General features: G+C 45.3%; 1 long non-coding RNA gene across 1 annotated transcript; it reads right to left on the bottom strand.

Moving 5' to 3' along the window:
* Positions 1-250: 250 nt before the first annotated feature.
* Positions 251-58446, bottom strand: LOC150044843 (uncharacterized). The gene is made up of 3 exons (XR_016533056.1): positions 58280-58446; positions 50446-50551; positions 251-5006 (listed from the first exon to the last, which is right to left on the bottom strand). It is a non-coding gene; the product is annotated as an uncharacterized LOC150044843 (long non-coding RNA).
* Between the last annotated feature and the right edge of the window lie 2502 nt (positions 58447-60948).

Raw genomic sequence — 60948 nt, 5'->3', positions numbered from 1 at the left:
CAATAAATACCTTGTCCTTAGCACCTGCTCTGACAAAGCCCATCTGGACGTTGAGGCTCGGAGAGCAGGATGAGAGGAAAGCCTTGGATAGAATGGTCTGTGGCCAGCCAGTACCCAAGGCCAAAGGCCCTGGATCAAGGGCTGCTGTGTCATCATGTCATGTGGCACAACCTGCTTGGGTTCCTCAACAGGGCTGGAGATGGAAGGCTGAGTCATTCATGACTTTTTTTTTATTAAAAACATACACAAGTTTTTAAAAAAAGTAATTTAATTGTGCAAAGAGGAAGATATACAGATGAGGAAATAAAAAACATTTATGAAAGTCACCAGCAATCCAGAGGCTCTGATGTAAACATTTTTGTCACTTTCCCAGCATATAGCTAGGAGCTCTATGCTGTTACAGACACAGGTCTTAGACTGGGAATGTGGCTTTGTGGTAGAGTGCTTGCTTAGCATGCATGAAGCCCTGGGTTCGATTCCTCAGTACCACATACACAGAAAGAGCTGAAAGTGGTGCTGTGGCTCAATCAAAAGAAGCTCAGGGACAGTGCCCAGGCCCTGAGCTCAAGCCCCATGACGGACAAAACATCAAATAAACAAACAAACACAAAACAATGAAAAGCAGGCACAGGTCTCATCTCCACAGCCCATGGATCAGCTGGGAAACCTCTTATACCCTTCAAACTTCCCCACTCCCTAGCATCCAGGGATCTAAAGGGCTGGTTTTGCCAGCTGCTGGGATAATCTAGAGCAGACTGGAGCAAGGCATACATAAACCTTTGGGGACTGAGTGTCCAACAGTCTGTTTTTTTCTTTTCTGGTGCTAGTCCTGGGGCTTGAACTCAAGACTAGATGCCTTAGCATTTTTGCTCAAGGCTAGTGCTCCATCACTTGAACCACAGCTCCATTTCCAACTTTTTGGTGATTAACTGGAGATAAGAGTCTCATGGACTTTCCTGCCTGCGCTGGCTCTGAACCATGATGCTCAGATCTCAGCGCCCCGTTATTTGTTGAGGAATGAAGTGTTTCCCAGGATTAGGGCTTTTCAGTAGGAGAAAAGGAAGTTCCAAGTAAACCAGGGCCATTTGGTTAAGTCTACTTGAAAGCCAAAGGCCATGTATAGCCCTTCTTGCTTTGCCAACAGGCTCATCCAGTGGGGTCCTGTATCTCTTAGGGTTCTCACCAAGAGCTCAGGGACAAAAGCCTCCTCTTTTGGCAGCCTCAGAGTCCCAGCCTGAGGTCTAATTCCTCACTAAGGGACCCAGTTTGGGTCAGGAAAAGCTAGATCTAAGGTGTGTGTGTGTGTGTGTGTGTGTGTGTGTGTGTGTGTGTGTGTGTCACATCAAGGAAAAGTCACAGAGTTAAATGTCAGTCAGATCTGCATGGCATGCTGGCTTTGCTATTTAAGTAGCTGTAAGACCTAATGAAGTCATTAGCTTGTTATCAGCCTCAGTGTCACCCTGTGTGAAGTGTCTTATCTGCCCAGAGGGCACGGGAGACCGAATCTGTAAACAGTAATGACTCCAAGCCTCCTGTGCTTTGTGATGGCAGGGGATGCTCATGGCATCCTATAGAGAAGGAAGGGTGAATGGGGATTCATGAAAACTGTCTCCTCTCTATAGGTCAAGAGGATGCAGCCTGACAGGGAGAGCAGAGGAGTCAGCCACAGCCACTGCCTCACAGCTCACACCGGAAGCGTGAGAGCCACCCCTCATCCCCACAGGATGTCCTCCCAACCACTGCTGACAGGCTTTACACTGTGTTTTGTTCAAGGAAAAGGTTTACTAGAGTTCCTTCTTCACTAAAAACAGTCCTTCCTCAGAAAACTTTCCTGATTTTACAGGGCAAAGGTAGAACTTGAAACTATACATGATCTAGATCATGTATAGATATTCTATTCTAGTGGATAGAAATATGTAACTTTAAATGGGTTATATATGGTAGAAATATATAACAATATTAGTAGAGATTGTCTCTGGATGGAGGATTATAGGTGATTATATTTTCTTCTTTATCCTAGCTACTCAGGAGGCTGACATCTAAGGATCAATGTTCAAAGCCAGCCCACGCACAAAAGAACCTGAGACTCTTATTTCCAATTAACCTCTACAAAACGGGAAGTGGGGCTTGGCTCAAGGGTGGGGAGGTAGCCTTAAGCTGAAGAGCTCAGGGACAACACTCAGGCCAAGTTCAAGCCCCATGGCCCACCAAAAAAAAAAAAAATCCCTTGCCAGGCTGCAGTTCCTCACACTTGCAATCCCAGATACTCTGGAGGCTAAGATCTAAAGATTGTGATTAAAAGCCAACCTGGGGGCTGGAAGTGTGGCCTAGTGGTAAGAGTGCCTGCCTGGCATACACAAAGCCCTGGGTTTGAGTCCTTGGTACCACATACACAGAAAAAGCTGGAAGTGGTGCGGTGGCTCAAGTGATAGAGTATTGGCCTTGAGAAAACTCAAAGACGACAATGCCCAGGCCCTGAGTTCAAGCCCCAGGACTGTACCCCCCCCCACACACCAAAAAAAAAAAGTCAGTCTGGACAAGAAAGTCTGCAAAATTCTTATTTCAATTAACAGCCAAAAAGCTGAAAGTGGTACTGTGGCTCAAGTGCTAGAGTACTAGCCTTGAGTAAAAAAAAAAAAAAGCTCAAATCAGTGCCCAGGCCTGAAGTAGCCTGGCAGGACTGGCTCACATACACACAAATCTTCTACAATGGCTAATAATTGCTTTTATAGTACAAGACAAATTTTATAAAGTATATAACATTTTTCACAGGTCCTCATACATATTTGAAAAGTGCCAGGGGTCACAAACAAGGCTTGATAAGTCATCTGCCAGTATCCTAAGAAGTCATTTGCCCTCTCTGTGTAACCATGGAGATACTTTTTTTTTTTAATCTTTGTTTGCCTGGGAAATAAAATGCTGCATGAATTAAACCATTTGCGATTGCCTCATGCATGTTGTTCCACAGCCAGCTTCCACTGGCTTGTCTGTGCCGAGAGAGAAAGTCAAGTTCCTCCCTGGTAACCACTGCCCTCACCAACCTGTTAGAATTCCTGCCTCCTGGGCCTTTGCCTGTATGGCAGGCTGCACTTCTCAGAGCCCTGCCCTTCCTCACAGAACAAAGCCTGGCCACACCATGTCCAATCTTCTAGCCTGCATAGACTTCTGCTTCCCCTAAATTTGCCTAAAACAATAGCAATCACTTACTGACTACAAGTCGTGTCACGAAAGTGCTCTCATTAACCCCAGGCCACCAGAGGCTGCACAGGCTAAAATGTGATAGCAATGCTCTCTGGACTTAGGTGGTAGAATGACCCTATTTTGCTCTCTGCTGCCTCTGAGAAATGTATTTTTCATCAACCCCATTTCACTGATGAAATAACTGAGCTCCTAGATCAGTCGAGGGTGTATGGGCAGAGCTAGACTGCCATCCCTAGTCAGAGCACAAGTCAGTGCTTTTACTTGACCGGTGGTGTCTGCACCACTTACATTCTAGCACCTGAGGGCAGGAAGGGTGTGTTCCACAAATGGAATCCAAGGATGTCTGGCTGTGCAAGTGTTAATCCCAGTGAATTTCATCAGGGTTTATCACACAGCCAACAAGTTTCCCCAGAGTGTCTGGAAACTCTGGCAGGTAGGGACAGGTTCATTTGTTCACAGTGGTGTTCTAGCACTTAGCAGTTTCTGGCACACAATACATGCTCATTAAATAACATAGGATTGATTGCCCATCCCAAATCAAAATAATGAAGTAAATGATACTATCTAACATTTATGGAGTACTTACCCCCAGCCAGCTACTAGGGGGTGGGGGTAGGGGTGGGAGTTTCCAGGATTGTTGAGAAGCAACAATACAGCTGACAAGGTGACATATAAAGGCCATGAAAATACCATAGAAAAAAAAAGATGAGCAGCAACCCTGCGGCTTCCTGAGGACTGGAAGCTATGCCAGCTTGAATACACTGACTGCCAATGCATACTGAAACTTCCCACCCTCATCCATGGTTCTGACTGTTTTGATTACATCTGGATATTTCTATCACCTCTTCAGACTGCACAGACAGTAGACTGAGGCCCCAGAAGGTAAAAAGCTGTTGGTCTTTAAAAAAGTAAAGATGCTGTTTGTGGATGTATGTATAAACAAAATGCAGTACCTACACTACAAGGATGAACTCTCCCCCCCCCCCCACTTTTTGATGATGTATGAAATGTTATTTATTCTCATTGCTTATTAACCTTAACTATAACATTTATCATATAATCAACCTATTAATAAAAGGAATAGCTTTTTTTTTTTGTCGGTTATAGGACTTGAACTCTGGGTCTGGGCGTTGTCCCTGAACTCTTCAGCTCAAGGCCTACCCCTTGAGCCACAGCTCCACCTCCAATTTTCTGGTGGTTAACTGAAGATAAGAGTCTCATGGACTTTAGTCCCCAGTCTGGTTTTGAAGTGTGATCCTCAGATCTCAGACTCCTGAGTAGCACACTACATGCTCACGTGACATTTAGTAGCATTTGCTCACTTAATAACATTCATTAACTCACTCCAGGCCTGTTGCAAGTTAAAGACTCTTCTCTGTATATTTCATAGGCTCCAGCATAAACTGCTGCTGAAGGTCATTCTTCCTTGTATTCTGCCAGGACAAGGCATCTTTGAAGCCAGAATCCTAAGGTAGGAACTAAGTACTCCGTGACAGGCAAGAGGGGCAACATCTCAGGTGGGTTCTTTTGCATAGGTCCTTCTGCCCTTTCAAAGGTTCTGGAGTTCAGATACGCCTTGGCCATGGTTTCTTCCAGCCCTTGTTCCTGCTCATCTTTCCTGGCTGCAGCATGGCGTTGAGGGCTGTCCTCCTTTCCTGCATTCCACCACGGTCTTTATCTTCCATCATCTGCAGAGACAGCTGTGGTGTACCAGGCAGCATGGCACTTTGCCATGCTGTTCCCAAAATGGTGTGGTGTGGGGAAGCCCAGTGGGCTGTCTTGTCCTTTCATTGCACTGTTTAGGGCTACGAGAGATTCACAGACATGAATCCTTTATTGATTAACATGTACACAAAAAATACATTTAGTTTGGACAAAAATAGACCTTTGGTTTAATAATCATAAAGGGAACTACCACCCAGGTCAAGAGATAATATAAGATCAGCACTCTCTGAATCCCACCATTCCCCCCTGTAGCCACGACTACAGTGAAGTTTGTGATAATTTTGTAATTTCTATAGTTTTACGATCTCTGCATGTATGCTTAACAACACAATCTAGAGATTGATGGAAGGGGTGACAGGTCAAGATGCAGTGTACTTACAAACTCACATGTTAATTGAAATCCCTTTGTACGAGTACCAGAAGCTAATAAAAAATATAATAGTTTTGCCAGTTGTTAAATTTGGTGTGAAAGGAACTATATTGGAGTTCTTTTGTGTGTGTATTTGTCCTGAATGTATTCTTTTGCTCACCATCATGTTGCTAAGAGTCATTTGTGATTACAGTATTATACCCAATAGTGTATTTACCATACGTCATGTGGCTCCTCTGTTTCTACTGTTCTTTGGTGTTGGTGCATAGTGACATGGTGTCAAGAGCAGATTTTGAGGAGACTTCTGAGTTAATGTGCCTTTACCAGATCACCTGTGTGTATATATATATATATATATATTTTTATGCGAGTCCTGGAGCTTGAACTCAGGCCCTAGGCACTATCCCTGGGCTTCTGTTCAAGACTAGCACTCTACCACTATGAACCACACTTCCATTTCCAGTTTTTGTGGGCTGGCTTTCTTTCTTTTCTTTTCCAGTAGTTTTTTTTTTGTGGGTTTTTTTTTTTTGAGATAAGAGTCTCACAGACTTTCCTACCTGGGTTGGCTCTGAACAAGGATCCTCAGATCTCAGCCTTCTGAGTGGCTAGGATTATAGGCTCATGCCACTGGTACCCAGTTACTTCTATACTTTTAATCCTGAAACTACTCATCAGGGCAAGAGTACTGTGGCTCCCTAGCAGTGTTCTGAGTGAAAGAGATGAACATGCCTGCTTTTGTGCTGGCATGTTTAGACCTAGAACCTTGACCTGACCCTTCTGACCTAGCCAGCCCTATCCCCTCTAGCACCGACAGGCTGGAGGCCTCCGTAGCTGCACTGAGGTTCCTCTCGACTTCTTCAGGTTGGTGATATACAGTTGTGTGAGGAGGGGGAAGAGGTCCAGAAAGAGGAAGTGGAAACCAAATACAAAGGCCACAGCCAAGCCTGGTCTGCAAACCTCAGTATTTCAGCTCTGTGGCAAGAGAACGTGCAAAGTGCTGTGAAACATGCCTGAGGCTGGGGGCTGTGCATAGCCATGGCTGTTGTTTCAATTCAACAGGTGTGCAGCTGCACTAGCTGTGCACTCACTCCTCAGGCATGCATGACTCCACTCCGTGCGATCCTCATCCCAACTGAGTCACAGCCCGTGTGTGGCATCAATGCTTACAGCACAGGGTCTGGACCCTTCCCCCTTCCCCCCTGCCATTTAAACTGGGTTTTAAGTGTGGTTTCACCATTTACTGGTGGTGCCACCTTGGGCTAGTCTTATTTCCTTTAGCCTCAGTTTCTTGAGACTTGAAATGGGGGTTCACTGGACTGTTGAGAGAACTTAAAGATGGACCATCTGGAAGGAACTTAGCAGTCTTCCTAGGGCAGAAGTAGAATGAGCGGAACTGAAATGAGCAGGGCTGTGAACTGGTAATTATTGCGAAGTCTAAGGCTGACAGCCGGGATATGGGGGTGAAGGGCTCATCCTGGCGAGCTGGTCCCAGGGTACTGGTCAGGTGGACTCTGACCCAGGCAGTCCTGCCCGAGTCCCGCCTCATCCACCTTTGTTCAGAATTGCTCTCTGTCTCTCTGTGGTCCTTCCAAGGGCAGTGATTTCTGACAGAGGAACTTGGCCTTTGCATATGTGGAAGCTGGGAGCGACTTCAGGGCTTTCTGGAGGCTACACTGGCAGGCGGTGGCAGTGGCCACCAGTGGGGCAGCCAGGCCTGTTGTTAAGGTCAGGGGGAGCCTTATTTGGCGACATGGGGCTGACCCTGCATTCACCTCTAAGAACCCTGGGAAACGCCAACCACAGATGTGAAATATGAACATCTCAAAACCACAAGTGCATTTCCTCTGAGAAAAGACAGCTCTCCTCCTTGCCAAGACCTCTCCCTGGACGCTGTCTGACAATAATGGATCACAATCTCAAGAGAGAAGGGCTGGGACAAGAGTCTGCTACAGATTAGACTTAGGCAAGCCTGGATGACAAGACAGCAGAGACTGTGGTCCAGGAACTAGCAAGGACCTCAAAGGAGTCTGTCTTTATCCTGGCCCAGGCCTCCCCCAACTCTCCCCCTTCCCTGGGGACTGTTTCTGGCCTCACTTCCTGCAGCCTTGGGAAGCTGGCTTGTGTGAGGAAGACGCAGGAAGGGAGGGAGGAAGTGAGCCTACACTGGGGTTCTCACCATCTGCGCCGGCCACGGCTTAGGTGCAGACGACAGCTTGAACGGTTGGTGGTTTCAGTTTGTCACCTCCCTCTGGTACATCACATTCAACAAGTAAAACTGTGGTCCCACCCCAGATAAATGTGCGAGGAAAGCTGCGTGCCCACAGCTCCAAAGTAACACGCAAGGGGTCTCCTGCATTTACATGTCTCTATTGGTCTGGGAGGCTACATTTCATCTCAAGGAGATTCTTACAGGTACCCCAGCTCAAGTAATAATACCTACTGATGACAGGTGCTCGCCTATGTCAGGAACATGAATTCCATCACAGAATTCACTGTCATGGTTTCCACTTTACAGATGAGGAAAAGAATGAGAAAGACTCAGTGACTGACTCAAGGTTACAAAATAGCGAATCAGAGCTGAGTGTTTTGTTTTGTTTTTGTTTTTTATCTCAGAAGACTCAATTCCAAAGTTGCCCTTCAAGGTGCAGACACAAGACCAAGCTCCTTTTCACAGGCAAGCAAGTAGGCCCAAACAGATGACTAGAGTGTGTGGTCTGAAGTCAGGGTAACTTCCTCAGCCAGTATCTCATTTGTTCCATCCTCTGCTCCCAACCCAAACTTGTCCTCTTCTAATCCATAGGCCGAAAGTGGCATTTCTTAGTGGCCCAGGGAGTCAAGTGGCCCTTAACTATTTGGAAAAGGTTACATGAAACTTTCCTGGAGGGAGTACCACTATCCACAGCATCCTCAAGGGAGAGGGCTTGGCAGGCCAGGGATAGATCCAGAAACTGGCACCCCTGATAAAGACCCCTTGCTGAGTGCTGGTCTTCACTTGGGTCCTCAAGTCTCCCCCCTCTCCCCCCCCAAATATATATATTGTATCTATAGCATGCCAAGAACTATCCTAGGTGCCAAAGAAGGATTTGGGGCCTCCTGAAAGTTTAGTTTGGAGAGGGTGTGGCTTGAGTTTTAATCCAAGGAACTGAGGAAGAAACAGGGCAGGTGAGGTGAAGGACAGAGTGGAGTTAACAGGTGAGGTGGTTTCTGGCTCTCTTCCACTGTGCTCCTCTTCACATTCCAGAGGCTCAGTCTCAGTTACCCCAAAGCAGTACCTAGGGCAGTGGTAGAACTGGAGAAGGGAGGCCAGGGTTTTTCATCTTTGATTCATACTTAAATTGAAACTACCTGAGGAAATAAAATCTCTTTCCTTCAATGTGAGGTGCAGGCAAGTGAAGGGGGGAGAAGGCAGTAGTTTAAAATGCATTAGCTAAACTACCTAAGAGTCTAGTCCTTTCCTAATGTACCAGTAGAAAAAATATGAAAGGAACATTTTCTAGAAACTCCCGCAGGGTGGACAGCAAACAGTCCTGCTTTGCAGTGCCACAGCCCTAGGGGATCTCCCAATCTCCCCCGCGGAAAAGAAACCCTGGCACTTAGGGCTGGGAGGCTGTGATTTCCAGTTTCAGTTTCCAGTGTCAATGTAGAAGTGACTGTGCCAGCTTTCCGCTTCCCGTGCACCTAGGCCCAGGAAGGGATGTGTTCTGCCAGCACCCCACTCCCAGCAGGAGGTGGGAGGGTGGAGGGAGCATTCCAAGAGGACAGGAGTGGGCAAAACCCACTGTGTTTGTATATTGGGGGAGGGTATCTCTGAGGTTATAGGTTAGCGTCCTTTTGAGATTCTCACATTGCCTGTGGACCTCAATGGGGTGCTGGCCCTTAGAGACAGTCAACACAACCAGAGCATACCAGAGGCAGGGTCTGACCCTGCATTCAGATGCTCTGCATGACAAGCGCTTACAGGCGAGCACTTCTTTGCTGTTTCCCCTGCAGTTCTTAGGAAGTGGAGAACCCTAGAAAACCTAGGTGGCCACATTCACACAGCTTCTTTCTTCCTCATGCCCCTAGTTTCCCTGTAACTAGCCTGAACAGAAACAGAGACATGAAAAGAAAAATTCTATTGAAGGGCCAGGAGTTTGGCCTAGTGGTAGAATGCCTGTCTAGCATGCACGAAGCCCTGAGTGTGCAATTTGTAGCCTAATTTTAAAAAGATCTGAGGGTACCCCTGCTGCCCACAGTGTGTGTGTGTGTGTGTGTGTGTGTGTGTGTGTGTGTGTGTGTGTGCATGTGGGAGAGCCCTGTGGGGGCTGGGTCTTGCCATGCACTCTTGCCCCGGTTTGATATTGCAGAGAGCAGGTGGACAGGTCCCCAGCTTGGCAGATGTAGATCTCACTTAATCTCAAGGGCAAATTTGTTTTTTAGGGTTTCTAGTATCAGTTTTTGATCAATCATTAATCAAAACTGCAATAAAAAGATAACCTTCTTGGGACTGGGCTGTAAAGCTCCTGGCTGCAACATTAAATAAACTCTTCTGTGGAGGCCTCACAACCAAGGGAGAAGGGTGTGTGTCTGGCTGGATTTGGAAGCAAATGAAGGACTATCTCTAATGTTTGGAGGCACAAACATAAACTTCAGCCATCTCAGTACCTGTAACCTCTTGCTTACCTCTCTGCCAATGTGCCTGGTGATGCCCTGGCTCCTACATCAGGTGGCAAAACCAGAGAAGGAGGGTCCAAGAGTGGGGTGCTGAGCGGAACCTCCAAAGGATGTGATAACTATGGTGACCCTGGGGTCAGGCCTATGAGCCAGTAGAAGAATAACAGCCTCCAGGATGCAAAAGGCTTCCACAATAGAGGTCCTGACTTCTGGCTGTTTAGCTCAATCCTGCTGACTTGTCACTGTGGTCTAGAGGAGGGCCTGGGGTGAGGAAGTAGCACACTTCTCAAAGGAGGAACAAAGAAGAAGGTGTTAAACTACCTAAGAGCGAGTGGGAATCAGAGGCTGTGGGACCCATATTTCTTTCTTAGCCAGAAGGAGACCTTCCCTCTGGGGCAAGAGGTCACAGGCTCATGCCGGGCTGGAGAAGCAGGATCTAAAGGCCCAACATGAGGCCCAAGAAGCTGAGTCTAGCCCAGACCAACACACTTGAGGCGAGTCCAGAGCGTGGGCATAGCCATGTGGCCATGGCCAAGAAGGGTTGCATCTGTGAAGGGGAGAGAGATCCTCACTTCAGCTCTTCTCTTATATTACTGGTCCATTTTGGGTAGCACGTTTTAGACACACAACAGAAATTGCCATATTTAGAGAAGCATAACCTGTGGTATGCAGCAGAGTGCAATCAGCCATTAGAAATCACTCAAAGGACTGATGCCCAGAGCAGAGGTGGCCTGGCTCTAGGAAGTTCCAAAGGAGGGGTCAGGAGCCAAAGGTGAGGAGACACAAACTCAAATGCACATACTTTCACACACACAAACAACACACACACACACACACACACACACACACACACACACACACACACACACAATGCCACACCAAGCCAAAGGTGAGGAGACTCAAACTCAAATGCACACACACACACACACACACACACACACACACACACACACACACACTATGTCATACCTAGAGTCCTGGAGAACTTTGCCCCAGACTACTGTCTACTCTCTGGGCTCATTTTGAGCCACAAAAATACTCTACCATCTTACTAAGTTGCCTCTTAACCTGTATTTTGGTCTCTTCCTATAGAGAAGACTAAGTTTCTAGAGCTGGGGTGCAGTTCAGTGGTAGGATGTGTGGTTAGCAGGTGTGAGCTAAATAAGTGAGGGGCTGATGAGGCGAGCCTTGGCTGTGAGCAGAAGATACCATAGCAGAACCTCAAGGGGAAGGCCAGGTCGAGAGGCATGACAGACAAAAGAGACAGGAGCATACAGGAGATTGCAAGGTGGGAGGAGAACTCACAGGCCCTGGGAGGAGAGAGTAGACGGTCATGATTTCTAAGTGGGATCCCTGAAGCTGGGTGTAGAGTTAGTGGAAGGAATCCTGCTCTTCATCATGGGCTCAGGTGTTCACCATGGAGAAGACAGAGCTACCAACAGGCAGGGATGCGATTTAACTTTAACTCTACATTGCTGTGGGGATTGGAGGAAGGTCCTGTTATTTCAGATACAAACAGCACCCTTGTCACTGACTGGGTCAGTAAGATCTCCCTTCCCCCAAATCTTCGCTTGGACTATTAGACACGAGTATTTTATACTTAAAGCAGTTGCCAAGCTAGATCTGCACCCGTGAGACATGTATGACACATCCTAGAGTAGCTTTGTACCCCAAAACTCCAAATGGTCAAGTGTGTGTGTGTGTGTGTGTATGTACCAATCCTGGCTGCTGTTTTTTTGTTCAGGGCTAATGCTCTTCCACTTGAGCCACAGTTCTATTTCTGGCTTTTTGGGTAATTAATTGGAGATAAGTCTCACTGACTTTCCTGTCCAGGCTGAGTTTGAACTGCTATCCTCAGACCTCAGCCTCTTGAGTAGCTAGGATTATAGGGTGTGAGCCACAGGTGCCTGGTTCCAAATGGTCAAATTGGAACTGCATGGAAGAGACACTGAGTACCATGGAAAACTTCATTTTGTTGCTCAGAGCCCTCTGCCTGAAGGGCACAACCAGTCCAGGTACCAGTGTCCCAGCCACAGGTGAGGGGTCCACTCCACACTCACCACACAGAGCTCTTCCTCGCCGACCCTGCATGGCCTGGGTGATACCCTGGGCCCATAGGAGGCAGCCTGCTATGGTCTTTACTTTTCTTCTTTCACTGGAAGACTGAGTTACCAGATGGCACTTTACTTTCTGAGGGGCCCTGCAGTTCCTACGATGAGGTAACAGTCTCCAGGATGGACAAGATGGGCATGGGTGACAAAAGGGACTCAGTCAAGGCAGCATATCATTGGAAGCTACACTGTTTGCTTTCCAAGTCTCACCAAGCTCAGATGATTGAGAGGGTCAAGAAGCATGGGGGGAGGGAAACCAGAGAAGGTCCTGGAGCTGGCTCCCTAGGGAAGTGCAGTCTAGAGTAGGGGACAGAGGCTGTAGCAGATGAGGAAAACAACTGGGAGAACTTGAGAGCTAGCCAGCAGCTGCTCTTTACTCTTTCATGCAGGAACAAAGGTTCCTCAGCCCTGCCCAGGGGTATGCTTGCCCACAACCCCAACATGAGCTGGGTCCCCTCCACACAGGCCTAGACACTGGGAAGGACCTGGCATGGAGCCCTCCACTTCTTCCATATGATGGCCTGGGGGTCCAGGGGGACCATTAGGGGACCATTTTTGTGGCCAGGAAATTTCTGTGGCAGTTGTGGGTACTACAGGATCTCTCTGGATCCTTCTGGGGCCGAAATTTCTCAAGAGTCCCAGCTCTCAACTATGATCTCTTGCTTTCTGAGAGGTACTTTTTGTTTTTTTGTTTTTTTTTTTTTTGCTAGTCCTAGGGCTTGAACTCAAGGCCTGAGCACTGCCCCTGAGCTGCTGCTGCTGCTCCTCCTCCTGCTCTTCCTCCTTCTTCTTTTGCTGAAGGCTGGCACTATTATCACTTGAGCCACAGCACCATTTCTGGCTTTTGCTGTTGATGTGGTACTGAGGAATTGAGCCCAGAGCTTCATGCATGCAAGGCAGGCACTCTACTTCTAAGCTACATTCCCAGCTGAGATGTGTCTTAATGTATATTAAAGTATGTGTGAAGATTATCTTTGCCCAAGTCTATGAGAGCCCCTATCTAAAATGTCTTAAGTTCAAGGACAGAAAACAAAGAAGAAGAAAAAATTTAATTTTTTAAAACTTTGGCTACAAATTAGAATTACCTAAGGAGCATTAAAGAAATGCTCACAACCAAGTATGTCAACAGATACTTATAAATGTATGGGGGGGGGGGAGAGCAGGGAAAATATAAATGGCTAACAAACACATGGAAAAGTGCTTGACTGTATTAGTCACCAGGGAAATACAAATGAAAGACACATGGTGATTATGACACCATGAACACACCCACTGGAAAGGCCGATTTTTTTTTTTTTTTTTTGGTCATGGGGCTTGGGTGCTGTCCCTGAGTTCTTTAGCTCAAGGATAGCGATGTACCACTCTGAGCCACAGTATCATTTCCCATTTTCTGGTGGTTCATTGAAGAGTCTCATGAGGGGCTGGGAGTTTGGCCCAGTGGTAAGATTGCTTGCCTAGCATGCACAAAGACCTGGGTTCGATTCCTTGGTGTATCACATACATAGAAAAAGCCAGAAGTAGTGCTGTGGCTCAAGTGATAGAGTGCCAGCCTTAAGAAAGCCCAAGGACAGTGCTCAGGCCCTGAATTCAAGCCCTGGGACTGGCAAAAAAAAAAGTCCCACGGACTTTCATGCCTGGGCTGGATTTGAATCGAGATCCTCAGATCCTCAGATCTCAGCCTCCTGAGTAGCTAGAATTACAGATGTGAACCACTGGTATCTTTTTTTTTTTTTTTTGCCAGTCCTGGGGCTCGAACCCAGAGCTTGGGCACTGTTCTTGGACCCTTTTTGCTCAAGACTAGAGCTCTACCACTGGAGCCACAGCACCACTTCTGACTTTTTCTATGTATGTGGTACCCAAGAATTGAATCTAGGTCTTCGTGCATGCTAGGCAAGCACTCTACCACTAGGCCACACTCCCAGCCCCCCCCTTTTTTTTTTAAGAAAAGAAAATACCAACTGTTTACAAAGATTTGAGGCAACCAGTACTCTCACACATCAGTGCAGAGACTATAAACTGGTGCAATATTTTGTAAAAATTTCTTGACCTAAAATACCAATGCTGAATTGCCTAGCAATTCCAATTCTAAGTATATATTCAACAGAATCACCTACATGTGCTCCGGAAGACACACACTAGAATCTTCACAGTAGTAGTGGCCAAAATAGCATCTGACTATAACCAACCATCATCAGTAGAATGGATAAACTAATAGACTACACAATGCCTGAAAGCATGAGAGTAAGCGGACCACAATAACTACAAGCAACAACTTGAATCTAGACTATTGAGTGGAAGAAGTCAAGACAAAAGAGTATGTTCTATGTGGCTCCACGTACATGCTGTAAAGTTTGAGGGCAGGCAAAAACTCATTTATACTTCAGGCAAATCTTTGGCACCCAGTAGTCATGGAAAGTAGATGCTGGTGATGTTCTGTTTTTTGATCTGGAGGCTGGCTGTTGGGTAAATTCACTTGGTGAAAATGTGATATTTGTGTTTAATTTTTTTTGCCTGTCTTGAGCTTGAGCTCAGGGCCTGAGCACTGTCCTTGGACTTTCTCTCTCAAGGCTAGAGCTCTACCATTTGGGACTCAGCACCACTTCCAGCTTTGTTCTATATAGGTGGTACCAAGGAATCGAACCTGGGTTTTCGTGCATGCTAGGCCAGCACTCTACCAGTAGCCAAACTCCGGGCCCCTACGTTTTTTTTTTTTTTACTAATTTTTATGAATTTTATAATTTTTTATTAACTCTTTTCTTTGAAACATACATCAATTTGGACAGCATCTTTGAGGTAGGGGTAAGGTCAGCCATCAGGGTTTGGGGTTTGGTGTTTTTTTGGTCATGGGGCTTGGCCTCAAGGCCTGGGTGCTATCTCTGAGCTTTTTTTTTTTGTTCAAGGCTAATGTTCTACCATTTTGAGCCACAGCATCACTTCTGGTTTTCTGGTGGTTCATTGGAAATAAGAGTCTCACGGACTTTCCTATTGGGCTGGCTTTGAACCACAATCCTCAGATTTCCGCCTCCTGAGTAGCTAGGATTACAGGAGTAAACCACTAATACCAGCTTCCACTAGAATTTTTTTTTTAACACCTGTGCTTTGGGGAAGGAAACGCATGGGAAAAGCAGGTCCACTCAAGGGCCTGAGAGAGCCCTAACAAAAGTCACATACAATGAAATGGATACTGGAGTGGAGGATGTGGTTTCTGCCCATGTGAGACAGGTTGCACAGGCAGAGAGGTGTTGTGCATGCTGTTGCAATGGGTTTCTTGCTCAGCACTTCTGTTGACAGAGGCTTGCCAGCAGTGTGTAATGGTGTATAATGGGAAGGAGGCCCCACCCACTCTGCCCCAGGGACATGGCTAGCTGAGCACAGCTGCAGAAGGCCGCTTATGCAGATGTGGCAACTATGCTTCCTGAGGGCTATCACCTAAGGCAGAGGTATTGCTGGGGAAGAAGGTTGGCTCAGGTGTCTGTGTTCATAGGTTAACACGAAGCTCTGGTATCCGGTCTATACCTAATATTCTTAGGAACTTGCAACATTTTGCTGAGGTCCATATTGGGCTTGGCTCTATTTGCATGGCTAAAAAAAAACAACTTCCCTGACTCTGTGAGGTTGGTGGCAGCCTTCCTAGCAATGGCTGACTTCCATTACATCCTGGTCAAACTTCAAGTCACTTAGATGGGGTAAGGCAGGACCCAGGTTCACACATAGGTGAGCCCCATCTGCTCTTCCAGGAACATGGACCCTGAACCTCTTGCTGTGGGAGGGGCTGTGCAGAGAGACCTGAGCCAAGCTTCCCAAGACCAGGGACCTCCACCACCCACAGTGAGTGGGCTGAGTTGCAGGATTTGGGCAGTGTCCCTGCAAACTTGCTTTGTAAGAATGAACAGGAAGGGGCTGGGCCCTCTTCACCTTGCTAGGTAAGGATGGGGGGGGGGGACTTGTCTTGGTTTACTTGGTTGAAGGACTCAAGCGTGGCTTGATAGAGCAAAACTGATAGAAACTACATCATTCAAAGGTGAGCTAGAATTTACACACTTCCCTAAAGGTAAAAGAAGCATGGGTAAGGAAGGAGGGTTGGTCAAGATGGCAAGCAGATTTCTGCTTCTCTGATTTTAGTACCCTCCCTGTGAGAGAGGATGATGCTTAGCACGGCTGAGGGGCTGTAGCTCTGCAGGGTGGGCCAGAGGAAGGTGAAGGCCCCGAGGGTCTGCCTGCCTTGCCCCCTCACTGGGACTCAGCCTCCCTGTACCTCCAGCCTCCTCTGGTCTGTGAATGCCAACAGCAATCCTTACCAGCCCTCCAGACATGACTTCTTCCCACTGCCTTCTTAAAAAGCATGTAGGAAAGATTTCATTTTCTTGCTTCAGGAAATGATTGGCCAGAGGAGTTCTTAGAAGTATGTGTGTTCAAATGCAAGAAAAATGAGATTGGATTAGGGCCAGGAGAGGGAGCAGATAAGGGAATCCAGAGAGTATCCTAGGAGATAGGGGCAGGCTGAGCTCAGACAGGGTGGAGTGAATTTTAAAAATATGGTTGTTGCCCATTCTCTGATATTTCTCCCATCTAGAGGGAAGGTCTGTGTCTTGTTTCCTGAATCCTGTAACTTGGAAGTGATATTATATGATTCCCAAGGTTAGGCCATAAGAAGTCATGCAGCTGGCCAGGCATGGTGGTACACACACACCTGGAATACCAAATGACAATCAAGAGGTAGAGGCAGAAGGATGATGAGTTTGAGGTCAGCCTGATCCTACGTCAAAAACCAAACCAGCAAAAAGGGCTTAAGGGCATGACTGAAGTAGAGAGACACTTGCTTAACAGATACAAAGCCCTAGATTCAATCCCCAGCATCCCCTCCATACAAAAGCAAATGCCACGTGGATTTCATCTTACTAGCCAGAAAACACAATGGAACCCACAGCTACCAGTTTAGAGGTCCAACTGGGACAGACCAGACTTAGATCATCAGACTTTTCACCAGATGCTCCCTGAAGAGGGACCATTGGTGGTGCTGAAGAAGGATTTGCATGCTTGCTGGAGATTCAACAATTCAACATCATCTCCGAGGTGCACTTGTTTGGGCCAGCTTGATCTTTTATTTATTTATTTAGTAGGTTATAGTACTTAAACTCTGGGCTTGGGTGCTGTCTCTGAGCTCTTCAGCTCATGGCTAGTGCTCTACCACTTTTTTGGGGGTAGGTCATGGGGCTTGAACTCAGCCTGGGCACTGTCCCTGAGCTCTTCAGCTCAAGGCTACCACCCTACCCCTGGGCCTAGGCATTGTCCCCTAGCTCTTCAACTCAAGGCTATTGTCTCACCCTTGAGACAAGGCCCACTTCTCATTTTCTAAAGGTTAACTGGAAATAAGAGTCCCAGGTCTTTTTGTGCCCAGGTTGGCTTTGAACCTTGATCCTCAGATCTCAGCCTCCTGAGTAGCTAGGATTACAGGTGTGAGCCACCAAGCCTGGCACTCTACCCTTTTGAGTCACAGTATCCCCTCCGGTTTTCTGATGGTTAATTGGAGATAAGAGTCCCACAGATTGTCCTGCCTAGGCTGAATTTAAATCGTGATCCTCCTGAGTAGCCAGGATTACAGGCATGAGCCACTGGTACTTGGCTTTGAACTTTCTTTCTTCCTTCCTTCCTTCCTTTCTTTCTTTCTTTCTTTCTTTCTTTCTTTCTTTCTTTCTTTCTTTCTTTCTCTCACCTTCTGTTCCCTCTGTTTCCTTAGTCCAACAGTGCTCTATCCAGGGGTTATACAGTTGGTTTTCTGGCCCAAGGCAAATGTACAGTAGCTACTTAAAAAGCAAACAAACATGGGCTTGGTGTTTGGCCTAGTGGTAGAGTGCTTGCTTAGCATGCATGAAGACCTGGGTTCAATTCCTCGGTACCACATATATAGAAAATCCGGCACTGGTGCCGTGGCTCAAGTGGTAGAGCACTAAGCTTGAGGAAAGCCTAAGAACAGTGCTCAGGCTGAGTTCAGTCCCCAGGACTGGCATAAACAAACAAATAATTTTAATAGCTATTTACTAAAAGAAAGAAGACTATCATGATAGAATATGAGTTCCTTGTGGAAAATAAGAAAATATTGTAAACCTCTCATGATTCTACCAAATCAAACCAAACATTGTTTCTAAGCTTTTCCATAGATCCAAATCTTCCAGGTCCTTAGTCCATCCAGGCCGCAGCCTGGATGCATGCCACATGCTACACAGGGAACTTCAGCTTTTAGATATTTCAATCTCACTGAACCCTCTTGATTTATCACAGGTCAGAGCCTGTCCTGTAGGCAGGAAACAGGCTTCAGATCACCAGTTCCCAAGCTGGTTAAGAGATTGGCTGTTTTCAATAACCCAGGCTGAGTCCAAAGAGGCTTCCCTTACACGTTTTACAAGATTTTTCTTTTTTTTTTTTCACTCAAAAACCACTCATCCAATTCCCTTTCTCAGAAGGCAGAACCGGAAGGGCATCCTGTGGGCCCCAGGCCAGCTGTTTTCCCAAAGGAACGACTGTTTTTCTGGGTGTTGTGGCTTGAATGTGTTTTATCCTTCTGAAACTCTGCTGGAATTAGATTGGCACTGTGGGGACTTTAAGAGGTGATGGGGTCTCTGAGGAGGAGGGTTCAGTTCTGACTGAGCCAATCCAGCCTCTCCTTGTTTTCTCTCCCTTCCTCATTCTCTTCATATTATGCTGTGGCGCAAGAAACCATGGAAGACACGGCCATCTCATTTCCCAGCCTCTGAAAGCACAATCCTAAAAAAAGTCTTTCCTTTATCAACCACCCAGTCTCAATTGTTCTATTGTGGCAACAATGTAAACTCAGGCACTGGGGCTAAAGGTGATACTACCATGTGTGACATAGCCGATCTGTCCCTCATCCCTGGGGATGGACTCTGCCCAGGAAGTCAGCACAATTTCCCTGTGCTTTCACTCTGTCTAGTAGCCAACATTTTGGCACCCTAAACTTCTTTGAGTACATTCCAAAGACTTTATGTTGGGAATTCCCAATCTAGACAGGCTTTTACTGCTCTCTTACCTATGCCTTGTCTTCCTCCATGAGTCTGCAAACTTTGGCACCTGGAGGGGGCGGGGGGAAGAGGAAATGTTGGAGACAATACCTTTAGGACGGGCCTTAAAACAAAGTGAGCCTGGGACCCAAGGTAAATGATGTTGGCCAATCAAGAAAATTCTTCTAAAGCCTCTGAAGTATGAGTGCACACTGGCCTTTCACCCCAGGGCATTCTGCATTCAGATTGTTTCCGGTTCACTCACTTGGAGCATGTAACTGTTCCAAGCTGGCAGAAACTCTGGAGCGCTTTCTAGCCCCATACAAATATAACCGCTCACCAGATATTTACTGAGTACTTACTACATGACAAAGGCTAGTCTAAGCCTCTCGAGTTGTAGTAGTAGACAAAAGTACTTGGTGCTTATGAAGCCTACAGTCTTCTTGAGGTTAACAACAACAAAAATAATATCAACAATTTAAATACTAATAGTCAGAGGTAGAGGTAAGACCTGGGGCTGGGAGTGTGGCCTAGTGGTAGAGTGTACAAAAACTAGGGTTTGATTCCTCAGTACCACATATATGGAAAAAGCCAGAAGTGGTACTGTGGCTCAAGCAGCAGAACGCTAGCCTTAAGAAAGCTCAAGAAAGATGCCCAGGCCCTGAGTTCAAGCCCCAAGACTGACAAGAAGAAGAAGAAGAAGAAGAGGAGGAGGAGGAGGAGGAGGAGGAGGAGGAAGGAGGAGGAGGAGGAGGAGGAGGGGAAGAAGAGGAAGGGGAGGAGGAAGGGGAGGAGGAAGGGGAGGACGAAGAAGGGGAGGAGGAAGAAAAAAGAGTAGTGGAGCTGCAGGGAAATGGATGGACGTAAAACAGATCATGGTGAGGTAAACCAAGTTCAGAGAGATAGACAGCATGATTTCTCTCATATGTAGAAACTGGATCTAAAATACACCGGGGCATGATAAGTTATTCGGGACTATGCAGTCACACACAGTGAGACCAAACCAAAGGAGGATACTCTTAGGGGAGGAACACAAAGGCCCAATGCCCCTTATCACATAAAATATCTATGAAATGGACTCCAGGAAATGGAAATAAGAGGTGCTTATTTTTGTTACTGTTTTTGTTTTCTGTCTTATCTGTCTTTGGGAGGGAAAGGGGAGCAAAGAAATGGAGGGACAAAGGGTAAACAAATGCAGCAGTGGTACTCAGTAGACACTATGTGGAAAGTGAACTATACAACTTGTGGGTGGAGATGAAAGGGAAAAAACTGGGAGAGAGAGAAGGAAGGGGGACATTGTCCAAAAAGAAATGTATTTATTACCTGAATTATATTACTGTAGCCCCTCTCTACATCACATAATAATAGCAGTAGTAATAGTAGTAAAGTAGAGGACTAGAGATTTGGGTCTGAGCAGCTGAGAGAGTGGAATTGTCATTTTCTGAGTTGAAAAGCCTGAAGGCGGAGGGCATTTCAAGTTTTGGTTATACCAACCATCTTGGAACATGATTGTCCTTGTTACATTTCCTGCTGGGATGACTGGCGTGCATACGACGCCTCGCTTTTTCTGTTGAGATAGGATCTTAGGAACAATTGTGCCTGAGATGGCTTCAAACTAGAATCCTTCTTTTTTTTTTTTTTTTGCCAGTCCTGGTCTTGAGCTCAGGATCGGAGCAATGTTCTTGGACTTTCTCAAGGCTCTAGCTCTACCACTTGAGCCTGAGCACCACTTCCGGCTTTTTTCTATGTATGCAGTACCAAGGAATTGAACCCAGGTCTTTGTGCAAGCTAGGCAAGCACTCTACCACTAGGCCAAACTCCTGGCCCAATCCTTCCCTTTTTTGAGAGAGGCTCTACCTATGTAGTCCACGATGGCTGGGAACTAGATTGCTCTCCAAGGTAATTCCACACCCAGGATTACAGGTGTGCATCATGATGGGCAGCAGCATGTAACAGCTGAATGTCATGGCATCAGATGAGATCCTCAAGAGGGTGGTTGTGAGTAGGGAAGCTCTCCAAGGACAGAACCACATTTAGTAGCTCAGGGAAGGCAAGGAGGGACTCACATGAAAGGACACCAGGATAGGGAGCTAACAATTGGACTGAACTGAGCCCTAATCATGGCAGGTGAAGCAGAATGGCTTCTGGCAGAACACTTGCACATAAGAAAGAAAAAATGGGGCTGGAGGTGTGTCTAGGATGAGGCCCTTGGTTCATCGAGAAAAGATGAGACAGAAAGAGAAGCTGAAGCCTTGGACTAGGAGACAGAAGTGGCTAGCAGCAGCAGGAGGGCTGGAAACCAAGAGGCCAGAGGTCAGGGATCACAAGAACAACTGCTTCTCCCTTCATTTTCCTCAGATATAAAATGCAGTGCACAAAGCAGACTTGTCTATGACACCTGTAAACAGTAACTAACTGGCTGATGCTGGCCGAGCCTGGTTGCCAAGCTTCATTTCTGACCTTATCAGCTAGTTATCTACCTGTTTCTACAATCACATCCATGATTCCCACTTGTTCTCGGTTGTGCTTGTACATAGTAGCCTTAGGACAAAAAGTCTTGGGCTGCTGAGCAGGTCCCAGTTTCAACCGAGAATTGCTCTGAGCAAGTCAGGGGTGCTGTCCTTATGGACAGGTAACCATCAAATACATAAGCAAGCAGGTAGATCTTTTCAGATGCAAACCATCTCTATAAAGACAAAATGAGCAAAGACACTGGATAAACATGCTGAAGCCTCCTTCCCCAGGCTGTGTGAGACCAGGTGGACTCTCCTGGTAATAGTGCCTCCCACGGGACCTGGATAAGGATGCTCCGCTACTTTTCTAAAAGGTTTCCACTCCATTGCTCTCAGATTTCCCTTGTGGCTCCTGCAGTATCTGTACTTTTTTTTTTTTTTTTTTTGCCAGTCCTGGGCCTTCACCTCAGGGCCTGGGCTCTGTTCCTGAGCCTCTTGTGCTCAAGGCTCTACCACTTGAGCCACAGTGCCACTTTTGGCTTTTTCTGTTGATGTGGTACTGAGGAATCCAATCCAGGGCTTTGTGCATGCTAGGCAAGTGCTCTACTGCTAGGCCAGACTCCCAACCCTGCTATTTGTGTGAGTATGAGTGTGTGTGTGTGTGTGTGTGTGTGTGTGTGTGTGTGTGTGCGCACGTGCACACCTGCGTGCCAGTCCTGGAGCTTGAACTTAGGACCTGGGCACTGTCCTTGAGCTACTTTTTGCTTAAGGCTAGTGCTCTACCATGTGAGCCATAGTGCCACTGTTTATGTGGCACTAAGGAATCAAAGCCAGGGCTTCATGCATGCTAGGCAAGCTTTCTACCACTAAGCCACATTCCCAGCCCCTATGATTGCTATTCTGACTAATGTTCTAGTGAAAAATCTTGTAGCATTGTTTTTCCTTTGTGGGGTCAAGGTTGCAAATCTCTATTTCCTGGAATTAAAAGAAAAGTGTCACTGCTCAGCGGCAGTGTCACAGGTCTTACAGCAGCCACCGGCAGCCTGAGGCCGAGGGTAAGGGAGGGCAGGAACTGAACCCTGAACACATCAGCCTTAGATAGGAGGCTAATTTAATCCCAGGATTGTCCTAAAGCAATACTGCCCTTTCCTAAAACACTTGGAGGCCTCAGCAACAGGAAAATCATAGGTCACTCCCCAAACTCTGGAGAAATCCAAGGGGATTCCCCACTTGCACCAGGAAGTGTCCCTTTCTCACCCCAGAGACCACCTCCATCTCCTTGGGGAAATGCCCTTGGAAAAGCTCCTCCCACCCAGGGGAAAGTAGCTGAAGGGCCAGACATTCAACCAACCTGGCTTAGGGTCAAGGCTCCTGGGGAATTCTCTAGAAACAGGATTCTACTGAAGTACCAGTCCACGATTGCTCACAAATCTTCAATTTCCCCCAAGGCGCTGCCAGGGACAGTCAGGACATGAGTGGAGTATCCTGAGGTTAAGAGTGAACTCTGGAGGCCCTGGAGGCCACCAGATCTGGGTTCAAGTCTTGGCATGGACACCACCTTCCATCTTATTTGGCGAAAGTGATCATCTGTGGAATACATGCAAGAGCCACAGGGGAGAGACCTGGCGTGTTTTCTTTATAGCTAGATCTGTAACAGCCCACAGTAGTAGGCGCTCAGTCAGTAATACTGTTCCAGGTCAGTGCAGGGTGTGTTCTGAGCCTCAGGAATGCTAGCACCCACCTCACAGGCTGGTGACTGCATAAAACATGACTAAAATACGTGGGAGTCTAATATACAAACAACACTAGAGTCAGAAGCTCTGGAGGTTGGCTTCCACTAAGCCCACGCTGCCGCACAGCCCAGTCAGGAAGTTTACTTTCACTCAAGTTTGTACCCACTCCATCCACAACCACACCCAAACACACCCAGTACGGAAGGCACGGTGTGTGTGTGTGTGTGTGTGTGCGCGCGCGCGTGCACGCGCGCATGTGCAAGAGCATATGCACACACAAAAACATGCACGTGTGTTCTAGTCCAAATCCCGCCTCCTCACCAGGCTTCAGGACAGTTTAAGGACAAAAAGTGTGCCTCTGAACATCGCTATGAAGTAAGAAACAAGGTCATTATGTTCACTGTGCAAATGGGGAAACTGAGGCTTAGAAAGGTTAGGTGACTTGACTAAGTGACATAGCCGATGGAACACAGATCTGCGTCTGGTTCTGATTCCTGGGTGTGTGCAATTTTCTATCCGAGAGGAATGGGGGAGAAAAAAATAGCAGGCCAACTCCGGGTGGAAGATAGCCTTGGGGAGTCAGCAAGGCATCTCCTCACCTGAGCCACACCCCATTTCCCGTGAATCTTCATATATGTATGTATGCAGCAGCTGAGACTTTCAGAGGCTTTGAGTTCCTGACCAGGCTGGCACAGGCTCATGCCAGTGGGAGGAGGCTGCGTCTACCATGCACTAGCCCTACCAGCAAGAGGACTGCAATCCTCAGTCTGGGGTGAAATGTCATGGCTCCAGCGCTGGGCATGGAGGCTACAGGGCACCTGCTCAGGAGCTGGCCTATCTTCCCACCAGACCACAGTGCCATGTGATTCTAGGACCCCAGTATACCTGGGGTAGAGATGGCTGGATGAGAGAGAAACTCCAGCATCAAGAAGTAAAGGCAAAGGAGAAGTTAGTCCTGAACCAGAAATGTGGAGAGAGGGAACAAGGAACCAAGAATGGCTTGTCTCCCTTCTCTTATTAAAGTAGAATTGCTTCTGTGGCTGGTTCATCTTCATGTCTCTACCACACCCAATAGATTATTTTGCAGAGAACTGAACTATACCGTAAGTGTGGTTTACAGGCGATCAGTATGCAGGATGGCAGATGGCATCTACTTTGCATGCCTGTGCCACCGGGGCATAGGTCAGCCCCACTGGTTTAGTGTATCCTGACCAGTAGCTCTGGTGAGAATCAAAGACTTTTCTGCAAAGCATCCACAGAATGAGCCTCTCTTCCCTAGCCCTTTCTTAAAGAGGGGCCTGCTGGTTTCAGGTGCTTCTCTAGCAACAGCAATGAACTGGATGTGTGTGGTATCACATCCTTGCTGTCTATGGAAATCTAGGAGCTCACTAGCCCAAGCAAAAGAACAATGCAGACCAATTGTTTCCTCCCCTGCCCCCCCCCTGCAACTCCCAACTCCCATATCTGAGACTGGGGCTCAATCATTTCCTTTCCCCCCCCTCCACCCTCCAACCCCAGGATCTTAGACCATGGCACCTGATGTTTTCATTCATTGGTGGTCATCTACCAACTAAGCCATGCCTCCAACCCCAATTATCTTCTCATTGAAATTAAGACTGCTATGTTTTTTGTTTTCTTTTTCTATTGTTTTCTTGAATGCTTACATTAGCTGATTAGCTGATTCCTTTCCAACTGCCGTCCCCATGCATAAATACTTTGCATGGCTACACATAATCCTGAAGCTGCATATGAAAAGAAATGCCTTCCTTCAACGTGTGTGTGTGTGTGTGTGTGTGTGTGTGTGTGTGTGTGTGTGTGTGATATCTTGCTATGTATCCCAGCCTGACTCTAAAGTTACTTTGCATCCTGGAACCTCTAGGATACTGCAAAAGCAGTGTTGAAAGTTCATAGTGCGTACATTTAAAAACAAAACACAGAAACAGTGCAAGTAAATAACCTCATGATGCATCTAAAGCTGCTAGAAAAACAGGAACAAACCAGCTCCCCCCCCAAAACCTCTAAAATTAGTCTGTGAGAAAGACTAATAAATAGTCTGTAACCAGTCCATAAGGAACATGCTAATTACTAAAACAACAACAACAACAACAAATTTACTATACAGTCCATCCTGGCCTCTACCTCCCAATCTTTCTGTTTTAGTGTTCGAAGTGCTGGGATCACAGGTATGTACCACCATGGCTGATTCAATCCTTGTTTGTCTATGTTATAAACCTTATCTCACTGGGCAAGAATACTATGTGGGATCAATAGGACTTGATAAAGCCAAACTATGAATTTACCACCTGCTCCTGTATATAGTTTTAAGCTTCAGGCTGATGGTATCATAGACCAAGGACTGAAAAGTATCCCTGGAATGTAAGTTAATAAATCATGTCCATCCATCATGGCCCTAAATTAAGTCTACAAAATCAATCTTGAACTCTTCAATCAACAGCCTAAAGCCTATAGGCTGTGAACTACCCCTTCTGTTCATCCTCTGACCCTTTCATCTCACACGTACGTCACTCACCAGGACTGAAGTTATAGTTGCTGAGAACAGATGATTTTGGCTTAAGCTAAAGCATAGTGCCCAGATAACTTCATGAATGAATGAATAAATGAATGAATGAATGAATGATTGCCTGGTAGTACTAGGGCTTAACGCCAAGGCCTCCTGCTCTTACCTGGCTTTTTCCACTCAAGGCTAGTGCACTACCACTTGAGCTACATCCCTACTTTCAGCTTTTTGTTGGTCAATTGGAGATAAAAGTCTCACAAGACCTTCCTCCCTGGCCTGGCCTCAAACTGTGCTCCCCAGATGTCAGCCCCTACTGAGTAGCTAGGTGATAAACATGAGTCACTGGTACTGGCAAACGTTCCATTTGTAAGTCATACGTCTTTTCATCTGTGGCTATATGGTGCTTAAATAATCTTAACATCAAGAAGTCTGGTGAACAAAAACAAATACAAACAAAATGAGGAGGTGCAGGTGTGATTATGAGTGTGAACCAGTGCAAAGCCTGATGATGAGAGGGAGCTTAGTAAGTAGGTTTCCATAGCTCATATGCAGTGTCTGGTTTAGATCAGAGGCTATGCCAGCTGGTGGCAGTGGCTCTAGCACGTATGGAGAAAATCTTTTCATGCTTTTGGCCAAGGTTCATTTGGGTAGTTATAACCTCATTTGTGGGCCATACAAAAATCATTAATATGGGTAGCTGGGCTGTGGACATGTAAAACATGTTTGTTGGTCCTACCACGAACCAAATGATTATGAGGGCGTGGGCTTGATATGCCTCACCCCTACTGGGGCAGGGGAGCTTGTGGCTGATCAGCTTAAGCAAGGGATCACCCTTCCCCAAAGTGTTAAACTAAGTCCATCTCCACCCCCAGCCTCAAGCTGTGCAAACGCTCCTCAGCAGGCTCAGCTCCTCCCTGTCAGGGCCTGCAAAGAAACAGTGCTGACATTTGTCCAGCTGGCTCTCAGAGGGGAAATTCTCCCTTTCTCCAGTAACCACACAGACAGCAGGAGCGTCACCTAACAAGCGCTGGCCTACAAGTGACCGCTACGCTCCTTTTGCTGCCTCACTTCCAAAATCCCCCGTGATGCTGGTGCATGAACTCTACATCCAAAAATTTCCCCCGTATGTTCCCCAGTTTGAAAAAAAAATAATTTCCTGGGAATCACATGTTATGATGTAAAACTGACTTCCCCAAAGAAAATAATAGAAACCTTGTACTCAGAGTTATGGAAGGTGGCCAGCTGCCTCTGTCACCTTGATGAGAGAGAGGACTTCAATCCACCAGATGATACAAGCTGCCACCTGACCCCTCCAGCAGAAAGCCAGCCACTATGTCCCCGAGTGGTTTTCTTCTCACCCAGCCTCATGCTATGCATGCAAGGTGCAGCACACATGTTCTAAGACATGTCACTGCTGGGTGTCACTGTTGAAGAAAGGCCATCTTTCCTCTAGGACAACAACCACAGTTGGTGACAAACATTCACTAAAGATGTTTTCATCTTGGTTAAAAGCACTAAGTGATCTCTCATGGCACCTTCTTGTATCCACCCTTTCTCGTAACAGCTCAGGGCCCCGGGATGAGCCAAAGGAGTCTTTGAAAATGGTACACAAAAATCCTGATGTTTGGACTCTATTGGATCTTGGAAGGGATGTGTGACCTCAAGTATGCTAAGAAGGCTGGACCCATACTCTTTAAATAGAAGTGCATCAGTCCTATAAAGTTAATTTACTAGTGACTTATATATTTTTAGCTATCTGTATTCAAACAACAACAACAAAAAAAAACATCTGGGGAAAGAGAAAGTTTGTGTGTACTAGAACGTGGCTTGAAATCAGGGCCTCATGCTTACTCAAGGCTAGCCCTCTCACACTGGAGCCACACCTCCACTACCCTTTTTTTTTTTGATAGGTCATGGGGCTTGAGCTCTGGGCTTGGGCACTGTTGCTCAGCTCTTCAGCTCAAGGCTATTCCCCTACCCCTAGAGCCACAGCCCCACTTCCCATTTTCTAGTGGTTAACTGGAGATAAGTCTCACGTGCTTTATTTTCTGAGCTGGCGCTAAACTTTGATCCTCAGATCTCAGCCTTCTCAGTAGCTAGGATTACAGGCATGAGACACTTCTACCTTTCTGTTGGTTAATTGAAGATACGAATCTTTTAGATTTGTCTGCCAGGCTGACTTTGAATGATCCATCTCAGCCTCCTGAGTAGCCAGGATTATAAGTATGAGCCATCAGTACCCAACTAAAAATAAATTTCTAATTATAAAATTGAGGTACAGTTCAGTACAGAAGGGTGACATTAAACCACTCTCCCCCTTATATAAGACCAAGGCCACTGGAATGGTGACAGCAGTTGGTGACTAGAATGTGTCCAAAGAGACAGGAATTGTACAGATGGAACCTCAACTCCACAGGTTTGAGAAACCCTCAAGCCCACCAAAGTTGCCCAAACCATAGGAGAGAACAGAAAGTTCCAGCTGTGACTTGCTGCTGGCCTGGAATCCAGCTTCTATCATGTCAGATTGCCAGATGGGAACAGTGTGCTCAGAGCACACGGTCCCTCCCCCAGAGGGCCAGGTCCCCAGAAGAGCTAGGCTCCTTTCTTGGCTCCAGATCTGCCCTGGTGACAAAACACAGCTGCCTGGAGGAATGGCGATCTAGGGCCTCCTCCTCCCTCTCACTGCATTTCCTTCTTCCCCAGCTGGGCCCTCCCTTCCTCCCAATCACTCCCTAGAAGCCAGGGCCGCCTCAGCTGAGTCAGGAGGAAGTGATTCTGTAAGGCCTCCCAGAGACTCACAGGGTTGGCTCGGGGCGTCAGACTGTTAAATAATTGGGATTTTTTTTCCCAATGTTTTCAGAGACTGTTTAAAAAGATACAACCATCTAAATTGTTTATGTAATGCTTGGGAAGTCTCAACCGATATGTTTCCCTATTTATAATTGTGGCTAGGACTCTTTTAAGTAGAAGGCTTGATCGTCAAAATCGGAAACTGTCACGTTATAGTTGCATGCCTGCATCAAGGAGTTCAGTCATTTGTGCTAATTGACAAAGTTTCCTTTTATTCTATTTCCATCTTTTCTGGACTTCTTTTTCCTTGGTGTTTCATTCTGTACATCATATACTCTCAGGTTCTGGGAACCTGAGAACTGGTTCCTTGCCCTGCAAACCAGAATCTGCTCAGAGCTCAGGCCTGAAGTAGAGATATTTAGAATGGCTAGCTAATAGTAAATGATGAGACTCACTTAGCAATTCTTACTCATACTCCATTTTCACATCTGTAGGGTCTTCTCTGTCTCTAAGTAGCCCTTCCTGGAGGTAAACAGACCTTCGGGTCTAGTTCTTAGTATTACATTTCTAGATCTATGACAACAGAATCCACTTTCCTGTTGCCCCAAACCCCAATTATGGGGAGAATACAATGTTCTTGGGGAAGGAGGATGGGGGGCCAGCGGCTCAGTTTTCATGTGATGGTAAGATCTATCTAGACTTCTTTCTAGAAACATCTGGAGGTCTCCATTACTCAGTACTGGGAATTCAACTAAACCCCAGCTCTTATAGGAAAACAGTCTTCTACACTAGAAAGATTGTTGTTTGGGTTAACATAGTGGTTTGGCCCCAGACCTTTCTAGAGAAAAAGAATCTGATGAAAGACAGGCCTCTACCATATGCATAATTTGATATCAACTGAGACATAGTTCCCAAAGATGAGTCTGTAGCCCTGAAGATAAGAACCCCTAGCCACAGGCTCCTTCATATTATAAAGCCTCTAAGAATTCCTAACTGTCCTTAAGGCAGCTCCAATAGTCAAGTTCTTAGCCCCTGAGCTTCCATATCTCTATCTGAAGGATAGAAGCATACAACCTTCATACCTGGCGGAAGCCTTGGGTTCCCTCTGAGGGCCTGACAGCATAGAGGAGTGGAGAAGGAGGGGCAATGAGGCCATATTAGGTCTAGACTCTATTAAGGGATGGAGTCCAAGAAATATCGTAGTACATGGAAAGTAAAGAGTGGTAGCATCTCTGAGTCTCTGTTGAGATACCCTCCTTATCTCTACCAAGCCTTGATGTCTCTCCCTACTATATCTAGAGCATAAATCAGTGGGTATACCCCCACAGGTCTCCTCCAAAGGAGTTCCTTTAACAGGCAGCTGTGACAAAAATGAAGAAGAAAAAATACCATTTCCATCCACCTGATGAACCTCTCATCAGAACATGATTACTCATCTACCCTGGAGATCTTTTTTTTTTTTGCCAGTCCTGGGCTTGAGCTCAGGGCCTCAGCCCTGTCCTTGGACTTTCTCATGGCTAGAGCTCTACCACTTGAGCCTCAGCATCACTTCCGGCTTTTTTCTATGTATGTGGTACTGAGGAATTGAACCCGGGTCTTCGTGTGTGCTAGGCAAGCACTACACCACTAGGCCAAACTCCCAACCCCTGTCCTGGAGATCTTGTCCTAGCCATTTCCTAACATCATAAGGAATGATGGAGATATGAAAAATCACAACTCACTAAAATGGGGTTTAAAAAAAAGGGAAAGAGGGGTGGGAGTTTGGCCTAGTGGTAGAGTGCTTGCCCAGCATGCACAAAGACCCGGGTTCAATTCCTCGGTACCACATACATAGAAAAAAGCCAGAAGTGGTGCTGAGACTCAAATGGTAGAGCTCTAGCCCTGAGAAAGTCCAAGGACAGTGCTCAGGCCCTGAGCTCAAGCCTGGGACAGGCAAAAAAAAAAACAACAACAAAACAAAACAACAAAGGAAAGAGTCCTAAAAGTACCCATCTGTTGATCAGAGGCAATATAAAGATTACTGAAAAAAACAAAACAAAACCTTTGAAGTCTTTCCCACTCATAGGAAAACAGAAACAGAGGAAGACATTTTGTAGTCTTAAAATTCCAGTACAGCACAGACCTGGGTGATCCCCAGCCAGGCTTCACCCCACCTAGCTTGTCCATATGAGGCACTGCCTACACAAGCTCCACCCACAGGAGGGCCGGCCCTGAAGAGGCCCCTCCCACACAAAGGTCCTGGGCAATAGAACCCACTTTTATTGGCCAGACTGAATAGTTCCAATCCATTCCAGTAGCTGGGGTCCTGCAACCTCAAGGCTTTTGAGGAGGGCAGGGACACAGCCAGGCAGCATTGACTAGGTGCATATTACTGTGCCAGGTTGCCCTCTTGGAAGGGACAAGCTGAGATACTCTAACGTGGGTGACTATTTCTACAAATGGTACCACAGGACCAAGGACTAAATAATTCTGCAGAGAAAAGGCTACACTTAAGAGTGGTCTTGAATGGGCTGACAAGGTCCAAAGAGAAATGTACTCATTCTTTGACTTATAAGACTGTAACCCCTCTGAACATTACCTTTATATTAACAATTTTAAAATTAAGAATTAAAAAAAAAAAGAGTGGACTTGAAAAACATTCGGTATTTGTTGATCTAGTTAGAAAGGAGTATCACTCCAGGCACAAAGGACTGAGTGAGCAAAGGCTGGGTTTGGATTGTTGGTCATTATTATAGGCATGAGGCAGCCCAGGGGTGCTAGAGAATGGGAAGATATGATGCGAAGGCAGGCAGGCTGGGGTTCATGGCACAGCCATGTGTATTGTCATTCAGAGAATCCGTTGTATGTAGCTAAAGGATCTACTACTGTACCACTTTATTCAAGGCCATGTGACCTACAGGGCAGCTCCCAGTCAACAGTAAAAGTTGGCAAGAAGGTAGGGAGGGCCTGCCCATTTTCTGCCCAAAGGACAACTCTATGGAGAAATCTTTGGCATGGTGGAGACATTCTGGGAGCTGCAGACATTCGTGAGCACCCATCTGACTTTCCTTTTCCTTCCCCTCAAACTGTTTCCCAGAGGACCCAGCCAGGATGAATGTTCAGGACTTGTTAGAAGACAACACTAACTTACTCTAAACAGAGAATGCCACCATCAGATCTGTTTTATACAAGTAATTACAGAGGGGCTGAGGAATGAACCGGGAGGACAGAATGTACAACAAAAGAACCATTTTAAAGAATACTGTTGCTGGGAGCTAGTGGCTCACACCTGTAATCTTAGCTACTCAGGAAGCTGAAAATCTGAGGATCATAGTTCAAAACCAGCCCTGGGAAGGAAAGTTCAAGAGATTTTTTTTTTTTTTTGCCAGTCCTGGGGCTTGAACTCAGGGCCTGAACCCTGTCCTTGGGGCTTTTCAAGGCTAAAGCTCTGCCACTTGAGCCACAACAACACTTCCAGCTTTTTCTATGCATTTGGTACTGAGGAATCAAACCCTGGTCTTCATGCATGCTACAAAAGCACTCCACCACTAGGCCAAACTCCCAATCCAAGTTTATGAGATTCTGATCTCCAATAAACTACTCAGAAAAAGCCAGAAGTGGCACTGTGGCAGACGTGGCACTGTGTCTCACGTGGTAAAGCACTATCTTTAATCACAAAGAAGCTCAGAGATAGCACTAAGGCCCTGAGTTCAACTCCTGGGACTGCCAAAACAAAAACAAAAAACTATTCTTTTTTTTTTTAAAGCTGTATTTACTGGTACAAAGTTTTGACAAGGGGCCACCAGAAGGATATACAAGTTACTATGTGTATATAACAATCCCAGTTTTAGAAATCTACTTTCCAGGAATTTTTTTTTTTTTTTTTTTTTTTTTGCCAGTCCTGGGCTTGAGCTCAGGGCCTGAGCACTGTCCTTGGACTTTTTCAAGGCTAGCACTCTACCACTTGAGCCTCAGCACCACTTCTGGCTTTTTTCTATGTATGTGGTACCGAGGAATCGAACCCGGGTAATCGAACCCGGGTCTTCATGCATGCTAGGCAAGCACTTTAACCACTAGGCCAAACTCCCAGCCTTTCCAGGAATTTTAACACAAATGCATAAGAGTACAAGGATGAGGAGGCTTAAAGTAGCTTATACATTTATTAGTGGGACATTGTAAAACTCCAGAGTCATTTATAAAGGAGAAAATGAAATAATACAACAGTCACAAAGCAGAATATATACCAAGCTGCACTTAAAAAGTACATATATGGAGGTGCTAGTGGCTCACCTCTGTAATCCTATCTATTCAAGAGACTGAGATCTAAGGATTGTGGTTCAAAGCTAGCCCAGACAGGAAAGTTCATGAGACTCTTACCTCCAATTAACTACCAAAAAAAACCAGAAATGGAGCTGTGGCTCAAGTGGTAGAACACTAGGGAGCTAGCTTTGAGGAGGAAAAAAAAAGCTCAGAGACAATACCTAGGCCCTGAGTTCAAGTCCCAAACTAGCACACACACACACACACACACACACACACACACAGGTGCATATGGTAAGCCTGCTTTATTTAGATACTTACTATATACAGTTTTAACCAAGCATCATCAACAATAAATTAATTTTAGAAGTTGAAAGAACTTGTTGAGTTGAAACCCTTTTGCATAACTACTTAAAAAGAAAATATGAAATATATATATATATATATATATGAAAATGTGAAAGCCCACTCCCCCATCTCTCAGGTACCTGAGACAGGTCAGGGTCCTAAACAATAAGTTCCTAGAGCCAGACTTGCACAAAAACTCATAAAAAGTTTTGAACTTGCAACTCTGCCCCCTACCCTTTGAAAACTCCAGCTACCTGGGACCCTGCCCTCCAATTACCCTATTTAAGCCACATGTCTCTTGACTCTCAAGTCATAATGTTGATCTAGTTTGTTGAGGTTGTTTTCTGCTCTTTCTTTATTCTAATATCCTCATGACTCAGTTTCCTAACAACTGTCCCTGAACAAAAAAAATATTTTTTTGTCTTTTCTTTTTTGGTACTGGGGATTGAATCCAGGACATTGCAGTTTCTAGGCAAGTGCTTTGCCACTGAGTTACATCCGAGCCCCCCAATTTTTTGATCAAGTTCTAGTGCTCTACCTTTTTTTTTTTTTTTAAACAAAAAAGATAGAGCTCCAATACTGATTGGCTTTGAAGTGAGAGGAAACTGAGTCTAAGTAATGTCACCTTGTTCTCACAGACATTCTGGTGACTTGCTGGGTGGAGGGAGCTTTCCTTCCAGTGCTGAAAAGCCTAAAAGTGAAAGAGGACATTTTAAGAGTCTGATTTTGAGGGTACAGAACTTGAGGGAAAAAGTGCAGCAGTGAAGTACATTGAGCATTGATGAAAGAGAACCACACAACCTGTGGATGGAGATAGGAGGGAGGAAATGGGCGAGAATGAGGGAACAGATGGCACTATATGAAAGGAAATGTACTCATTACCTCACTCATGTAAATGCAACCCCTCTGGTCACCTCTATAATAACAATAAAGTAAATTTTTTTTAAAAAAAGAATGATTTTTTTGGTGACCTGAAAATCCACAATTATATATTTTTCTCACATCTTATTGGCAATAATTAGTTGTACAAGGGAGTTTCATTTTGACACATCTATGTATACATACAATGTATCTTGATCATTCTCACTCCTCTGTCACTCTCCCCCAACCCCCAAAATCCTGAAAATTTTTATCTACACTAAAAATAAATACAAAATGTCCTAAAAACAAAAAAGGGAAGACATCGTGCACCTAAAACTCAAGGTACTCAGGAAGGAGAGATCAGGAGAATCATGGTTCAAAGCCAGTCCAGGCAAAAAGTTAGTGAGACCCCCCATCTCAGTTAATGAAGATGGACATGGTAGGATGCATCTGTTGTGCCCCTCTGAAGGAAGCAGAAACAGAACTATAGTGCAATCAACCTGGGCAAAAACTTGAGAATCTATCTTCAAAATGACAAATATACAAAGAGTTAGAAAGATGATGCAAGTGGTAGAGTTGCCCAGTACAAGGCTGATTCAAGCCTGAGTAACACACACACACACACACACAATTTAAAAAAATCGTAAGTAAAACAAGGGCTGGGTGCTGATGGCTCATACCTGAAATCCTAGCTACTCAGGAGGCTGAGATCTGAAAATTGCAGATTGCAGTTCAAAGCCAGCCTGGGCACAAAAGTCCATGAGACTTTTTCTTTTCTTTTTTTCTTTTTTCTTTTCTTTTCTTTTTTTTTTTTTGCCAGTCCTGGGCTTGGGCTCAGGGTGTGAGCACTGTCCCTGGGTTTCAAGGCTAGTACTCTAACACTCTACCACTTGAGCCACAGCAACACTTCTGGCTTTTTTTCTGTATATGTGGTAGTGAGGAACCAAACCCAGGTCTTTGTGAATGCTAGACAAGCACTCTATCACTAGGCCAAACTCCTGGCCCTAGGCCAGTTTACTAATAGTCAAATGCATGTAGGTAGGCCTAGTAGTCTCCTTTCCTGGCCTCTTTTAGTTGTGATCTTAAAGGGTTGATAAATACAAGCCACAATGACAGTCAGAGGTGCCAGCCTTTGATGGTAACCTTGAGAGAGGAATTCTTGAACTGGGTCCCAGGGCATAAAAAGTCCTTTGACCGACTGGCCAGCTTATGAGGGAATCCAATGGTGACTTCCTAGCTATTGTCCCCATTATCTCTCTCCCTCAAGTGATGTCAGATTCTGAAAATGCTGGGAAAGAGAGAAAATTCTGCACCCAGGGATTCTTTACACTATGGCTAGAATTAAATTTTAGGTGTTTTTGAAAGTTCCTTAAAAGTAAGCAATATCCTCATGCAAACTGAATCAGCAGTTTCAGAATTAAAAAAAAATAAAAAAGTACCTCTGCCCAACATTTGGGGCACCATGCGTAGGCATGAAGGCTGGCAATTAAAACAAGGGGCCAGTGTCTGGGGGGTGGCAACACACTTTGGGTAAATTCAGGATTTCATTTCAGCTCCCACGTCGTCTGATGTGCCAACTCTGTGCCTTTCAGAACAGAGGCTACAAAGGAGGGCCCAGGCCAGGTGGGGACCAAAGGCTTCTCAAATTACAGGCCTAAGTTAACAGGCCCTTTTTCCATCTCAGATGGCCACCAGTCACTTTCGAAGGTTTGCCTTTAGCACTCACTTCTAAAACTTCACATTAAAAAAAAAATGACCATGGAGGGTGGGGGGGGAGAGAAATGGGGACCAAGACATGTGAAAGGGTATCAATGTATGTGAATTAATGCACCTTCTATCTGGCAAATATCATGTAACCCTTCTATTAATTGCAATAAAAACAATCTAAAAAAATGACCATGGATTGGGAAGGAAAATTCTGGGGTCAAGAGATAAGTTTATGGGTGGGGGGGGGAAGTGTTTGGTGTGTGGGCAGCAGTGTGATTTCATGATAATACAACAAACATACTTTGGAATCAGGGAAATGGATTTGAGACCAAGCTGTACAATTTGCCAGCTGTGTACCCTTATAACTTACTGAACCTTCTCCAAGCCTCAGGTTTCTGCTCTTACGATGGGGATGATATGGGCTGTTACCTCATGAAATATTGTTCAGTCAGGCTTAGTAGGAACCAGATGGCATACCCATGTTGGAGCTGTTCATTACAAAAGCATGGGAGGGGCTAGAGAGAGCCAACAAGGAACAGTAAAGCACTTGCAGGGTAGCAACCATGATGAAGAAAGAAGGGAGGAGGCAGAGGACCCAGGACAGCTACTGGAACAAACATCTGGGAGGACCTGTGGGCTCCAGTGGGGGAGGATGCACTTGGCTTACAGTGCCTAGATGGGGAACCAGAGAGCAGTTCTTTACGTCTTCTGGTGCCCTTTGATCTCATTAGTGCTCCCTTTTAGCTAAACTTGAGCCAAAACCAGAAGCAAGCAAGAAGGGTGATGCAGCCTACAGGTGGGTTCTTCAGGGGCAAATGGAAGCTCAAGGGAAGGAAAGAATGTGATGAACTCAGCAGAGTGCCTTAAATGTAGTAAGTCTACTTGTCCTCAATACACATTCATTTACTTTTGGACTTTGGCCTCTCTCATTATTATTATTATTATTATTATTATTATTTCTTCTCCTTCCTTCCTTCCTTCCTTCCTTCCTTCCTTCCTTCCTTCCTTCCTCCTCCTCCTCTTCCTCCTGCTCCTCCTCCTGCTCCTCCTCCTCCTGCTCCTCCTCCTTCTTTTTTCTTTTTTTGCCTGCTGTTTATTTCCTGGTTTTCAACAGATCACGAATGGTCAAGAAAACTCAATCAGGTGGTGTTATCTATACTGACACTGGGGTGTTTTTAAGAAGTAATGCATATGCAATAACAACAACAACAACAAAACAACCAGGACTTTGGGGAGTGGGGATGAGAAGGTAACAAAAGGATGGGAGAAAGCCGTATGTTCTCTAGCAGGCTAGAATGCACACAAGATTATTTTAAAGTCAAATTATATGTTTCTACGGATTATGATAACAGCTCCTTTTATAAATTTACAGCTCACTGAGATTAGCTTGAAAAGAATTTTGCAGATACTCTTTGGCCCTGAGTGCAAAACTTCATGCTTGCTTCTAGATTATCTCAGCAACTGTGTCTCCAAAGAACCAGGTAGCCAAATATACATATCTGAATGTTGAAACATCTGAGCAGCCTTCACCTGCTGCTGACATGGCCTCTTAGAAAGCTGTCTTTACATTACCAGCTATGTTTGAGTATATTTGTTCAGGCTCCAGAGCATCCAAAGCCCCCTGATTGGCCCCAGCACTTATCCATCTCTGGGACCTAGCATGCTTTCCCCACCTTCCGGGCCTCTGTACCTTCCCTCCTTTTCTCCTGGCTAACTTTATTCCTTCCTGCAAGACTGTGCAGGTGTCCCCCATCTCTGGTAAGTCTTGCTGGATGATATCTCACAGACATCTAGAAATCTTTCTGCATGCTTCTACCTGCTCTGTGATTCCTTCCCTCACAGCATTTTACCACACAGCCTCCTTGGGGTTTTTTTTTGGCTATTTCTCCACCACATTGAATGTTCCTGGAGAAGGGACCTTGCCATATTCACCTTGGTTTACATCATTGTCCACAGTAGAATGCCTGACACACCAAAGGCAACCAGTAAAGGCTGACATTATAACCCACTGAATGTTTAGGACATAATGCAGGAAGTGTGGGCAGGTGGTGGTAGTGGTAAGCTGTAAACGGTGTTGTATACTGAGTGATCCAGTACTTGGAAGACTCAGGTTGGAGGATCTCAAGTTCAAGGCCAGGCTGAACTTACATAGTGATATTCATTCTGTTTCATAGAACTAAAAGAAAGAAGTGGCACATATGTGAGAGCACCAAGTTTAACTGAGTCCTATGTTCTAGAACATTGTTTCTCTTCTCATCCTGGCTTTCCTGCCCCACATGGCAGACAGGACAGGTAACTGTTCACCTGAGCTTTCCTTGTCCTCTTTTCTTTTAGGTATTCTCTCCAATGTCATTTTCTTGGAGCCTTTTCTTGTCCCTCAGCTACTTCCTTTCACATAAGTGTGTGTGTTTGTGTGTGTGTGTGGGGGGGTTGTCAGTTGTGGGGCTTGAACTCTGGGCCTGGGGGTTGTCCCTGAGCTCTTCAGCTCAAGGCTACTGCTCTACCCCTTGATCTTCAGATTTCAGTCTCTTGAGTAGCTAGGATTACAGGTGTGAGCCACTGTGCCCGGCTTCTGTAGTTGATTTCTATTTCTCCCACTTAGGTTGGAGCACTATCTCAGCCTATGTGCCACTGCATGCCCAGCTGGAGGTATGGAGTGAAAGCTTGTGAAGTATTTGTTAAATGGACATGTGCTGCTGTTATTATAGGCTAATATATATATATATATATGATCTCTGTTATTAAAGTAGATGTTCTAGAGAAATGCAGAGGGGCCTGGAAGAGAGCCACTTCCCTCCTAGCCCAGGACGAATATGTATGCTGCCTCTTGCAGCTTGCTGGAAATTGTCCTCTAGCTTTCTGTGAAGGCAGCTCAAGCTGCCATTGTCTCTAGTGGCAAAAGAGGTTGTTCAGAGCTCTTGGCTGGCTTGGCAGCCATCAGGAGACAAGCCTGATGGCCCAAACTCAAGAGAACCAACCTCTTCCTTTTCCTGATTCCCCACCCTGAGAGTATGTGTAGCTGTAGCTGCAGGAACTGGCCCCACCTCCTGCCCTTGGCTAGAAAAGGTGGTGGCCTTAGAGCAGAGGCTAATCGTTAGAAGCTACAGCCTTGCTCCCTGCTCTCCTGCCCTTACAGAAATTGCTGTGCCAGCTCAGCCGAGGGCCTGGTCCAGACTCTCTCACCCCTTCCTTGAAGTACTGTGGCTTACTGGAAATCATAAACCGTGAGAGATAGCCTTTTATCACACCCTGAACCGTGTACTCTGAAAGAGCTAACACTGGAGGCTGAAGGAACCAGACAATGACCTCCTGGTGCCTCCCAGTGTCTGATGTTTGCACCTGGTAATTGAGGTCAGGTTTGCTTCTTAAAAGTCACATGATTTGCTTCAAGGCAGGAAGGTGTTGGCCACTTGTTGCAAAGAGACCTGGGGAGCAGACACACTGCAAACCAGCTCTGGCAGCAAAGGTGGTGCTTTTGTGGGGAACTGAGCTTGGTATAGCTGGGAAATGACCCTCCAAGCCCTCCATTACTCCCTGCCCTCCCCCCAAACATTATTTTACTCAGTGAAAACTCAGGAGACTTTCTTGGCTCTAAGACACCTACTGAATGCAATCATTTTGAGTAGGGTAGGGCTAACAAATTAAGCCTGCCATCCAGAAAACACAGGTCAGTTGAGGGTTTTTGAATCACAGTACAAGCCCCACCCTTACTCAGACACCTAATCTTGTTCCAGGCTTTGCTTGACCTCAGGTACTTTATCTCCAGTTGTCACGGAATCAACTCAGATAAACAGCAGCACAGCCAGGTTGGCCCCTGGGCAGGTCTCCCCTCCTTCTGAGCACTGGAGCTCTCTGGTGGCCACTGGCTGGTGGGCTCCAGGTTGCTCAATACCAAGCCTCAGGATGGGATCTCTGATGAGGCCTTTGTGGGCATAAAGGAGGCATTCAATTAAAAAAAAAAAATGTTTTGCTGTGTAAAGGACCTCCAGTGTGTGGGGGGGGAGGGAAATGGGTACCAAGACATGTGAAAAGGGTATCAATGTATGTGAATTAATGCACCTTCTATCTGGCAAATATCATGTAACCCTTTTACTAATTACAATAAAAAAAAGGACCTCCAGTGTTATGCTAGTTCTCAGGTTTCAAGGCCCCCTAAAAATGAAGATCCATCTCTCCTGTCACCCCGAGCACCCTGAAGACTGCAGACCAGGCCAAATATAGCTAGGCACTTAGCATGTCAAGTGACCCGCTAGCCCACAGACCACTTACTTGCTCTGCTCACCAGAGGCAGATTTGTGAAAAAGGAATGAGCTGCAGTCAGGCAACTCAGCTGGGAAGTGAGAGAGGGGAAGGTGGAAAGATCCGTGGCTACTGCTTGCACTGGACACAACAGACCACACCCACAGAAGTGGCTGCCCCACCACCCACATGCTTGTGAAATACCACCTCACTGATGGAGACCTGGCCTCAAGGGCATACTGAAATAAGACTCAAGGAAGAAGAGATTAAACTGGTCACTAAAGGTGTTCATTGGAACACTTCCAGGGCAGGATTGATTATTTATTTATTTATTGTTCTTAATGATGCACAGCTCAGTCTAGGAAGGGGGGGGATTAGACCAGTCTACCTGGTCTCTCAAGGTCATGTCTTTGGGCACAGTAAGGAGCACAATGTGGATCCTGGAATGGGACACAGGAACTCAGGTCTGTGGCATGCATAGCAGAATGGCCTTGGGTGTCACTGAGCCTTTCTGTTTCTTCAGCAGAGATCCTTCATGTAAAACTTTCAGTACAGGGGCTAGGAATGTGGCTTAGTGATAGAATGCTTGCTTAGCATGCATGAAGCCCTGGGTTTGATTCTTCAATACCACATATACAGAAAAAGCCAGAAGTGGCACCGTGGCTCAAGTAGAGTGCTAGCCTTGAGCAAAAGAAGCTCAGGGACAATGACCAGGCCCTGAGTTCAAGCCCCAGGACTAGGAAAAAGAAATTCAGTACATAGCTAGGGTACTGGTTACTTATAGGCTCATGCCTGTAATCCTTGCTACTCAGGAAGGTGAGATCTGAGGATTGAGATTCAAAAAGCCAGCTCTGGTAGGAAAGTTCATGAGACTTTTATCTCTAATGAGCCACCAGAAGCAAAAGTGGAGATGTGGCTCAAAGGGTTAGAGCACTATCCTTGAGCAAAAGAGCTCAAGGACAGCACCCAGGCTGTGAGTTCAAGACCCACAAGTAACCAAAAGAAACAAATAAAAGACACCTCTTTCAGTACTCTAGACCCTTGGTATCCCTGGGTACTTAGTTCTAAGAAGACTGCCACTGAGGAAAAGCTGGATGCTGAGGCTATATGGAGTTCAGTGCACTCCTGTGGTTGCTTAGTTAATTATTCCCATGACACTGTCCAGCCTCCACTGAACTTATGCCATGGGCAGTAAGTCTCAATTTTCATTCTGTGAATTAAATTTAGCATGCCATGTGCCCTTTCATGGATTGGTTACTATGGCATCATCATTATCATCATTATTGTAAGTCGTTGTACAATAAGGTTTCAATTTTTTTTTGCCAGCCCTGGAGCTTGAATTCAGGGCCTGGGCACTGTCCTTGAGCTTTCTCAAGGCTCTACCCTTGAGCCAAAGCACCACTCCCAGCCTTTTCTGTATAGGTGGTACCAAGGAATCAAACCCAGGGCTTCGTGCAAGCTAGGCAAGCAGTCTACCATTAGGTCACACTTTAACACTGTAACTTTTATTTTGCTGTTTGGGAGGCATATTTTCAACAAAATTCAGGACAAGAAAACACCACGCAGATCACACAACAATTTAAACACTATGGATGATAACTCCACACTGAAAGTTTCTCTCCATCAACTGAGTTATATAATTCGTGCACAAGAATTTAAAGCTCTTGGTTTTGAAATTTCTTTTCATTCCTTTTACCACCATCATCATTATTTTATTAGCACTAATTAGTTGTATAAGAGGTGGAGAGTTCATCTTGACAAGCTTGTAAATGCATACAAGCGTACCTTGACCTGCACACACATGGTCAAAATCATGTGTAATAAATCTGAAAATACTGAGGGCTGATAGCTCAAGCCTGTAATTCTAGCTACTCAGGAAGCTGAGATCTAATAATCATGGACTGAAGCTAGCTTTCACAAGGAAAGTCTGTGAGGCTCTATCTCTAATGAACCATCAAAAAGCCAGAAGTTGAGCTATGGCTCAAGGAGTAGACACTGGCCTCTAGCTAAAAAAAAGCTCAGGGACAGCACCCAGGTCCTATGTTCAAGCTCTAGGACCAGCATACACCCAAATCTGTGAATAAGGATGGCTTACTATAGAGTAGACCTTGAGTACATTTTAATTACAGAACTGTTTTTCCCAACAGAGACATTGAAGTAAAGCAAAGAGAAGCCAAGACAGGATCAATATGGTGCCAGACTTCAACAGATTTATGCACCCATTGCAATGGAGTACCACTGCAAATAACAATATGACCAAGAGAAGTTTGAGATCTTTGGTTCCATCGTTCTACAATCCTGAATTAGGGCAACTGCACTTCCTGAATGAGGCTGGGCCACCCACCCAAGCTGTTTCCACTCACAGACTGCTTGGGTCCACTGACATGTCTAATAACAATTATGGTAAAAAAAAAATAGTCACTACATGCATGCATGTATTGTGCAGGCTGCAAAAGTTATTCAGTTCCTTTAGTTGCTTTCATGAAACTGCATGGGGCAGCTGAGTGCTTCCCACCAACAAACACAGTAGGGCAGAGCTGGATTTCAAACCCAGGCTTTAATATGTATGTTTTTCTTCCCTATGCTACAATGCCCTGGTACAAAAATGCAAACCACGGCTGATTTCTGGGAAACCCACACCTGGGTAATCCTGAGAACCAACTCTGTCAGGAACAAGGGCCACCACTGTGGATCTAAAACCATTGTGAACTACCTTCAGGCAACACAGGGCAGCCAAGGAAGCTAAAGAGGGTATCTGATGCCCTAGCCCCATGGAGGCAAAAAATAAGTTTCTTTTTCTAAAGCATGGTGCACACTCACAAACTCGAAAGATAGAGGTAGAGGCAAACCCAGTTCTCTTCTCCCACAGATGCCTCATCCAGCGGGGCTCTGAATACCTAGAATGATGGCCCCATATGCTGAAGATGCTGTCTTATTTGATTCCCCACAAAAGCCACAGAACAGCTACTAAAGGGTTAGGTAGAAACAGGTCTGTGTAAGTTAACATTATAATTATTATTATGCTCTTCTCTCTGGAAACCAATGTGAATGCTGGATTTCAGGGAGAGAGCACTAGCCTGGACTCCACAAACCCTGGCACCTATATCTGGCTCTGCCTCCGATTCTCTACATGAGCCTGTCAGAGTTCCTTAACCTCTGTGCCTAAGTTTTTGTCGATATCAAGTGGGAATCATTCCACGCGCTCAGTGTCCTGGCTGACTTACCAGAGAACTTTACTCTGGACCATGCACTGTCCTTTTAGCCTTCCAGGACCCATTTTCAGATGAGGGAACCTTGGACCAGGTGGGTTGGGGGACATGCTTAAGGTCAGCTCAGCACAGACGGGGCTGGCAGCACCATATCAGCTTTTCCATGTTCTTGACCACAGACATGTGGATCAAGGACAGGCATAAAAGTGTCTTGAAAGCAAAAAACAAAAACAAGGGAGTGGTAATCTGTTGGAGGTATGGCTCTAGTAAAGAAGGAAGGAAAGAAGGAAGGAAGGCAGGCAGGCAGGCAGGCAAGAGGAAGTTAGCATTAAAAAAAAAAAATCACAAATTCCTGGTCACAATTCCAGGAATGTTCTTAAGAACCCTGTGGAAGCTGGGTGCTGGTGGTTCATACCTGCAATCCTAGCTACTCTGGAGACTGAGATCTGAGGATCACAGTTCAAACCCAGCCAGAGCAAGAAAATGTAAGACTTACCTGCAATAAACTACAAAAAAGCTGGAAGTGGTACTGTGACTCAAGTTAAAGTGCTAGCCTTGAGCACAAAATAGATCCTTGAACTCATATTTCCTCTGCCCACTAACCAGGGGCACTGAGATCCCTGGCTCCTGACTTCCAGATTCTCCCTGCTTTCCAAACTGAACACTCTGAACATGAACGGATGGAAATCTTAGGGCAAATCAAATCCTTGCACTTTCCTGCCTGCGCTGGAAGAGCAGGTCTGTGACAGGAGTCAACTTGTACATCAGCTGCAGCTAGGCTGTTACTTTGCCCGGATCCCCACCAGTCAGCCATGTAGCTCTCCCCTCACTTTGGAGAAAGTCCTTGCCTGGGACCTGCAGTTCCAAACTTCCCCCCGGCAGTCTTTGTAGCACTCAGAACTTGTCTGGACTGTTGCTACTCAGACCATAGAGACCTGCCCCCTGTCACTTTCCCAGAACCTCTGGCCAGGACAGGAAGTGATGTAGGCTAAGTCCCCTTTCATTCCATTACAGTTGAGGGCTTGATCATATGCAATCTCTGTCTGCAGATACTACCAGCCAGCTCAAGGAGTACCTGACCCAAGGCCCACCAGCTGTGTGACCTTGGAGAATTATTGGAGGAGAAAGTATTACTTCCCTGTAAAAATAGATGGGAAATTTCCTATTTTAAACAGTATGCTGTCCTCCCTTTAAAAAGTCTATCACTGGGGCCGGGAGTTTGGCCTAGGGGTTAAAATGCTTGCCTAGCATGCATGAAGACCCGGGTTCGATTCCTCGGTACCACATACATAGAAAAAAGCCAGAAGTGGTGCTGAGGCTCAAGTGGTAGAGCTCTAGCCTTGAGAAAGTCCAAGGACAGTGCTCAGGCCCTGAGCTCAAGCCCAGGACTGGCAAAAAAAAAAAAAAAAAAAAAAAAAAAAGTCTATCACTGTGGGTTAGTAGTCAAACTTGCACCACCAACTTATCCAAGGTGATTTCTCTAGTTTCTTCCCCCGACCCACCCTGTCTCTTCCCACACCTGTGCATCTAGGATATCCAGCCAGTTATCTTTTCTTTTTGGTTTGCCAGTACCACAGCTTGAACTCAGGGCCTGAGCACTGTACTGGGCTTTTTTTTTTTTTCCTTCTCAAGGCTAGTGCTCTACCATTTGAGCCATAGCTCCACTTCTTCTTTTGGTGATTAAGTAGAGATAAGAGTCTCACTGACTTATCTGTCCAGGCTGTATTCAAACTGTGATCCTCAGATCTCGTCTTCCTAAGTAGCTAGGATTACAGGCGTGAGCCACCAGTGTCTTGGCTTTCTTTCTACATCTGAATTTGTCTTCCTTTCTACATCTGAATTTATTAAAGCCCCCGGGACAGGTCTCACAAAGTGTTCTCTCTCTGTGTCTCTCTCTCCCTTCCTCCCCCCCTCTTTTTTTGTCTCTCCCCCTCCCTCCCTCTTCCTCTCAAGCGGTCATGGGGCTTGAACTCAGGGCCTGGCCCACTGTGCCTGAGCCCTACCACTGTGAGCCACAGAGTCACTTCCAGTTTTCTGGTGGTTCATTGGTGATAAGAGTGTGCCCTGGCTGGGAATTTGGCTTAGGGGTAGAATGCTTGCCTAACATGCATGAAGACCTGGTTTGATTCCTCGATGCCATATACATAGAAAAAGCCAGAAGTGGTGTTGTGGGTCAAGTGGTAGAGCTCTGGCCTTGAGAAAGCCCAAGGACAGTGTTCAGGCCCTGCGTTCAAGCCCCAGGACTGGCCAAAAAAAAACCCCCCAAAACAAAAGGAGTGTGAATGGGCTGGCTTTGAACCTTAATCCTCAGATCTCAGCCTCCTGAATAGCTAGGGTTACAGGTGTGAGCCACTGGTGCCCGGCTCACAAAGTGTTCTTAGACTTGGGTTTTACTGGGATCTCAAGTGGTATATTCCCAAGTGGAATATAGAAAGAGTAACTGTTCTCTGTCAGTACTAGGATTTGAACTTAGGCCTCAAACTTTTCAAGCAGATGTTTTGCCACTTGAATTATGCTTCCATCCTTTGTTCTTTCTCTTCTAAAGTGTTCAGCCCACCAACCATCTAGAAATTTATCCTGGCAAAGTATCTGTCTGGCATGTGCCAAGGTCCTGAGTTCTATTATCAATACCACAAAAAGTGAAAATGTATATAAATTCCTACTGATGCACCTGAAGTGACAAGGTAGAATTTGGTTGAAATATGTCTGTCCCTATTTCCAAAGGAAAGAAAAAGAAAGGCATGGAAATCATATTGGAAACAAGCCACTCCTATTTCTAATGCTTAGTCTACATGGGAGGAAAAAAAATAGTAATTTCCAACCCAGACTTTTCCAGTAGTAGAACTCTTTAAAAACACACATTAAAAAAAAAAAAAGATCACACAAATTAGTTGTACCTAAAGATTTCAGGAAGGAAAGCACAGTTAAACTGAAAACTGTTAACTGGTACTTAAAAAAAAAAAAAGGCCCGGAAATGTTTTTAGGACTGTAAGTCTCTTGGGAGGCTCTGACTTGCCCTTTAACACATTTCTAAGACCACCTGCTTTTGCTGAAAAGCAACAACGCAACCCTAGAGCTTTGTAGTCAGAAGCAGAGTGAATCTGGACCTGGTGGTAACAGGAATCATACCACCCAGACAGCAAGCAAGTCACTGGATGGTCAGTGTCCAGTGTTCCTATGCCATGTGGATGGGGACTGAGGGAGAGGGGAAGGGGTGAACCAGCAAGCAACAGACAGCATCCTGCAATCCTCTCTACCCCCTGCTTCCTGGCCTCACTTATCTCATCTACCCGCCATATATACCTGGAATGTACAGTCACCCATCCAAACCAATTCTACATTGCTTTCAAGAGACACCTTGAGTCCAATATATATATACATATATTTTGAAGGGGTGGGGGGATTTATTTTTTTATGCCTATATTGGTCCTTAAACTTGATCAAGGCCTGTGTGCTAGCTCTTTTTTTCTTTTTTGCCAGTCCTGGAGCTTGAACTTAGGACCTGGGCACTGTCTCTGAGCTTCTTTTGCTCAAGGCTAGCACTCTACCACTTGTGCCAGAGCCACTTCTGGATTTTTCTATGTATGTGGTACTGAGGAATCGAGGGCTTTGTGCATCCTAGGCAAGCACTCTAGCACTAAGCCACATTTCCAGCCCTCTCTTAACTTTTTTCGCTCAAAGCTGGTTACTCTACCACTTGAGTCATACTTCTACTTCTGGTTTTGGGTTTTTTTCTTTCTTTTTTTTTTTTTTGTGCCAGTCCTAGAGCTTGAACTCAGGGCCTGGGCACTGTCTCTGAGCTTCTTTCACTCAAGGCTAGTGGCTCCATCACTTGAACCGCAGGGCCACTTCAGGTGTCTTCTGAGTAGTTTATTGGAGATAACAGTCTTATAGGAGGCTGGCTCTGAACTGTGCTCAGCCTCCTGAGTAGCTAGGATTTTAGGCATGAATCACCAATACCCAGTTATTTCTGGCTTTTTGCTGGTTAACTGGATATAAAAGTCTCATGGAGTTTCCTGCTGGGTCTGGTTTCAAACCACAATCTTCAGATCTCTGTCTCCTGAATAGCTAGGATTATAAACATGAGCCACTGGCACATGGCTACACACTTTTTTTTTTTAAATTCAAGGCCAGAACTCAGAAAAACTCAACTAATACAGGGAAGAATTAGATCTATTTATTTTTATTTATTTATTGTCAGCTGTGAGGTTTGAACTCAGGGCCTGAGCACTGTCCTTGAGCTGTTTTGCTCAAGGCTAGGGCTTTATCTCTTTGAGTCATAGCTCTACTTCCAGATTTTGAGTGGTTAATTGGAGCTAAGAGTCTCAAGGGGACTTTTCTGCCCAGACTGGCTTTGAACTTCAATACTCAGTTCTTCAGCCTCCTGAGTCGCTACGATTACAAGAGTGAGCCACCAGTGCTTGGCTGTATTTTTAAAAAAATTTTAATTACAATATATTAGTTAATTTTTAGCTAATTGTTAATTTCTAATATAATTCAACATCTGTGTCAACAAATTATTCAAACAACTTTAACCTAGTTCTATTCCTTGTAGAGTTTTTTTAAAAAACAGACTTTTCTATTATACCCTGAGAAGCTAGTGGACAGAATCCTAGTCCACACAAAAGCTTATATACAAAAATGTTCAAAGCAGCATTATTTATAACAGACAAGACATGGAAACAAGGGAAATGTCTACCAATCAGTGAGTGATTAAAAAAAATTCACACAGTGAAGTATTGATCATAAAAAGGAATGCAGTATTGATACATGCTACCACATGAACAAAAACCCAGCAGTGAGTTGAGTCAGTCACAAAAGAGTACATGTTCGCTGATTCTATCCATATGGTATCTAAAATAGGCAAATTCAGAGATGGAAAAGCAGATTGGTAGCTGCCTAAGGCTAGGAAGATGGGAGAGGAGGTGATAACTTAGAAGTATGGAAATTCTTTCTGAGATAATAATGTTCTAAAATGGGCTCTTCAGATAGATAGATGTGAGGGCACTAAAAACTATTGAAGTATCAATACATTTTCCATTAATGAATTACACAATATCAAATTTTTATTTCAGTAAAGGCAAGGGGGTTGCTTGGGGATGGTAATTTTGTTTCTCATTAATTTCCTTTTTTTTTTTTTCAGGTCAGTGTAAGAACAAATGTCATTCATCCTTGTTATGATGCACACTGCTGTGGAATTTAACCCAGAGCCCTGCACATGCTAGGCAAGTTCGAGTTCACTGAGCCACATCCCTAGCCTTGTTTTGTTGTTGTTGCTGTTGTTGTTGGTTGTGGGGCTGTTCAACTCAAGGCTAGCATTCTACCACTTGAGCCACAGCGACATGTCCAGTTTTCTGGTGGTTCAATGGAGTATAAGAGTCTCAGGAACTTTAGTGGCTGGGCTGGCTTTGAATTGTGAGTCACAGATTGCAGCCTCCTGAGTAGTTAGGATTATAAGCATAAGCCACTGGTGCCTGGCTTCTGGACTAATTCTTTACCAGGTTACTGACTGAGCTTGGGAATAAATCCATTGCCACAAGTGAAAAAAACAAAAGCACAATTCAGAGCTCCAGAGAAAGGAACTCGATTTTAAAGTGAAATACATTCCATTTTTTTGTTTGTTTGTTTTTGTACTGGATGTTTGAACACAGAGGCCTAATACTTGGTCGGCAGCAGTCTAGCTGCTTCCCTGAAGTATTTTAAACACAAGTTATTTTAGACAAAAAAATAAAGTCAAACTTGATTCTCAAAACTACTACCTTCTGCTGGGGATGCTATTCAGGAGGCTGAGAACTGGAGGATCACAGTTCAAAGCCAGCCTGGGCAGAAAAGTCTACAATATTCCACCTCTAATTAGCAAACTGCAGAATGCAGTTATAGTCCAACTGATAAAATACCAGACATAGCAAATAATCAAACAATGGTACGAGACCTTTAGTTGAGGTCCTGGTACCAGCACAAAAATCAATGTAGTTGGAGGCATGGCTCAGGTCACTAGTCCATGAGGGAAAAGCAAGTGTCAAATAGTGAGTTCAAGTCCAGTCTTGGACAAAAAAAAGAAGAAAGAAAGAAAGAAGAATTAGGGGCCGGGAGTTTGGCCTAGTGGTTAAAGTGCTTGCCTAGCATGCATGAGGACCCAGGTTCGATTCCTCGGTACCACATACATAGAAAAAAAGCCAAAAGTGGTGCTGAGGCTCAAGTGGTAGAGCTCTAGCCTTGAGAAAGTCCAAGGACAGTGCTCAGGCCCTGAGCTCAAGCCCAGGACTGGCAAAAAAAAAAAAAAAAAAGAAAGAAGAATTAGCACCTTCTGTTGGGTGAAATGATGATATGATATTCCAATTGAGTAGTTTCATGATTCCACATACTGAGTCTGAAATACAGTGTGGAAAAACCTGGCATGGTTGATGTAACAAAGAATCAAGTCCCCTAGAAAGAGAGACTCGTGACACTGAAGGAAGATGTTAGCTTGTCAAGTGGGGACTACAGATAAATGAAGGTCATCAACCAACTCAGAAGAAGGCATTAAAACTCAACGAGGCTGTGCACTAGGTCCCTTTAGGTAGAACATCAATCAGTGCTGTAATTGTTCTTGGCATGAAGAGCATTATTCTCCAAATAAGAAACTTAGGATTGTTTTCTACTGAGCTTTGCATCTTGTAGAATAAATGTATTCTAAATATAGCATAAACAACCCTTATTCCACTGCTCAAATTGCAATACAAATGGAGTCTTAAGGGACCACAAAGTTAACTGGGGCAGGAGGCAGGGAGGATGGGAGAGAGAGGTCTGGCAAAGGGCTGCAAGTTCTTAGAGATAGAAATCTGGAGTGTGATGGCTACGATGGCCCTCAGGCAACATGGGGGTAGGACAGCCCGTCCGATAAACAACTGGATGAAGTCTACAGGGTCTCTGTAGAGCACGGCACACATCATTGTGGTTAGCCCACTACACAGGGTTCATACTCCATCCCTAAAAGATCCAAGGTGCAAACTAGAAAGGGATGCCATACTTGGAGGTTGCCAGGAAGAATCCTGGCATCACAACTGTGACTTTTTTTAGTCTTGGCATGCAAACTGATTATCAACAAACAACCTCATAATTGAACACATTTGATTTACATCAACTCCTGTACTACAACAAAAACAAGCAACCAAGGTGGGTGGGGAGAAACAACCCCATTGTTGAATAAATAATGTAGAAACCACCAACAATGAATAATATAAAATAAATGAGAGAAAAAAAAAAAAAAACCTCTAGCGAACTCACACTCACCCCTGGCTGGCATTCAAGCAGGTCTGCAGGAGAAAGGAGTCCATTTTCTTGTTTCTCTGCTGTCCTGCCTCAGTACAGCCCAGGGAGGCCCAGTGGGTGCTGCCATCTACAGGCAAATCAGAAGAAAACATAAGCAATGGCCCCAACCATCCACCTGAAGACCCAGCCCATCTTCAGGCCACCAAAGACCTGTGTCCCAGCCTAGGCACACTCCATAGCACCAACGCTGGCACAGCCACCAATACCCCAGGCAGCCCAGCCAACAAAAATGGTAAACTAGCAGGAACTGAGGAGCTCTTAATAGCAGCAAACACACAAAGGGCTCTGCTCTACATTATTGACTTTTATGGCGTTCTCCCACTACAAGAATGTCTTTAAGAAGGCCCTGTTTGATCAGGTAGAATAAATGAAAAACTTGATAATATCTGATTTTGAAGAGGGGGTCACAAATGAAGACTGAAGGAGATTCTTAGCAACCAACAGATAATTTATTTCCCCAAATATATAAAGAGTGTTTATTACAGAATAGAAGCTGCCCTGGGACTGGGGAACTAAGCCTGTGCTTGTAAGTAAAGATCCTGTTCTCAGGGTACTCTTACTTTAATGGAGAGAGGTCACAAAAGGGAAGGTGATAGATGCCTACCTGAAAAAAATGCAGGTATATTCATTTATTTCCAAGTACTCAACTAATGACATGGACATGAATTAGACATGGTCCTAGCCAATATGGAATTAAAAACAAACAAATAAACAGATGGTGGCTCACGCCTGGAATCCTAACTACTCAGGAGGCTGAAATCTGAGGATCATGGTTTCAAGCAAGAGGCAGGAAAGATTCTTTTTTTTTTTTTTTTTTTTGCCAATCCTGGGCTTGAGTCCAGGGCCTGAGCACTATCCTTGGGTTTTTCTCAAAGCTAGAGCTCTACCACTTGAACACAGCCCCACTTCTGGCTTTTTTTTTTTCCTATGTATGTGGTACTGAGGAATCGAACCCGGGTCTTTGTGCATGCTAGGCATGCACTCTACCACTAGGCCAAACTCCCAGCCCAGGAAAGATTCTTATCTTCAATTAATCAGCAAAAAATCCAGAAGTAGAGCTGTGGCTCAGGTGGTAGAGCACCAAACTTAACTGAAAATTTAAAAAGAGGCCAGGGACAGCATTCAGGTCCTGAGTTCAAGCCCCAAGACTAGTATAAAAAATAAAGTAGTGAAACATTTAAGCTTTTTAACATAAATTACTCAGCAGCTAAATTTTCCAAGGCTAACTTCAAACTCTTCTAAGCCAGTGTTTCTGCTTATTGGGCCAGGGCTATTATGTGAACCTTCATTTAATGTAATGACCAAAGTTTATACAAACTGATATGCTTGGCTTCAGCAAAGCTAAAGTAAACTCAGTATAACATGAGGAAGTGACTGCAGCACTTGCAAATAGTTCAGTGTCTTTTTGCCAGCAAAGGTCAACCAAGGATCTGAATAGCATGGATTTCAAAGTATGCTTTTGAGAAATAAGCTTCAGAGAAGCATGGCTCAGAAGATACCACACACTACAAACTGTCAGTGTCAGTTTACTTGTTATATGCAATTGTGCAAATATATTACAGATTGTTGAAATTATTAAGATTACAAAAATAGAAAAAGGGAGTAAAATTAATAACAATTGAAAGCATTCAGTGTGTGTGTGTGTGTGTGTGTGTGTGTGTGTGTGTACAAAATCTTTGTGTATCTGTATTCTGGTACTTAAATTCAGGGTCTGGGTGCTGTCTCTTAGCCGCAGCTCCATTTCCAGCTTTTTGGGAGTTTATTAGAAATAAAAGTTTCACAGAGTTTCCTGCACAAGAAACTGACTGATATCCTCAGATCTTAGCCTGAGTAACTAGGATTAAAGGCATAAGCCACTGGTGTGTAGCTTCCACGTTCTTATTATTATTAATAATTCTGGGTAAATTTTGTGTGTGTACCTGTTGGGAAAAGATGAGGAAGAAGAGAAGTAAAAATATGTGAAAAGGTGTTCTTTTTTTTTTTTTTTTTGCCAGTGCTGGGCTTGATCTCAGGGCCTGAGCACTGTCCTTGGACTTTTCTCAAGGCCAGTGCTCTACCTCTTGAGCCACAGCACCACTTCCAGCTTTTCTCTGTATGTGGTACCTAGGAATCGAACCTGGGTTTTCATGTATGCTGGGCAAGCACTCTACCACTAGGCTAAACTCCTAACCCCGTGAAAAGGTTTTTTATGGGCCAGGAGCTTAACCTATTGGTAGAGTGCTTGCCTAGCATGTACAGATTCTGGTTAATTTTTTTTTGCCATTTATAGGAAAATATGTTAATGTTTAAAAACTAAATGGCAGCTCCCCTTCTAAGAATCTTCCAGATACCTAAATAAAAAGGAAGGAAAGAAAGAAGACCAGGACGCTGAGATCTGAGGATCACAGTTCAAAGCCATACCAGGCACTTAAGCCTCTGAGACTCTTACCTCCAATTAACCTCTAGAAAACGGGAAGTGGGGCTTGGCACAAGGGTAGGGCAGTAGCCTTGAGCTGAAGAGTTCAGGGACAGTGCCCATGCCCAGAGTTCAAGCCCCATGACCCGCAAACAAAAAGAAAGAGAGAAAGAGAGAGAGAGAGAGAGAGAGAGAGAGAGAGAGAGAGAGAGAGAGAGAGAGAGAGAGAGAGAGAAAGAAAGAAAGAAAGAAAGAAAGAAAGAAAGAAAGAAAGAAAGAAAGAAAGAAAGAGAAAGAAAAAGAAACCCAGGTTTGGTAGTACATGCCTGTAATCCTGGTTAGGAAACAGTGAGAGTTCTACTTCAAAAGCAGGAGAGGCTGGGAATATGGCTTGGTGGTAGAGTGCCTGTCTAGCACGCATGAAGTTCTGGGCTTGCTTCCTCAGTACCACGTAAACAGAAAAATCCAGAAGCGGTCCTGTGGCTTAAGTGGTAGAGTGCTAACCTTGAGCCAAAGAAGTTCAGGGACAGTACCCAGGCCCTGAATTCAAGCCCCACGACTGACCAAAAAAAAAAAAAATACTCGTTATCCAACTATGAAACTGTAACCCTTTTGTATATTACTTTTATAATAACAATGAAAACATTTTAAAGAAGAAGTAGAGGGGGGCCGGGAGTTTGGCCTAGTGGTTAAAGTGCTCGCCTAGCATGCATGAAGACCCGGGTTCGATTCCTCGGTACCACATACATAGAAAAAAGCCAGAAGTGGTGCTGAGGCTCAAGTGGTAGAGCTCTAGCCTTGAGAAAGTCCAAGGACAGTGCTCAGGCCCTGAGCTCAAGCCCAGGACTGGCAAAAAAAAAAAAAAAAAAAAAAAAAAAGAAGTAGAGGAAGAAGAGGAGAGGTGGGAGAAAGAGGAAGCAAAGGTATCTTGACGAATCTAGAGTTAAAAGAGGGAAGAGGTAAAGAACTTACCATAAACATATGGCAAAACAAAAGGACAAAATAAGACCACACATACCAGTGACCAAATTAAATATAAAATGGCTTGCAACTGGGTAAAGTGCTCATCTAGCAGGCATGAAACCCTGGGTTCAATTCCTCAGTACCACATACACAGAAAAAGGCAGAAGTGGTGTTATGGCTCAAGTGGCAGAGTGAGCAAAATGATTCCAAGGACAGTGCCCAGGCCCTGAGTTCAAACCTCAGGACTGTTAAAAAAAAAAAAAAAAGGCTTGCAATTGAGCTGGGGGCTGGTGGCTCATACCTTATAGCTACTCAGGGGGCTGGGACCTGAGGCTTGCAGTTCAAAGCCAGCCTGGGCACAAAGTTCATGAGACTCTTTTTTTTGGTCGGTCATGGGGCTTGAACTCTGGGCCTGGGTGCTGGCCTGGGTGCTGTCCCTGAGCTCTTTAGCTCAAGGCTAGCGCTCTACCACTTGAGCCACAGCCCCACTTCTGGTTTTTCTGGTGGTTTAATTGGAGATAAGAGTTTCATGAACTTTCATGCCCAGGCTAGCTTTGAACCACAATCTTCAGATCTCAAGCTCCTGAGTTAGCTAGGATTATAGGCATGAGCCACCAGGGTTCAGCTCCCATGAGACTCTTATCTCCAATGAACCACCAGGAAACTGGAAGTGGTGCTGTGGCTCAAGTGGTAGAGCAGCAGCCTTGAGCTGAAGAGCTCAGGGACATCACCCTGGCAAGCCCAGCATTCAAGTCCCACAACTGACCAAAAAAAAAAAAAAAAAAGTTTAGGTTCTCTTCCTCATAAAGTCTCAGGCTGAGGAGGTTTCGCAAGTGCGTCCTTCTGACTTCCAGGGAATAGCTCATCTCTGTCTCAAATGAGATGCTGAAAATAGAAACATGAGGAAACACTGCCTAACTCCAGGTTACTATAAATTGGCAAAAGGAGAGATCACATGAACGTCGGGCCAGCAGTTGAAAAACTTGTATACTGATTCGTGATTAAAACCCCAAAGCAAAATCCAAATTCTTAGAAAAGCAGAATGAGGTCAGGTACCAGTAGCTTATACCTATCACCCTAGCTACTAAGAGGGAGGGAAGGCAGAATGACCGACCCATCCTCCCACTACCTTCTGTGTTTTGTGGCCTGATTATTCTCTGTTTTAGCCACTCTACATGATATAGTTTACACATTTTTTTTAATTTAAATTTTATTATCAGGGTGATGTATAGAGGGGTTACATTCTTAGGATAGTAAGTACATTTCTTCTTGAACATTGTTATCCCTTCCCATCTTTTTCCCCCACTTGTCCCCTCTCTACCCCCTCCCAAGTTGTAAAGTTCATTTCTAACACATTGATTGTTGTTATACTATTCATCCTTTGCCCTTTGGCTCCTCATCTTGTTTTTCCCCTTCCCTTCTGATTCAAATAAGCAAATAAATTGACAGATCCTTAGTAAATCTTAGGAAAAGAAGAGAACACACCCAAACAAAATTAGAGATGAGAATAGAAACATCACAACAGAAACTACCAAGATCCAGAACATCAATGGGGAATACTTCTCAAATCTTTGTGCTGACAAACTTGAGAATCTGGAAGAAATGAAGAATTTCTAGCAAACATTGATGTATCCAAACTAAACAAAAAAGATCTAAATCAACTAAAAACAGACCCATTTCAAGCAATGAAATAGAAGTGGCTATAAAAGACCTTCCATCCAAGAAAAGCCCAGGACCTAATGGATTCACAGCTGAATTTTATAAGGTCTTCAAATTTTTTATTAGACAGTAGCACTTAGGATTCTTTATTTTCCTTGGATCTCAATTCCCAAGGAAAGGAACTTCTTTTCTTTTCTCTTTTTGGTGCCAGTCCTGAGGCTTGAACTCAGGGTATGGGCACTGTCTCTGAGCTCTTCTGTTCAAGCTAACCCTCCACCACTGTAAGCCACAGTGCCATTTGTTGTTTTTGAGTGGTTAATGGGAGATAAGAGTCTCATAGAGACTTTTCTGCTCAGGCTGGCTTTGAATCACATGCTCTAAGCAGCTAGGATTACAAGTGTGAGCTACCAGAGATGCCTGGCTCACTTCCAGCTTTTTGGTGGCTAATTGGAAATAAGAATCTCACACACTTTCCTGCCCTGGCTGGCTTCAAACCACCATCTGCAATTCTCAGTATCCTGAGTAGCTAATATTACAGGTGTGAGCCACCAGCTCCCAGCTGCATGGGACTTGTTTCATTTGATAAAGGCTATTGTCCAAAAACAGCTAGCTTAATCCTATTTAATAATGGAACCACAGCTACCCTGCTTCAGGAAATGCAACAAAACAACATACTCAGAAAACTGGCGCCTTGAATTAAAACCACTTTGCACAACTATTTAAAGACTAGAATGGTAGAAGCGGAAATCACAATGAGATACTGAAAAAGGGAAACACAAAGAAGAGAGGCAAAAGTTGTTAGTATTTGCAACATCTAAATTATTTACATAAGGAGAGAATCCAAGGAAAACTATCAGAATGAAGGAGTCCAGAAGACCAACCTAAAAACAACTGATACATTTTTCCACATACTAGTCAACCAACTAAAAAAAGAAAAAAGGAAAGAAAAGTGTACCGACAGTTACGTAACAAAATAACATTTCCTGGGCAGGGAATTTGGCCTAGTGGTACAGTGCTTGCCTAGCATGCATGAAGACCTGGGTTCAATTCCTCAGTACCACATACATAATAAAAAGCCGGAAGTGGTGCTAAGGCTCAAGTGGTAGAGCTCTAGCCTTGAGAAAGTCCAAGGACAGGGCTTGGGTCCTGAGCTCAAGCCCAGGACTGGCAAAAAAAAACAAAAAACAAAAAACCATTTCCTATAGCAACATCACTGGATCTAAGTACTAGCTTAATAAATAGTACATAAGAGCTTTGAAACTTTATGAAAGATTTTTAAATGTAAAACTTTATGAAAGTACACAAAAAAGTATGCACTTGGTACAGTGACATATACCTATAATCTCTGCTACTGAATTTGAAGGACTGTGGTTCAAGGCCAGCCTGGGTAAAAGGGAGATTCCATCTTAACCAATAAGCTAGGCACAAGTAGTGTGTGCCTATCATTCCAGGTATGTGGCTGGATCAGGGTGTGAGGTAAGTACTGGGCAGAAAGGTGAAACACTATTTGTAAAATAATTAAAGGCGGGCCAGGAGTGTGGCCTAGTGGTAGAGTGAATGCCTAGCATGCACGAAGCCCTGGGTTAGATTCCACTGTACCACATACATAGAAAAAGTTGTAAGTGGTGCTGTGGCTCAAGTGGTAGAGTGTTAGCTTTGCAAAAGCTCAAGGACAGTGCCCAGGCCTTGCCAGTTCAAGCCCCAGGACTGGCAAAATAATAATAATAATCATAATGGCAGAAAAGGGATAAGAGCATGACTCAGTCAAAAGCATAGGAGTCCTTGAGTTCAAACTCCCTAGTATAACTAAAACAACACAATAGAGGGGGACAACAAAAGCATGAATAAAACAAAAGAACCCATGCACAAAGATCCTAGATCAATCTAGGATTCCAACTCCACTCCAAGTCTACCTCTCAAGAGGAATTTCTGTGAAATACCCAAGCAGATTGAAAGAATTCAAGTCTATGAAGTCGGAAGAAGAAACAAAAGATAAGGTCTGTTGATAAAACCACAGTGAAAGCAACCAAATACAGTTAGGTCACTATGTTGGGGATGAAGCAGAGGGAAAATAAACCTGTACAGTAGGAGAAAATGTAAATATGCATTGTGTATATATATATATAATTTTCATTAGGGAAAATGTCTGTGCATATATATATATAAGGAAATGTATATTATATAGAATATTCATTAGGGAAAATGTACATATATATATATGTAATCTTGATTAGGGAAAGGGTTGTGTGTGTGTGTCGGCTTTTTAGCTCACTCCTGGGCTTTCTACTACTTGAGCCACACCTCCCCTCTAGCTTAAATATATATATATATATGCATGTATAATTAGGTATAAGTATCTGGAGGATATGTGTGCCTTGGCTGGCTTTGAACCTCAGGTCTCAGCTTCCTGAGTAGCTAAGATTACAGGCCTGAGCCCATTCTGGGGTTTTGATCTATTGTTTATTATCATTATGTTCATTTATTATTTATTAGGTATTTATTATCATTATTATTATTATTATTTACCGAAACCCAGGAGGCCGGTGGGCTACCAACCCGGCCCCGCGTGCCACCTCCCCCCCCCCGACCCCCGGCCTGACGCCCCAGCGACCCCCCCCCTGGCAGCCCGCCCCCCCCCCCCCCCCCCCCCGCTGCCCAGGGCCTCCAGACCCCTCCGAGGCCCGGCCCAGCCCGCGTCCAGAGGCCACCCGGCGTCCCCGCCGCCGCAAGGTCCGCAAGGAGGAGCCCGAGAGGCGGCCGCCCTGGGGCTGCGCTTACCTCCTGCGACGCGGGCCGTCCAGGCCGGGTGTGTGTGGGGGAAACCCAGGGTTCTAGGTCAGCCCGCTGCGCCCGCCGCACCCCTCGAGCCCTCCGGCCCCGCCGCTGTGCCCGGCTCTCGCCACAGCCGTTGTGTTTTCTCCACAGCAACCCCGGGGGCGGGAAAGCGAAAGCGAAAACCTCAAGCGGGCGGTGGGGCTGCGCGCGCGCCCGAGTCCCAGGCGGGGTGGGGGGTGGGGGGGTGGGGGGTGGGAGGGGGGTGGAGGTGGGAAGAGCGCGAACCGCGCCGCTGGAGCGGTACCCCGGGCGGGCTGGAGGGCGGGACCGCGCGCGCCCGTGCCCGGGGTGCGGGTGGGGGGTCGTCCTCGAGAGCGCGCGTGAGCGCAGGGCGCGCGCCCCTGAGCCAGTGGGCGTCGTCGTCGCGCACGCGCACGCGCGCGCTCCCGAGCACATCACTCTGGCCCAGGCTGTCCAGGACCACACAGATCCACGCAGCAAAAAAGGCATCAGGACACACGGGCCCCACGTTCACAGCTCACTTGGGCCAATGCCTGGGATTAAGCCGGGGGGTGGGGTTGGGGGTGAGGTGGGGGGGGTCCTGTTGGAGGGAAACCTGACCATGAAGGGCATCCTAGATGAGCAGAGAACAACGATGTGGGGCTCAATCTTTGACTGGAAAACCTGTCACAGCCAAGGGGGACCCATCCATGCCCTGGGGGTGGGGGGGGGATCCAGCCAGCCCTGGCTTTGTCTCTTACTGACTGTACTTCACTCATTAGCTCCTTCGTCTGGGTGCTGGTGACAGTTCTTCTGCCTACTTCAGGCATCTAGAAGTCACTGTGCGAGCACTGCTGCTGGAAAGCACTGACAAGAAATCTGTACTTCTATTTATTTATTTTTATACCCGGAATGGGGCTTGAACTCAAGGCCTGGGCACTGTCCCTGAGCTTCTTTTAAGACTAGCATTCTACCACTTGGGCCACAGTGCCACTTCTGGTCTTTTCGGAATTATGTGGTACTGAGGAATAGAACCCAGGGCCTCATGCACACTAGGCAAGCACTCTACCACTAAGCCACATTCCTAGCCAAAATTCTACTCTTTGTTGTTTTTATTGGTTGTGGGGCTTTAACTCTGGGCCTGGGAGCTGTCCCTCGGCTCTTCAGCTCAAGGTTAGCACTCTACCACATTGAGCCACAGTACCACTTCCTGTAGCTTAGTTTTTTTGTTTTGTTTTGTTTTTGTTTTTTGCCAGTCCTGGGCCTTGAACTCAGGGCTTGGTCACTGTCCTTGGGCTTTCTCAAGGCTCGAGTTCTACCACTTGAGCAACAGCACCATTTCTGGCTTTTTTCTATGTATGTGGTACCAAAGAATTGAACCTGGGCCTTCGTGCATGCTAGGCAAGCACTCTACCACTGGGCTAAACTCCTGGGCCCTGTATTTTTGCTTTTTAATTCAAGGCTAGTATTCTAGTGCTTGAACTACAGCTCCCCTTGTTTGTTTGGAGTACTTAATTGGAAATAAGATTCTCATGGTCTTTCCTGCCTGAGGCTGGCTTTGAACCATGATCCTTGGATCTCAGTGTTGTATGTGGTCTCACGGGGACCCTGTGAGATTCAATACTACTAAATACCATTAGTGGTGTGTTGTCAAGCAAATGTAACAGTTTTTTGTCATAGAGTACAGAGATGTCTGCAAACCGGAGGAGAAAAAACAAAACAAAACTGTTTAATTTGCCTAGTTACATTGGTTTCTACATGTTTAAATTGCCATGGTTCCTGAATGATGGAGGCCTTGGTCCGTGACCGATGTGACGTTAATACCTCCTTTAGAAGACAGTGGGAGAGGAGGGCAAGGGGGAAGGAAATGATGAATTAGAAAACAAGTTCATGTTTCCTCTAGGAAGGATGATGCTTTGTGTCTGTAGTGTAAGGGAAGAAAAGAGAAGTGGGGGAAGGTGAGACTCAAGGTCAGTTCTTGATTGGATGAAAGCAGTGTCATTCAAGCTGCTTTTGTATAAAGGATGTTTGAGAAGATGAAGTCCAGAATAAGAGAAGGAAGGAGAAAGAATGAGGAGGAGGAGGAGGAGGAGGGAAAGGAAAGCGAAGTGAGAAGAAAGAGGAAGAAAAGAAGGGGCTGAGAATGTGGCTTAGTGGTAGAGTGCTTGCCTAACATACATGAAGCCCTGGGTTCGATTCTTCAGCACTACATAAACAGAAAAAGCTGTGGCTCAAGTGGTAGGATGCGAACTTTGAGGAAAGACTGAAGCTGAGGAATAGTGCCCAGGCCCTGAGTTTAAGCCCTGGGACTGGCAAAAATAAAAATTAACTAAATAAAAACAAATAAAAGGAAAGGTGTGATGAGGGAAAGGGGGGGGGAGGAGGAAGAAGAGGAAAAGAGACTCAGAAAGGTAAAGCCAAAGCCTACTTTCCTTTTATAAACGTCACACATGTGCGTGAGTGCCAGGAGTCAAAGGCTGGCCCGGAGTTTGTTATCTTAGACCCTCTGTTGAAGTCATGTTTCTGTTCCTCTTTCTCCTTCCTATTTTCCCTTGTGAACTCTTGTACATTTAATTCTATTGTGATGACACTACACTGAGCTGAGGAGGGAGGGGTTGCAAGTAGAGTTTTAGAGATCTTCAGTTGTGTACTTGTTGGGTGAGGTATCAGAT

The sequence above is a fragment of the Megascapheus bottae genome, chromosome 29, assembly GCF_031878675.1.
Source record: "Megascapheus bottae isolate mThoBot1 chromosome 29, mThoBot2.hap1, whole genome shotgun sequence".
NCBI classification, from domain to species: domain Eukaryota; kingdom Metazoa; phylum Chordata; class Mammalia; order Rodentia; family Geomyidae; genus Megascapheus; species Megascapheus bottae.
The sequence above is the reverse complement of the archived record's forward strand: the minus strand, read 5'-3'. Positions and strand labels throughout refer to the sequence as shown.